Here is a 72089-nt window from a genome sequence, read left to right on the forward strand (position 1 = left end):
CACTCTCTCAGTTACCCACTCAGTCACTCTCTCACTAACTCACTCACTCACTCACTCACTCACTCATTCACTCTCTCACTCACTCTCTCTCTCACTCATTTGCTCATTCACTCTCACTCAGTCACTCTCTGTCACTCACTCTCTCTCTCTCACTCAGTCACTCTCTCAGTTACTCACTCTCTCACTCTCACTCACTCTCTTGCTCACTCTCTTGTTCACTCTCACTCACTCTATTGCTCACTCACTCACTCACTCACTCACTCACTCACTCACTCACTCATTCACTCCCTCCCTCACTCTCTCAGTCATTCACTCACTCACTCACTCCATGTCTTTTTATGCCTGGCAGGAAAGAGAGAGAAACTTCCACATTGGCCTACTGACTGAGGCAATGTGGTCAGACTGAAATAGCAGACAAATAACAGAGAAAGGAAGATCACCATCTACCTTTCCATCCCTCCATCCCTCTGTCTGGCAGTCTGACAACCCAGACAAATGAATGGAAAATCAGTTTATAACTTACAGCCAGTGATGTAGTGGTAAATAAAAAAAAGTGGGTAAACTATGATCTCCAGTCAGTGGTCATAATCAGGCAAACAACCACAAAAATATGAACAAAAATCAGTTTAGATTTCCAGAAAATGATGCATTTCTACTTTACTCCTTTGCATTGCACATCTGAGGTTTTCATTGACATAGTTTCTAAATTGATTTTAGTCTAATTTAATTAACAACCAAAGCACAGGCTGATGTACTGCTTATTTCTTAGCGTTAATTGGTTCCATTGGCTGATTATTCAATTCATATTTTAATGCAGAGGGCACGTGTACAGCTCCACACACACACACACGCAAAGAAACAGACCACCTCCAAACAAGCCCCAACTCACATATTATTAGCTGTCACAACAACAGGCTTGCTGTTCTTGTGACCTAACAACCCTATCGCAGTAGGTGACATGATGACTCACACACACACACACACACACATACACACACACATACACCACACACTGGTTCACAACTCCCCGGCTTGCGTCAGCACGTTGCCCTATTATCTGTTACATAAAGGGAAGGGATGGATGACAAAAGGTGAGCTCCTGGAGTGTGTTTTCACCGCTTCACCTCGCCAAATCAAACTATCTTTACCCTCAATACCAACAGATCTGCTGTTTGCTCCTTTTACTGTAAGAGTGTCTGGCGGGGGGCAGGAAGGTAAGACCCTCGTTGGAAAGCAAAGCAATGGAGGCGCCAACTCCGGCCTCTAGAGGAGTCATCGCCTATTGTTCGGCACGGAGAGTGATCTTTAGCTCATTAGATGCGTGTTTTCTTCAGTAGAAATGTGTGTGTGTGTGTGTGTGTGTGGTTAGGGGATGACATAATTGAGATATTGGTGTTAGATGATTCACTTGGTTGTGATTCTTACAATATGAAACACAGGACAAAACGGAACGAACAAAATATCTATAAAACACAGGAATAAAAGTAGAAATTCTAAAGCACAGGAGCAAAAAACATATTTTCAATTAACAGCTGTTTTGAATTTTAGAACTGTTATAGAACTATTTCAGTGTTCAGTATGTTCCTCTATTACTTCTATTACCACTTTCTATACAAACTAGTGTTGTTAGATTTTCAAAATCAGTCAAAATAGTAGTTTCACTTATATTTGCCCCCTTCAACTGACAGATTCTTTGATTCTCCTAGATCCCGAAATCCATTGGCCTTTGTGTTTGAGGGGGTAAAGTCACAGTCTGAACAGAATTTGCATATTTAATTCTTGAGATCATTAGACAATTCAATCTAGCTCTCAACCAACACTGGAATCAAGCAGAACTTTCTACACCGCTGACAATCCGTAGGTGGCTGCTTTTGTAGACTTTTAGAACGTTTCATTATGCTTTTACACCCACATCTTTACTTCATGGCAATGCTATTTTTCCAAAGCACAAAATAAATTCTCTTTTTTCCCCAGAAATTCACGCTGGGTAGTGTCACTGTGTCCTCAGTCTCTCATTCATTATCGGTGAATGTGGCTGGATTGCATCACACGTTGGAAGCCACTTGTCCTGGTCTGTCTTCATCCGGCGGTCCAAGATCATGGGGAAAAAACGTGGGAATTCTCTCTCTCTCTCTCTCAGGATGGATTTCTGCTTTGAGTGTGACCCAGATCTGACTGCTCATGTTCAGCCTGCGACGAGAAGATCTAATCTCCTGTTTACACGGGGTTGAAAATCTCATTTTGGTTTTGTTCCTGTGTAAATCCAGTCAGCGGCATTTGCATCTGAAAGTGCTGCATTATCAGGATCCTCTGCCATTTAAAAAAAAAAAAAAGATGTTTTTTTTTTAATTATCTTTTGCCTACCGGTGTCTTACGCAATGCTCGTTTCAACTAGTAGGAGGAGCCGGTATGAGCAAAAACAATAATAGCAGAACGTTCTGGAATTGTCTCTCTACTTGCGTAAATGGGAAGGTGATTGTGCCAGTCATGATGTCATGTACTGATGTGCATCAGGTTGCCACGGTGACACCAATCAGTGATGGTGAGGCCCTCAAATTGAATCCCACATACGCAACAGGTCTGTGAAGTTGAGCTTATGGTCTGGAGAGGGATTTGTATTCATTCTTGTTGAATTAATGATTTTATGAATTGAGCAATGCAGTTTACAGATTATCTTCAGTGTTTTCTCATAAAATTGAGAATCCACTGTGAACTTCGAATCCATAAACCTTTCAACCCCCAAAAGGTGGGAGGAAATCTCACTCTCACAGCAAACGTGTCACATCCTGGTCCACTATATTCAGTATAGCTCTATATATAGGCCCGGTGTGTCTACAATAGCCCACTGGCTGCTTTACATAGTCGTAATGATGACCACGGTGTTGTTAAGAGCAATGTTATAAAACAGGGAGCCGGTGTGTTCTCCCTCCATCTGTTCTCTCTCCTCTGTCTCCTCTTTCTCTGTGTTCCATGACGCAAAGCCTGAGTGGGAGTGGACAAACCTTCTGCTCCCTGAGAGGACTGAGTGGGCTGCCACCATCCGCTGTGTACACACCAGAGATGGAGGGAGAGATGGAGAGGTATAGGGGGAGAGCGAGGGAGAGAGAGAGAGAGAGAGAGAGAGAGAGAGAGAGGAGGGAGGGAAAAGATTAACAGTGGCAGAGGGGGAGGGATTCGGGTAAAAGCGAGTGGACGGCGAAGACAAGGTGACGGCGGGAGATACGGCCGAGTAAATAACGGGGGATGAATGGGGGACAGGAAGGGAGAGATGGAGAGGGATGGTGCGAGATGGAGGGAGGGATGGGCTGGTTTATTAGAGGGAGGGAGGGAGAGGATGGGGAGACGAAGAGGGGATGAGCCTAATAACGGGGAGATAAGAATAGAAGGAGAGCGGAAGCAGGCAAAAGACAGAGAGGCAAGAGATATTAAAGGGCAAGACGGAAAGGAAAATATCAGGAATTAGGATAACAGGCCTCAATCACATTGGTTCCATCTGGTTTGCATGTTATATGTAATGTAATGTAAGGTAAATCTGGTACATATCCTGGTTAATGTGAGTGGAAAACACAAGTCACAGAAGTTGACTTCATATCTGTAACACCATGGCTGTGTATTGCGCGCGCTGTCCAACACTACAGTTCTGCATTTTAGTTTGTTTTTATTAATTTACTCACATAGGATATTGACCGAAAAGTAGACTCTTACTAACAGGTTATTGGCCACATGGAGTTATGATACACTAGATTCTTTAAAAAAAAATGTGTGTATTTTTCTGTGTAGGCTAGTGCAGCTGCTTTTGGACTAAAATACCAAATCAATATATGCTCGCAATACAGCTACCACACCTCAAGTCTGTCTTTGCCAATTTTCTCATATTGTTAGTGTTAAATGAATGAATCTCTCACGCCTCGCAGATCTCAGTGTAGAAGTCGGAGAGGTCATTTGGCCACTTGGTACAGTGACTCAGGCTACTGTGACTTGCGTTTTCCACTCCTATTAACTGAGAAATGTAGGTAAGTAGAACTTTATTTATTTTAGCACCTTTTAAAGCACACCGTTACAAAGTGCTGCACATGATAAAAAGGGAGATACATACAAAGATAGAAAAGTAAATGTGTAAAAAAAAAAGCAAATCATCAGAGAAACAAAAAAAACACACAAAATACACCTGGTAAATATGCACATTTACCGGTAAATGTATACATTGTTCTTTATTAAAGGGGCATTAAGTAATCTGTGATCTTTATCGGCCTCTATTGGTGAGCAGTAGGAACTGCAACAACATTGATAGAACGAGTCTCTGGCACAGCATGACATAACAGTCATTGACACAAGTAGTAAGCTAGCTAATTAGAGCAGAGATCCAACAGAAATGTGTAGTGAAGAGGTAACATATCACCAGGCTAAATACTGGAATAATAATACTGTTTAGTCATTTGCATATTGGCTTGAGAACAAGGCTTGTTAGGCTTCATAGCTGAAGCTTGTGACATCGCTCGCTCACTCATAGCACATTGTTAGTTCCAAAATTGTTAGTTGAAAGCCAGAAATCTCAGCAGTAATAGTTGTATCATATGTATTGATCAATAAACCCCTCAGATACACAGTATGATGGTCATTTTGTGAGATGACAGTGTGATTACACATAATCAGAGTCACTTGTCCTGCCTTACTGTATTTTTTGTGTGCATGTTAACGTGTTCGGTGAAACACAATTTAAAAAAAGAGCGGTGGATCAAAGGCCCGCCGCCTCGCACTGATCTCTCTCTCTCTCTCTGTGTTTGGATCCCTCCCTCTCCCACGCGCCTGCTGCCTTCTGCCGGTTATCTTTAGTAACTCGATCCCCCCCCCCCCCCCCCTCCCGATCCATCGGTGGCTATTTTACAATTTGGCTAAATCCAGCTCTGAGGTAACAAGTGACACCTTCTGTTTCCATGCTTCCGGTCGCTAGGCAACCTCAGCAATTATGCCGCTGCCAAGGGCGGGGAGGAAGTAGCACCACCGCGGCCCCCTGCCCCCCGTCCGTCTTGGCAAGGCGGTCGGGCCGGGCCTCGTCTCCAGGCCGGTGACGAGGGCCGCTGTGCCACGCTGCGCTTTCCACTCCTCTCATTAAATCTGCTCTCTCTCCTGTGGTAACAGAGACACTCGTCTGGTGAGGACGCCCAGAAGGCCTCGCTGACTGTAGCAAAACACTCTGCTGCCCTCTGTTGTTCTCTGCAGCTCACTAATGACTGATGGGGCCAGAAAGGTATTTTTTCCCCTCTCTATTTATTTTCAAATGTAGAATGTATAAAAGGTATAGTCACACACATCTGTACACAAGAATTGAAAAATGTGCACAAATTTAAAGTTTTTATTAGCTTTCTCATTCTTCATTGTATACAAAGTATTGCTGTACACTTTTATTTAATGTATAAAGTGCCAAAAATTAGGCTTGGACACATACCTCTTGTTTGTTATGTATAGAAAATGTACCCATTATTATAAGCATCTGGGCAAAATAATGAATATCAGTTACATTATTAACAAAATAAATCATAATCAAAACTGTCCAGTTATTCTTCTTATGAAGTTTTCTTCATCAATCAACTTTGCTATCAAGGCATCAATAAGATAAATGAAACATGGTGTCTTTTTCCATTCCACAGAAATCACAGTTGTAGTCAATATTTAGCTTAAATCTATCTAACACGCTTGGATGGATATGTTTTATGTGAAATTTGAAATGAAACTTCCTTTAATTTCTTACTTCCCAAGCTTTCCTCTACTGTATATCTTCATTATCTTCATATAATATCTTGCATGTGGAAAAGCAGTCTCACATAAAGCATTCCTAATCTGTTTATTAGTGAATGTATCCTTCAGAACAGCAATTGTTTTCCGATAAGGAGATTGTTTCCTACATCAATATTATTTCTATCCACAGCAACAGAGCTTTTAACACAACTAAAGCCTCCACCAGCAACCTGAAATCCACTGCACTCCCTCCAGATGTCATCCTGACCCGGTGGACACACACACACACACACACACACACACACACACACACACACACACACCGGCCCTCTGTGTTGGCGTAGACAGACAGCAATTGCATGTTTATTCGACTTTTGAAACCAAGTACGGGGACATAAATCAAGGTTGTGTTCCCAGAAAGCGATGCACGTCCGCTGGGTTTTCCATTCTGACTTTCACCACACTTTGTTCCACAAGAATAAACACGAGTGGAATTAGACTCAAATAGAAACACGCTGCGGAGGAAAATGGGTTTCGAAAGGCCAGCATGGTGTGGCTAACATCTTATGGAAAAGGTTGCACATGTATATTGTAATTCCCAACCCCTCAAGGATATTTTTGACCATGGGTGTCACTGTAGGTATGAATTTAGCTCTTTATTGAGTTAAAACTGACACGAAATGGCAAGATTTTAGAATTAATATGAGTTGTTGCACGGCTCCAAACTGAATCATCAAAAATGCATCTTCCCAATTTTTATTTTTCACTGTATGAAACTTAGAAAAAGCATATATTTTTTTTAGATTTTATGTTGTTCCTCAGTGACATCATGTCTGGATCAACATAGCTTATGGCACATGACTGGCTTGTGGTAAAAGAAGCTATCTTTAGCAATAGCGTCTGTATCAGCTGTTTAACCTGCAGCTTACGATGAGATCACTTCTCTTTTTTTCGCTGTCATCGAAAATCTGCAGTCATCGAAGGTGTGAAGTCATTGCTTCATATCTTCAAATGATACCTTCACCATTTTTTTAAATATTCAATATATTGCAATACAAAAATGTGACAATACGTATCGTGGGGCAGAGAAATGTATTTTATTGTGCTGTAGTAATCACAAATGAGACGCTTGACCATCACAATTTCACAAACTCTCCATCCGAATTATAGTGTTTGCACTTTGTAATGACATTTTCAAATTGTTGTTTACATTCTAGCAGCCAATGGTGTCTCTAGAAATATTTGTGACTTATTTATTACATCGTATCGTGGTTGTATTGAATCATAAACCCCATATCGTGTATCGAATCGTATCGTGAGATAAGCCCATATAAACCCATATATCTGCCTTTTTACATTACACTATGCATTTGGGTTATAAATGTCACTTCTTGTTTTCACTTTATAAATGTCACTTCTTGTTTTCACTTTTTTTTCTCTTCTGGATATCTGGAGGGCCTTTGGGTGTATTTCCAAGCTCAATTTTACACAGCTTATACATTCCATGTGTTGCAAAGTCTGTGTAACTATCATGGAAAAAGTGTGTCATTTGTGTATATATCCACAAACTTCTACATCCTTACACAGCAGACAGTTTACATTACTAGAACATTTATTTCTATGTTCAAAATGGGGGGGGGGGACAACTTCATATCCCATGTCTAAATTTGACAGTCAAGCTTCCTGTACCTGTGTGTTGCCACGGGCCAAGTGCGCTATTGTGTAAACAAGACCTGTGAGGCAAGAGAGAGGGAGAGAAAGAGAGAGGGAGAGAGACAAGCATTGCGTAATTAAGCCTGTGCTTCTGTTTTTTTTCTGCAGCGGTGGACAGAAAATAGCAGCCTGGGAGACTAAAAGTAGTCTCTCCGCCACAGATGGCCCCCACGCTTTCCGCCAGTGGGTCAGTGGGTGAGGAAGGAGAGGAGTGGAGGAGAGAGGAGGAGAGGAGAGAGGAGGAGAGGAGAGGAGAGCAGCCATACGCCGCTACCCTGCATGGGGAGAGAGTGTGTGTGTGTGTGTGTGGGCGACGTGGGCAGCAGGAAAGACGAGGACTTCCAAGGCCAAGTGGGCCGAGGTTTACAGTATGGCGCTAAAAACAGCCCGCGATGACGGCGAGAGGTCAGCCGGGCGCCGTGTCATCAGCTATTTCGGCAATGTTAAACAACGCAGGGGAGGGAGGGAGGGAGGGAGGGAGAGGGGGGAAACGTTGACATCACCGGTGCATGTTCCGATTGCGCAAAGCGGAGAGAAGTCAGACGTCGCAGCCTGGATTTTAAGATTGGGCCATATTTGGTAAAACGCTGGGTCAGGACGGTGGAGGAGTAACTGGGCTCGTAGCATCGCCTTTGGGTGGCCGCTGGTCCTGCCGCTCTGTAGGAATCACACGATGATGCATCACTAGGGACGGGACGATTAGGTTTGTCTCACGATACGATTCGATACGCGATATGGGGTTCACGATTCGATGCAACCACGGTACGATGTGATAAATAAAAGTTCAGTGACAACAAAGTATGACTGTGCAGAATTCTGTTTATTTCTGAGCCGCAAATCTTTCTAGCGATGCCATCGGCTGCTAGAGTGTAAACAACAATGTAAAAATGCCATTACAAAGTGACAATGATATAATTCGGATGGAGAGCATGTGAAATTGTCTAATTTGTGATTACTACATCAGAGCAATATGGAAATAATATCATGGTTCATTTTTCTGCCCCACAATATGTATTGTCACATTTTTGTATTGCAATATATTGAATTTCCATATACGGTCATATCGCTATGCATCACTCGAGGAAAGGTTAAGGCAAGAGCACACAACTTCTCTCTATTCTATTCTACTGTATTCTATTCTTCTATTATTCTATTATTGTATAGTGCTGTTTTGTATTGTCTTCTATTGTATTTCACTCTACCCTGCTCTATTTTACCCTACTCTACTCTTCTCTACTTCTTATTCATATTCTATTCTATTCTATTTGTATTGTATTGTACTATATTGCATTTGATTGTATATTATACTTTATTGTACTCTATCATATTCAATTCTATTCTATTTGTATTGCATTGTACTATATTGAATTTTATTGTATATTATACTGTATTGTACTCTATCATAGCTTATTCTATTATATTGTCTTTTATTGTATTATACTGTATTGTATTATACTCTACTCTACTATACTCTTATTCTGTTCTTATTGTATTGTATTGTCTTCTATTGTATTTTTTTTTTCCACTGTACTGTACTTTACTGTACTTTACTGTTGGACGACTACTTTCCATAAACTAAAACAAAAGTATAACAATGTTTTACACTCTTTCATCCATTACAGAATTAAGAATTATTTTCAAGATGTATGAATCTGAATCTGTGATCGCTGACAACTGGTATGGTGTCCATTCACACTTTAAAGGGATCATGATGATGCAATGATCATGCAATGATTGCGAACTTTGCTACTACTTGCACACTAACCATGGAATTGGTCAGAGGCAAAATTGTGTAAGAGACTAACCTTTAAGTGAAGGCTATGAGGAAGAGAGAAACATTTCTGGATTGGTCTGACCCTAGTCCAGTTTATATAATGTTAGTACAACTGAATTGTGTTCTTTTGCTTGACAGAAGAATGAACAAACACCTCTCACACCCATATATTCCCTATACACACATCTCCTAATACTGAAGGTGAACATGTAGAACCTGCTCAGCCACATGATCCCTGCAATATGGTGAACTACCAGCAGAGAGCAAACCAGACTCCTGCTACCAACACACACTCCTGCTCCTTGAAGTGTCCCTGTGTTCAGGTTGACTGATACCATCTAGTCCTGCATCAGAAACACACTGCTTTTCCAGTGAATGATCAACTGAATATATAAGAATAAAACCCCTCTAATGTGAATATTACAGTTATATTCAGATCCGGGTGAAAGGTGAACAAACTACATGATCAGTAAAAAGTGGGCATTCTTGCTTGAACTTCACCATAAGTACAACCAGTTTTAAGGTTTTTTTCATAGACTTGCAATCACGATGGAAATGTCATTGGAAAAGCTGCGTGCTTTGGGAGAAGGCCAGCTTTCTGTACATGGTGGATCTCAGCTTGCTGTTGTTGTTGGAGGCAACAAGCCAAGAGCGTTGCCGAAATAGCCATTTTATACACATTCTTATCTGTGGACGAGTTCACCTGCCTTTTTAAGGCTGACGCACTCATAGCTCACAGCATGTATTCCCAGCAGCAGTCTGATGTCATTCATATGAAAAGAAAAAAAACAACAAATGAATGCTTTTCTGAGAATGTCATTGATTTTTGTTTGTTTGTCTCATGACAATCAACCAACTCAAGGTCATGTTGATCAGTATCTGGTCACAGTGTGGTTTGAATTCATTACTAATTGTATCGCTTCGCCCTCCTCCGCACACACACACACACACACACACACATGCCAAACCTAACAGTGCTGCTCCAATGTTTTGTGACTGCGCAATGCAATCGCAGATCTACTCTGAGATGTAATTATTTCATTCATTATTTCCTGCCTCCAAAGCAACACAGATGCTGCCCTCATGTGGCCAGCAACGTCACAACAAGCAGCAAGACCACAAGTCAAAATGGCCAACTGTTCTTTCAGAGATCCATTACATGAAACTCTCTTCAAAAATCTAAAAAGAATTATACATGATCATGAATATGACGTACTGAGCTTGTTTTTTTTTTTACTATTGCCTGCCCACACATACACAGGCTTGAGTATTGTTGACGATGGCCTGCGGCTATATTCGGCAGCAAATTAGATTCACAGCGAGCTTGACCTGGAGCCAAGCCACAGGTTCCTTGGAAAGTTTACCAGGTCACTGACCGGAGGTGTTAAGAGAGAAAGCCTCTCACACACAAACAAGTGAGCCCAAAGCCTTTAAAGGTATAGTGAGCTATTTGTGTGCACCATACAAGAGAGTCAGCAGCAGGAAAACAAGCATTGGAGTTAAGGTTAGAGTGATTATCTGTGACATTTTCATATAAATAAATGTCCATTTTGCTTTTGCATTTGCTTTTCTAAACACCTGTCTGGTAGGTATTTGTAGGGGAAAATCCTCTGATGCACGGGGAGTGATGTGTTCTATGTTTCCAGCAGCAGCAAGAGAGGTTTGTTTGGAATAACTAGATGAAGAACTGGGTAGTGAGCAAGGGCAGTGATAGCCATCATGGCTGAACAGACAGAGAAAAGAGAAACTCAAACTGCCTCAACAGAGAATCCAAGGAAGAAGACGTCACAGTACTGGACACACGGTTTGATTGACAGGTGATCTCTGGGAAGAGCAGAGCAGAAACACCACAGCAATGAGGCTGAGCAACAAAGATGTTGCCAAATAAAAAATAAATAAATAAAAAAACATGAATCTAGCAGATGAATAGTAATTGTTTCTGATTAGAGGCTGTTTCAGAGTCAAAGTACAAAGCATGGAGAGGATGCAAACTGCAGCCACAGTGCAAGACATCAATACTCTCTCACACACACACACATGCAAACATATACATGCCCATGCACGGTCACGCATACACACACACACACAACTACACTTTCTGTCCATCTACGTTACGGTAGACAGTAGTTGCAGAGAATGACATCATTGAAACTGGATGCCCCACTCACACCAATTATACCTGACCCGCTCTCCTTCTTTCCATCTCTCTCTCACTCTCTCTCTCTCTCTCTCTCTCTCTCTCTGTCTGCCAGAGTGCTATAACCTCATAGGCCAGATGACCTTGTAGGCTCCTTAAAAAGGTCTGGTTGGGAAGGTTAAGAGTGCTGTTGGCTACTGGAGCATCACATAGTGCAGAACAACAAGAGAAGGAAGGATGCGAAAAACAAAACGTTATGTCGAGAGAAGGCCTTCCATCCTTTTCTCAAATAGCTACAGGTGCTGCTGTATTCAGCGTGTTTACTGTCAGAAATGGAATAATCCCTTTTGTTCTACTGTATCTTTGTCTCATACTACAGTAGGGTTATTACGGCAAAAATCGACCCAAAATAACACATGATTACATTTTCTATAGAGCAGGGCTTGAGAATGAAACCTATGATTAGAATAGTCATCATATTACATTCACTAATTGGGATGAAATCTTGTGAATTAAACTATAGCCATAATAAACTATTCCTAATTTTGCTGGCAGACCACCTGGCACCCCTCTGGGTCCCCTGGGAGTTTCCAGCCACTGCCAAAGAGAACCACATTTTCTCTGCAGTGGATCCAAGAGATGGTCAGGGTTGAATCTTGCTGGGAGATGAAGGAATTGTAAAAGACTAATAGTTAGCCTGACTTGGCAGAAGAGGGAAAAAACAGAAATATGTGTAAGATAAGCCAATGGAAGCCAACGCAACTCCGACACTTGTCCGTTTCACAGCCAAAATAAGCCCCATCGTTAGGGTAATTTCTTAATTATCATATTCAACCCATATCCCATGCTTATTACAAGAGATGTGAGAGGTGATGTGGTAGTAATGCTTCACCTCATCACTAGTCGTGCGTAATGTATGAAATCAAACCCATGTTTTTCTCAGAAATACAGACACACTAATATCAATGCCAACCACAGCTCGCCATACCCAATTGAAACCCATCACTGATACATAAAAAGTTTCGATATGTCTTGATATCATAAAAGGAAGTTAGCAGATTAGATAACATGGCTTTAACTTCATCTCATCACAAGCAGGCTGTAATATATCAAAGTGTATTTTGTCCTGCTAAAGACAGACACTGAACTAGGCTACTAATAGAGTCTAATTAGAGTCTTGATATCAAAGGAGGAAGTAAAGATAATATGGCTTTAATAATCTAACTTAAGTAGAGCTTAATTTACTAAATCAAATTTATGTTTTTCCCAAAACAACTACGAATACATACTCAATTAGATTGTGTATTATAGTGTAGGATGAAGTAAACAGATAAGATAATATGGATTTAACCTCACCTCATCACAAATGGGTATCAAATCAAATGCAAGTTTTTCTTCCAAGTACAGTAAACTACTAATGCATCACCACAGTCTTGATATCATAAGTGGAAGTAAAGATATTATGGCTTCCAGTTCAAGTAGGGCCTGCAACAAATCACATATTGTCTCCCACAGACAGGCACTAAACTAGTAATACAAAGTCCCGTGTGCCTTTTTTAATACATCATAAATTACTGTCTTGATATCACAGGAGGAAGTAAACAGATAAGATATTGTGTCTTTAACTCACAGCCCTCCTCCTCCTCCTCGAGAGAAAATATATGACATCACTCCGCGGCACGGCCAATCACGGAGCGGGACGCGCAGGCGAGAGGAGCACTCCGTGTGTGTTCGCGCAGCTTGTGTGCATTTGGTTGTGTGTATGTGTGTGAGTGTGCGTGTGTGCGTGTCTGAATGCGAACAAGTTGATATTCTTTTAGTTTTTTAAAATCATCTTTGTCTTAAGGTGTGGAAGTAAGCCGGGGCTACAGTGAGAGAGGTAAAAAAAAAAAAAAAAAAGACTCCCATCAGTTACAGCCGCCTGAGAAAACGACTTTTTTCACGACACGTCGACTCAAATGAACGCGAAAATAACAAGTTTACTACGTTACAGGCTTTAAAAACAACCCATGTCAACGCAGTTTCACGAATTTCGATAGCAATTTTGTCGATACTAGCCTACTTGGAGCTGAGTCAGCAGCTGCCCACAGTGTTGTTTTCTTCTGTTTGGCAGTTCGCAGTTAAGTGAAAGTCCTGTGTGCCTTTTTTTTTTTTTTTTTTTTAATGTGCAAAGTCGTACGTTTTTCATGAATTTATAGTAACTGTCACGTGAGAAAACAGCAACAACAACGTAACTGTAGGGGATAAGCCATAAGCAATTCAGGAAAAAAACATGCTGAAGACCTTGACAAAGAAGCTAAGAAGACATTCACTCAATGAGATACATCCCTTCCAACTTAAGGTAAGTTTTGGTTGGGTGATAATAATTGAGTTACTATTGGAATACATGCATTTGATGTGATATTGCTCAGTTAGATATCATTTTAAGGTACGAGTCCTGGTTGCCAGTAGACCGATACTGCACTAAAAATACAGCTAAGAAGAAATTAAGCTTGTTTGTGGAAGGTGTGGGTTTACTTTTGTTGTCTTGTGACTTGTTCATTTGTAGGCCAGTTGTGCAGGTTTGTAACACCATGATTTCTCTGCCTGTATAGCCTTGGTTGAATGAATGGGGTTGTATAGTGAGTTAATTTGTAGTCTCTCTCTCTGTCTCTCTCTCTCTCTCTCCTCTCTCTCACTCACACACACACACACTGCACACACAGGGAGACAGAGACCACATACAGTCATGGGAGCAGCTGAACTGCTCAGTGGAAATTGTCAGTCTGTCTGTTTTGATGGTCAACAACAAGTATGTGTTCTTTGGTAGTATTCTCTGCCTCTGTAAGTCCTCAAACCATTCATTACCATGTTAGAAAGAATTTACTGTCCATAGCTTACAGTACTTAGCCCGAGTTTACAAGAAGAAACCGGAGATGCACAAAGCTACACGAACACACCAGCAAACATGGGGCATGTCAACAAACTCTCTCTTCCACACACACACACACACACACACACACACACTTAGAGATTCACTCACAAATTATAACTTGGTTGTTTCCGTTGAAGGCGAATATGGAGGCCTTCTGGATGTGAGATTGTGTGTGTGTGTGTGTGTGTGTGTGTGTGTGGATGCCTGTGTGTGTGGATGCCTATCTCAACAGTGTTTCCATATTAATCGGTCAGAGTGCTCTTGTGTACACACACACACGCACAGTTAAGTAAGAGAGGAATAGACTGCGTGAACTGCAAATTCATAGCTGTGGTTGTGAAAGCTTTCCAGTTAAAGTTCTTCAACTAAAGAGAGTAATGGTTTGACTTCCAGGTGGCTATGATTGGTGTTAAGGTTGGTGTGTGTGTGTGTGTGTGTGTGTGCTGGGCAGGGGGGTTAAATGGCGCTTATTTGATTACATTGGATGAATACCTAGACTAAAAAAAAAACAAACAGCTCAGTAAAACCTTATTGTTGTCGACCATAATTGTTCAGACAACTACAGTCTTTACCCTCCTTGCAATTTTCCGCTGCAGAATCCATGTAAGTGCTTCACAATTGTTATGGCCTGCTCAGTTTGCATAAAGCCCCTTTTTGGTGAGTAGAAGGGTGAATTGTATCCTGCATGGGTCACTAACTCGCTCCATCCACAACACTATTGTGTGGCAACCAACTGTATAGTCGCATGGCAGCCATTTTGTGCCAAAGTGCTCCTGTTCAAAGGCCTGGCTGAGGATACTGGGGAAAGTGTGCCATCTCCATTGTCTGCTTTTGTTTCTGCTTAGTGTTCTGCTCAGCGGTGGGATTTTTCTGCTCAAAGTGGTTAGTGTGATGAGAAAGTGAAGTGTATGCCTGCGTCCTAGCCTGATGCACAAGATCTGTGGAAGCCTGTGAACGCTACGCCTGCTGGGTTTGAAATTGATATATTGGCTATTTATAAAGGAATCCCATCAGAAAACCCCCTGATTATTAAATCGAAGTATGAAAAATGAAAAACTGGCAATTTCTGCATGTCTCCATACCAGTTATTACCTCTTGTGCCCCGGGGCTTCACTGGTAAGCCTACGTGACTTTAAAACCAGTGTTTTTGCTCTCTTCGTAAATAGCCATTGTGCCAGTTTTGGAGTTGGTAGGAAACATAGCTTGGGTAGGCTTCCAAGGAACTGATGTCAGGCTACCTGCATCTGTGTGATGGATTGGAAAAGTGCTAGTCTTAAAAACAACTAGTTTAACCTGTAGTAGTGTAGTGATAACATGGAGCACCTTTGAGTGAAATGAAACTTCAGAGGTTTGGTTATTCAGGTTTGTTGTTCTTAATTTAAGCAAACCATGGTTGGATTAGCCTAGTATTCCAAGCATCTAGCCACTGATGGCCTGGGTATGAACCCTGTTTAGATAATTAGCTCTAACCACTAAAACCAGTTCCTTGATATATAGTGCCAGAACTGTTGGTTCTGTTCAACACAAGAATGCTTGCTTGCTTGCATAATCACTCTTTCCTCAGTTATCTCAGATGATACATAGCTGACCTGACTGAAGTCTGCTACAGTGGCCACACTGGGAGACTGAGGGGTGAATGACCACTGCAGTAGTTGACAAAGGGCTTAGGCCTCTTTGGCCCCGTTACATTACTGTTCCTGGGAGCTTACACTAACCAAGACTACTTGCACTACACTATGGAGAGGACCCATTCGAGTGCGAGGGAAAGAAAATCAACCCACTCTGACCCTGTGCCGTGTGTTTGCATGCGAGGGGGAGTTGAGTGTGAGCGAGTGTGTCCATGTCGGTGTGGAAGGGCAGAGCAAAGCTGATATGTGTGTGAACTGGGCGCCATGTGTACGCTGTGACATTGCCATTGATCCAGCTTAGCAAGCCGCTCAGTGATGCAAGTGAGTGACAAGGATTTCATTCAACTGTTCTTGACACACAAACACACCACTGTCTCTGTCTTTCCATGTTTGCACAAAAGCAGCTTTTTAGACTTCGTTTGTGCAATCTCATCACTTTGCTTGTGTGTCCTATCACTCTGAATGATATTAGGTAGTCTGCAATTACTTTCCTTAATAGATATTGATGTAGGGCTGCAAAATTAATTAAAAACAATGTCAAATCACAATGTTGACTGTGGCAATTTCCAAATTGCAAGAGGCTGCACAAAGGTGCTTCGTGCAGCTTCCTAAGCTAGGTATTTGATGCTGTCATAAACCCCTGGCCTGCAAAGGATGTTGCATGTTTGTCTTTTTATTCAAATTGGCCAAATTATAAGCATTTGCATGTAATTTTCTCCCCCTGACGTTTTTTTGACATTTTATTAAGTGAAAAATAAACTATAAATTATGCAAAAAAAGTGGTGTCGACCTGTACCTTAAATGTCACAACTGTAAGATTTAAGGTAAAAAAAAATGCCATCTGATATTTTTTTGTCAGTATTGTGTAGCATAACATAATCCTCAAGATTTGTGCACAAATCTGTAAACATACTGTGTTTAAGATTAGGCTGGGTGTTGCATTGTATCATTGAGAAACCTCCTTCCCTGATGGGTTCAGACACTGTAAATGAAGTTCTACAGTACTTCTATTGGCTCTTGTACTTTCCAGACACCTCACTTGGACCAAGGGTTGGTTAGAGAAACACAGGAAGAGTTCCCAGCCAGTTTGGTGCAGTTTGACCTGCTGCAGGCCTATGCTGCTGTCATGCCTCATGCTTTTAGTATCATTTGTTATTCCAAATCTCCGCCTAACGACAGTTCGCCCCTGCCCAAAATGTTAAAGCTTTGTCAATTTGCCTAGATTTTGAATAACTGAAACATGTTTTTGGTATTCATTATTTGGAGAAGTGGAGGAGCCTGATGAAACACAGCACACTGTTATAAACACTTTAGGTTTATAACACCAATGATTTACTTGATTTGCTGAATATTCACAAAAATTAATCGAGGAGCTCTGTTCTTTTAAAGCTACTATAGAGCTGTGGCTAATAATCACTGGGCTATCTCGTTTCGTCTTAGCAAGTATTAGACAGAGGCAGAACATGACAGAACATGACAATTAGGAGACTCTCCCCTATTATTAGTGTGCTAATATGGAAGCAGAAGCGGGGGGTCATTTTGCTTTTTAAAGGCCATTTTCACACTTTTGTATACAGCATAGCACATTTCCTTTACCGGGGTTTGTTGTTTTCACTCAGTGAATGTGATGCTGATGACTAATAAGTGTGTGTGCATGGGTGTGACTGTGGGTGGTCCTGATTTGACACCCAACTGAGGTGATTTGGAGTTTGTGCGCCTCATTTGTGCATTGTGCGTTATCTCTTATACCTTTACAATGATGTTACAATTTGTTACTTGCATGTAGGTATACGTTAACCCTTCTCAGAACTACATGTGAGTCTGCTACACGGAAGTGTGCTTTTGCTCACATGCTGTGGACTGGTGCAGACACACACACACATACCGACGCACACACACTCATCCATTTGCCTTGGCTCACATGTTCACATTCATTCACATTCAACACAAGCGATAACACTGGTGCCATCCATGCCAGGTGAAATGGGGTCAGATGGTGGTGGAAAACCTTGTTTACCAGGATTTCAGTCTTGTGAAGGAACCAAATAGGCTTAATGAACACAAAAAATGTGCTGATGAAAAAATAACCTACATTCTCTTGATTGTACTGGTACATTTCATATTTTGGAAGAAGCCTTGGTTTGTAATCTCAAAACATTTCAGTGTTATGAATGTTAAATTCAACAACATCCATTTCAGAGGGTTTTGGGTGTTGTAGATGATGGAAGAAAAACTTGGACAAAGCTTTTCAGCTGTAGGGAATGCAACACTTGTATGATTGTACACAAGTAGTAAGTGTTTGCCAACTAACGGTACGGCCAAGTCAAAAGTGTGGCACCCCTCCTACTTCAGCACAGCTACAGGTTTTCATGATCGACTTTTTACTTCTTATCAGGCCAGTAGCATTAGAGCTGCACCACTATTCATCCGAAACTGACACTTTTGGAAAGGCGCTATCGATGCTTAGCTGCAGGGATTATAGTATGAGGCCTATCCAGGTTGGAGTGGTGCAATCCAGGCTTAACCGCAGCTTTAAAGAGCTGAAAAAAGAATAAAGAACTGGCATTGACAAGGAGCCTAGCAAGCAAAAATGTTTGGGTTTGTTTTATAATAAAGTTTTCACCAAATGCATCAAGCATATTACAACCAGCTGATGAATACATTTTAATACATGTTCTTAAAAGAGATCAATTCATGTTTACTTGATGTTATTGCTAAACTTAATATACAGACTGCATGTAAATCAAGTAAATTGTTGGCCATCAGTGCAATTGCCAACAAATGTCGTTATTGCTGTATTTGATTTACTATTTGCAATATTGTTTTTAATTAAAATAAAAACATAATAGTCTCATCCTGTCAAACCAGAAGCTGACTGTCTGCCAGGCTTAGTGTTTGTTGCCTTGCTAAAACAGTAACCAAATCAGTTGTGCTTCACTGAAAAAGAAATGCAAAGTTCTCTTCCTCTGTCTCGCACACAGACTCACACCACACAGAATGCACTTGCCGTTTGAAAGACTGTTTCCTCACATATTCAGATATGCTGAATGACAGTGAGAAAGCAAATTATATATATTAAAATCTTCATGAAAAATCCATAGAAAATCCATGCTTGACTGATGGTCTAAAACAGTTTGTAGTGGGAGCAAAGCCTATTCAAATACTAGTACATGCACCCACACCTTTGTTTTAGAATCCCAGATGAGATTTGCATGGTGTAATTTTTCATGGTCTGATGACACGGACCTTATTTGCATGAGTTGTAATTCCTCAGATAGTGCACCAGCCATTCAGCTGGTGGGTAGTATTACACTGATAATAGTGCATCTGTGGGCCTGTGAAGTAAGGAAAAGAAGTCACTGAAAATTGAAGGTTGTTTGATGAGTCAGACGCTGGAACACTGTGGCTTACTCAGTTGTGTGTTTGTGGTTCAACAGTGTGTGCGTGCCTGTGTGTGTGTTTTTTAACATGTCATATCATTGCGCCACAGGATTACAGAATATTGTGACAGAGGTTGGAACACATTAACAAGTCTGCTACTTTGGTTATAGCTGTTACCGCCTATGCTGCAAGTGAGTTACACATGCCCTACATTTCATCTGTTGTTCCTCTGAACCATCAACAGCAACCTCTGAGACAATCCCCAGGGGCAAGGAAAGGCCAAATAGTTACTGTTAGCTTGTATGCTCTTCTAGTTGCGCAGGCAATGAGTACTATGTGGGGGAACCATCTGTCTCTGAAGCGTTATATGCTTAAACATGTTAGAGTCCTGTTCTCAGTGAGCATAAATACAGACAAATGGCTCATGTTAAACTAAAGTCATGTCATCACCTTCACATTATGTATAATTAGGACGTGAACTTTGTGAACCATCAGCATCTCTTCATTCTTCTTACAACAATGAATTTATATGGGATTTCATCTGTTTCATGGATTCTGCCCCACAATAATCTACTGCAGTGTACAGTGCAGCTCAAGGCCTGAGCCAGCCACTTGCCAAGACACATTTCCTTCCCACAACTATTCTTCGGTGTAATTTTCCAACAGAGTTTATAAAGTGACACTGTTTAACTTGAACATGGTGGTAGGAGGGAGCACTGGCTCAGGCCTGTTCATTGAGAATCCATCCTACAACTCAAATAACATTGAAACTGAACAGCGCTGCACTTAGGGCTTACCCGAATATCTCAAATAACAATGTCAATAGTCTGGTGATGTTGATGATACAATAACTTCACCCAGATATGTAGGAGGTATGCGGCCAAATATTTAACTTGGATGAGTTTAACCTGCTGAAAGTGAATTTGTCTTGCCTGAAATTTGGAGATGGGCTGCAACAATAACTTCAGTTGATGTAGTTTCTTTAATCATAAGCATAACATTTGGCTGTAGTTTCACATTTTGATTAGAAGCGTGTGTACAACAAAAAAGACCAATGTCACACCACTATTTACCACTACCATCACTATTTTTTCAGTGACAGCTCATGTGGAAACTAGTAGTTTGCTACTAATCATAAACTGGAGGGCTTTACAAATTGTGGTCTGACATCAGGCACCAATTATGTTATGCTATGCTAACTGATATCTTGAAACTTTGTATCCAAAGTTTTGGAAACCATTCATAGCCCATATAGTATGATGATCAGGACAGCCTGATCATCATACTATATGGGCTATGAATGGTTTCCATTTTCTTAACATCAGTTTCTTATTTAGCATTCTGGTTGTTACATCCATCATGTATATGCCAACTGAGAAAGCATGAAGCATGGTGATTTATTCCCTAGTTATTCCCAGTAGAATGATAACACTATTATGCTGTATGGACACTTTTGATGTACCAATAGAATAGATAGGTGTGTGTCTTTTTACTGTGGCTTGAAACAATTCAGAATTGTGGTTGTGAGTGCCTCCACTACATATATAGGATGCTATGGAAATATCCATTTTTCAATCATTTTAAGAAAATTGTGTCTGGTAGATGACAGTGAAAATTGTTTTTACATTTTTAAGATGAGATGCAGCTATATGACGCTGTAATGTTGCCTGTTGATTTGTATTTCAGCCTTTAGGAAGGAAATCTCCAACAGCATAACATGTTGCTGCACAGTCTGTGTAACTATACAGTGGAATTCACATTTAATGTGAACTGAATGCCGTCTGCCCTTGTCAGGCTTTGAGGCCCTGGCTCCTTTCTCCCCTTTCCCTCTTTTTGAAGTACTTCAGAAGGAAGAGGAGGCGTGTGTGTATTAGAGAGTGGAAGGGAGGACACTGTGTATGTATGAATGTGTGTATGTATGTGTGTAGGCACACACACACACACACACACACAAGCACAGATGGCAGCTGCTCGGCGAGGCCTCAGAGTGGTAATTACTGAGTGTGAGGCGCATTACTTAACTCTTAGCGTTGCAGTCTGTTGGGTTTATGTATTGTTGCTACTGCTGTAGACGAGGAATTGATTTTAAAGAGACAGTCTGGTTCAGGTTGTGGGAAAAGAAAGTAGCCTGCACTCAGCTTAGCCAGCACCTTGAACTGTCGACTAGTTCTGCATTTTCTAACTTAAAGCATCTATACTGCATGTAATGCAACTGCAAGCATTACCTCACAACATCCAGAATAAAAATGTCATAGGAAAATGAAATAATACTTTTGCTCCCATTAGAGTGGGAGTCTTGTTGTTGTTTTGTTCAGTATCGGCTGTTTTTGTGGCCAACTGAACACATTGTAACTGTGCAAAGCTCAAAATTAGCAGTTGGATCAATCTTTTTTTGGCTTATACCAAGGCAAGGATTTAGGTTTTGCTTTTGATTATTTGTACTTTTTATTAATCTGTGTTAATATTTTTTTTTATATATATATCTTGAAGTTGTAATTGGGTCAGTAGGCCAGTTATTTAGTTCTTCCGTTTTTTTTTAGTGCAACTTTGTAATGGAGATTCTCCTGCTTAATTGATTCAATGCTCAAATAATGTGAAACTTAAAATACCCTCCATGATCCATTCTAGGCCAATTTTATTTTAGAAATATGGTGAAAAGAGAAGGCCCTCTCATTTTGGAGCGTTCTTTACCACAATGAGGGATGTCAAGGTTAATTTAACAGGTGTTACCTCATGGCATATCTGACCTATAACCTCAATCCTTTTCCAGATTTCTTACCATGGCAGTGGAGAGGGAGGGGAAAGTGATGATTCAGAGGGTGAGAACCAGGAGCTTGCACAGATTGACAGAGGTATGTGCCTTCTGCCAACCCAACAGTCTTTGTTGTAATTGCATAGGTTACGTATTTCTCCATCACATATTGCTTATTATGGTTCTCACAGTTGAATGATTTGCATTTAGGCATTTCAAACAACTACTGCACTTGATTGGCCAATCACACACTTAGTTAGCTAGGAACAGCTGCACTTTATTTTGCAACCACCTCTCCTACTTCTCCTTTGACGTTTCCTGTTCATCGCCTCCTTTAGAACGACGGAGGAATTGTGCCCTCACCCCCTTGGCCACCAGTCAGCAGCACAACCAGGGTCCCCTCTCCCCGGCTCGTTTGCGACGCCTCCGCCTGCTGCTAGACGCTAACCTGGATCGCCACTCTTCAGAGGAGGAGCTTGAGCGAATCAGCTGCGGCGACAACAGGAAGTGGGCGTCGGCGGTTCCCCATCGCCATAGCGACCACCACAGCAGCGCCTCCAGCGACGAGGAGGTGCGGGACCTCTGCGGCTGCGGGTCACCGGCCGCCTCCGCCAGGCCTCTGGTGGAGCCCGGGGCTTGCCTGGCGGCCTCTCCCAGCCCCGTGCTCTTCAGCTCCAGCCCGCCACGCAGCCTCAAGCCGCCCCCCATGCGCTTTCAGCTCCAGGTGGTGCAGCCAGTGGCGCGGCCCATAATTTTGACCCACTTTGACCAGTCGGCGGCCCCCTACCGAAAGTATCGGCACAGCTATGGTGGGGAACCGGGGAGGCCTAGTCTTGACCTGGAGAAAATGCAACAGGTTAGTAGTCCTACTGATACTACAGTGCTATAGGAAACTAGGGAGGCCTCCTCTAATCTATTACTGTTTGCCTTATTGCAAAACTCATTTAATCAACATGTCATGATGAGTGATTGTGCGATATAGGAAATACCACACCCGTTGGTTTGTTTCATTTTTGCTTTTTGCAATGTGCAGTGCTTGCTTAGGAGTATTACGATATGCACTTTTAGGTGACATAGAGCCCTGCATAAGGGAAATAAAATGTGCGCTCATACACTAGGTAGTACGGTAAAAGTCACACAAGCTTGAGCCAGATTTACATTGGTCAAGTCAACACATTAATTAAATATTTTAATATGTTACAACAACACTGTGATACCACAGCACTATGGTGTTAACCCACCTGTTAACACCATAGTGCTGTGGTATCACAGTCAATACTTATCAATAAATCATGTAATGTAAGTTGAACAATAAATGAGCAGAGGATTCATAGTTACTGGACATAATGCACCGTAAAATAGGTGGCAGAGCAGATTCATTTTCTACCCTAAAATAAGTGAGAGCGATAACTGGGAGCCAATTTGTCTCAAAAATATTAGCTTTTAGTGGATTACCCCCTTTTAGCATCAGTTGAAGTACATTTCTTTAGCAATGAAATATTTAATATATAATTCAGCTAAAACAATATGTGTATTTCATTGAAAATGTTGAAAGTACCAAGCAGCAGATGGGCCTTAGCCTACCAGGCGAACAATGCAAACAATTACGTTGGTCTGGGGATTAGGTCCAAAAGTACAATAATGTCCCCACAGTCTACCCAGCTACCCTACACACACACAGACACACACACGTGCACACACACACGTGCACACTCACACAGGCCCACACAGTCATCCCTCTCCATAGCCGGACGCTTGCCACCACGGTGGTCTGGCTGGAGAGGGATGAAGGAGAGGGAGGCACGGACGGCAGATGTCCGCCCTCGTTTCTCACAAAGGCTGGCGAGCGAGGGGAAACGATGGAGGGGTGGAGGCAGAAGGAGAGGATTAAACAACAAATAAATAAACAACAGAAAAACGACAGCCACTAATGAGTCATGGAGAAGCTGGTCCGCTGATCATTAAAATCCAATAGACTTGTTGGCCCACACCGTAGATGGGAAAGGGTGTGTGTGTGTTTGCGGAGAGAAGCTGCAGGTTTCAGGGGTCCATATGTCGATGGGGTTTTTAGAGGGAAAGAACAGATGATGAGAGACAGCGGGCAGCAATGAGAGGGGCAAAAGAAAAAAAAGAGGAAAAGAGTGTGTGTGCCTGTCTGTCTGCCTGTCTTTTGTGTCTGCATACTGTACGTATATCCTCATGTCTGAGTTTGTTGCTGTATCAATTGTATGTGAGTGTGTCTTGATGTGAGAGTGTATGCACATTCAGTCAAGTGGAATGGGAGGTGCTGCAGGGAATACAATAGGGGGCCTACAGAGGTAGCTAGCAGACACCGCTCGGCTCTGCCATTAACCCTTTAGCTGGACAACTTCCAGTCACCAAGTCTGCCTAAACTTCTGCACTGTGTCCATGTAACTTCTTTCACAGATGCTGTCCTGTAGTTTAAGCAGAAAGATGACTATGTTGAGTCGTTGAGAAACTCTGCAACGTAAAGGTGTAAAAACCAGGGGAATTATTTGTGATGTGAGTAGGACGGGGGGGGTCCTAGATCACAGTTGAGCACTACTCTTCCAACTACCAACTTCCAACTTCCCAAACATTTTGGACCCCCAAGTAGATACACTCTGGACCACAGACTCACACTTAGAAAGATTATTTCCTATGGAACCTCATCTGAGAAGATTTTTGTTGTAAGACACTACCAGTCAAAAGTTTGGACACACCTGATTTAATGTACTGTTTTTCATTCCCTTAAAGCCATTTTGATCTAAAGGCCTATGCTTAAATGCTTGAAATTGGTTTCTTAGACAAATATAAATAGTGAAGTTGATGCCTATGTATGAATTTCTTTCCAAAGCCTTTGCCTTTCCATTAAGGCAAAGGGCGGCTACTTTAAAGAATCTAAAATATAAGATAGTTGTAATTTGTTTCACACTTTTTTGGTCACTGCATAATTCCATTTGTTCTTTCATAGTTTTGATGTTTTGTAAAAATAAAGAAAAATGTTGTGTGTCCAAACTTTTGACTGGTAGTGTATGACTAAGATATGAATAAGATATGACAATTATATAATTGTCAATACTGTAGGTGGGGTGATTACAACAGTGGGGAGTGAAACCTGTGATCAAAGTCGTCATCCTGACACATTCTCTCCTCGTGCCAACTTCTAGGGAGTGACATAATAATGAGATTAAACTATTTCTCATTTTGTTGCGGAACCCCTCAAAACCCAGTCGGGGTCCCACGGTGGTCCCCGGACCCCTCTTTGGGAACCGCCGATCTTGGGCTATCCAAGGACAGTGATTGGCAAGCGCGCAACGCCACCGTGCCCCATGTGCGACCAGCATGAGCCGCAACCCGGGCGATACATTTATTTATCTCATAATATTCTTAAGGATAGGGTTAAAGGGTCAGCGGGGTGTTTTCTTTCAGGCTCTGCTAATCCATCATGCATGCTAATCCTTGCCCACTTGCTCAGATGTGGCACTGCCATTGTTTGTCGGCCTGATTATCATGGACGGACAACAGTTTGCATGGCAGATGTCTGTTTTGCTGATTGTTTCAGAAATATGTCGGACTTGAAAAGAAATGCACTTGTTGCTCAAATTAAAGCTGGATTTTTCATTGATGATCGCACCCAGTTTTGAAAATATTCATATTTTTGACGACCTTTTCTTTTTTTTTTAGCTTTTTTTTTGGAGATGCTGAATCAAGCATCAAGCGCAAAGTTTTCAATTTTAATGATATTCAAGAAACTTTCACCCCAAAGCGGACTGTACCGCCATTGTTAGAAAAGAGATAGGGGTTTGGCGGGAGGTGAGCATGAGGGCAAGTGCACACCAACTCTCCCACTCCACAACAGCAGGAGTCTTGTGTTTCCATTCTTCCCCGTGCTCCCTTCCCCCTCAGAAGCTACCTCTCCGGCCCGAGACAATTCCGTGATTGTGTGGTCCCCTCCACCCCCACTGTTCATGAGAACGGCGGAGCTGCGTGGACATGGAGGGGAGTGGGAGACAGGATATTGCATAAGCCTCATTGACTGATTGTTTAGTTTAGCGAGACAGCTGGATTTGCCTCACTTCCTTGATCGCCCTGATTCAGCGTTAATTAACGTTCAGCTCTTGCCCCGTTATGGCTTTAAAAACCTAGTGATAGTATGATGCTTTTGGTCATGCAGCAGAAATTCTTTATTCATATGCTCAGTTAGAATCAACCTTCACTTGAGAGTTATGCACATAAGCCTTATCAAGACATTTTACTGTGCTTTTGTGTTTTTTCACACGCTACGCAACGTTCATGGTGATATTGCACAAGATAAGATGCGTATGCATGAGTATGCAACTCTTACAAAGTTTTGGGAGTGTCACAGACAGAAAAGCTACTGCAAAGTTTTTATCTGTATTGAGGAAAAGGAACTGTATGCTCTTTTTATAGCTGTCATTGTACATCCTTGTTTTCTCACAGAAAATGCTGCTGAAGAAGAACTGCGGAGGGAAAACACGCAGTATAAAGATTCGGGTGAGTTCATTTTTATTCAAGTTTCACTTTCCCACAGTAACTCAAGAAAACATTGTAGCATTTTGTCCTGATGCATGTGCGCAATTTGATATAAAAGCCAGCTGAAATGGCTCTAATGAACATCAGTTGTTTATGCAAGTGGTAATAATTTAAACACACATGCACACACGCACACACACACACACACACACAGTGCCTCTCCTTTTATGCAGAACCATAATAGGCAGTCCAGATCAGGGTGTCCATTACAGCAGTGATAAGGTTGCAAGGTTGCTCGGCCCCCGTGAACAGCCCAGTCTGTCTTTGTCGCCAACACCTTGATGTCCCTCCAACTGCATGCTGGGACAGCATCTGGCAACAGCGTTTGTTCCCATGCCCTACTAGTGACAGAGCCATGCTTGAGACGTCTCAAAATCTGATGCTTGTGTCAGATTTCTATTTGCATATAGCACCAAAGTAAATGCTAGTTTACTGCAGGGACGCCCAAGACAGAGGAACAAGAAAATATTGTGGTTTTTGGGTGGTTCTTAAGTTTGATCTCTTTCAATCACTGACTTGATGAACTAGCTTTTCTAGGTGTCTTATTAGTGTTCTTAGGAGTGTGCGTAGCTGCGTTGGGATCATTCATTATATGGTTTCCAAACATAACTTATTTTTGCTGAAATGATCCACCGGCTCAGTACTGTAACTGCGTATGGGCTGTTAGATTTTGTTTGTAGTGGGTAAGGGAAGCATGCTGGAGAACTAGAGTCGACTGGAACCAGCCTGGGCATCTTGGCACAACGCGGGGCACTCCAGAAGGATGCACAGTGTGGTGAGAAAAGTGACGTTATTATCACGTTGTGTGGGCTAGTGTCAATTGAAGCAGTATCACGCACTTGTTTATGTACACACACGCACGCACGCACGCACACAGACACACACACAGACAGTAACGGCTACATCTAGGTTTCTCCAATCCTCTACATACTCAGCTCTAGCTATATGTCTGAGCCACGCAAATGTGTTAAAGCTGGGGCTAATCGTTCAGAGCGGCCGAGGAAGAGAAGTGAGTGGCGATGAGCAGAGGAGGAGGAAGAGGAGGTGGAGTGTTGTGCGGTTCCCTTGTGGTGTATTTCCAGGGATGAAGTCATTTTCCATTTATAGCCCGGCCGGCTGCTATCTGTTTAGCTCCACTGATACACAGATATTGCTCATTATCTCCTCTTCTCGCCAGTCTTGTCGGTGGTGTTGTTGTCCCCGTCAGTGACGTCTTTTGGTATTGGGTATGTTCCAGTCCAGACATTTTCTAGTAGTCTGTACGCAGTAGGTCTTTGGATTGATTAGCCATTTGGGGGGCCTGTTGACTCTTTGTATGCCACTCAGTACTCCGATCCACCTCGTCTCTCTCTCTCTGTCTTGCCTCTTTTCTCTGCCGCTTTCTCTCCCTCTCCCTTCTCCCTTCCCTACCTCCCCATGTCTGTTTCTCTTTCCCCTTTTATCTTTCAACCCTCAGTTTCCTGGCGTGGGTCCAGAAGAGACACTGGAGCTGGACGGGGGTAAATGGGGCCTGTCTTAGAGGAGGCTGGATTCAAGCATGGGAGTTGTTATGGGGTTGTGGAGGTCGGTGGTGGTGGTGGTGGTGGTAGTGTGTGTGTATGTTTGGGGGTGGCTGGAGAAGGGGGGGGGGGGGCATGTGGAGGCAGTAGGAAAACACAGCCTTGGCCGCTGCTGCTGAACGCCTCCCCCTCTAGGGGTTGGAGGTGAACAGGAGAGTGGGGTGGTGAGAGCTTCCCAGGCTGTAGCAGGCAAGAGTGATGGCATCTGGTTTCAGCCACCGTAAAGAAGAGGCGGAGAGGGAGGGCAAGATTGATTGAGACGAAGGAGAAAGTTGAAATATGGAAAGAGTGGAAGGGAAAAACGAAGTGAAAGGAGAAATTAGAAAACGAATAGGATTTGAGAAGCATATCCTTACATGTGCCAGTGTTTCTCATACTTACATAAAAGTCCTTTGAAACTGCTCTTACCATTATGACAGCTTGTTTAAATAAATTGCATGGCTTGCATGTGATGAGAGTTTTTTTTTGTATTAGCCTCGCTGACAGATGTTAACAGGAGGTTGGTGCCAATTTCTCCAAAACAGAAACGCACTGTGGAAACTTTTTGAATGTCCAGAGGCTTGATTGGTGACCAACAGGGCAAACTTATAACAATCCTAAACTTCCATTGAAACAGAGGCATTTTTGTCAAACCGGTTCAGCTCCAGGTGAAGTAGAACAGGAATGCAACTGGCGGTTTTCCTCTTAAACATTTCTCCCTCTGCCTTTCAACCTCTCCTTTTGATGTTATTGTTGTTAAAAAGTCTGCAGCAACTGAAGGACTTGAACTTTGCTTGACCCTTTTGGGCCTTAAATGTCATTCTGCTGATGAGAACGCAGAACAACTCTATTGGGAATGCCAATGTGGATAGGCATCCATCTGTAGGTATGACTCTCCCCCGCAGTTGCACTGACTTACAGCTACCATATGGAGAACATCTTAACACAGCCACATCTATAAAAGTTTAACTCATCCTTGCACTATAATTTGTTTTTCCACTTGTTCAGAAGCCAAAAAGAAACTTTTTGCCTGTTTACATCGATGTTTGTAAATGTCTGGGTTTGTGAAACACCTCTAAGTGGTACTGGGAATTGTTGCCATGCTACAGTGGCTCAGTTGTCAGTGTTGAATCCCTTAAGATGTTGGCTGAAGTCATAGCAACACCTGTAGCCTCATTTTCAGAGTTAATGGTGCCTTATTTCATATGCATTGATGTCACAAGGTACTTTTCCAGTACCAGTGGCAAGCGTTTCATAACAGTGGCGTATCGCACCGCTGCAGTGGAAGTCAGTTACAGTGACGCCGTTTGTACTGAGATGGATGTGGAGAGCTGGTTGAAAGAGGAACTTGTCATGGATGACACTGAAAATCAACAGCTGTTGCCTGCACGCATGCACGCACGCACACACACATACACGCACACTACTAGTTTGCCCTCAGACTCATGGGGTCAGTTCCTGATTACAGTGCGCCCATCTATCTCTAGGCCCCGATCTCTCTCAGCCCACCTTCCCACAAGCTCTGCTCCCCCTCAGCGGGGTCTGGAGAAAGTGCTGCCTCACTGCCAAATCACACAAAGCCATTTCCTGTCGTTTCCTGTTGGGAGGAAAATGACCAGGGCTAATTTTAGACGGAGGGCTTACAGAGCCGCAAAGAGCGAGCTTCTGCCCAGAGGGGGCCGGCCCTGCGAGTGGAAAAGCATTTATGTCACCGAACCTGTACCATGAATGAAAAGTCACAGTGAACATTTTTTAATGAGACAGTCACTCCCCCCTCTCCCACACACACACTGTATACTTTATGGCCTGCTAGTTTGGTTTTCAGCCACTTTTCTCACACTCTTATGACCCAACCACAACTTTATACTGTACTATCGACAAAAAAGTGCATTCTTAAGTTTCAGGGCCGTTGCTAACTTGGTTTAGACCAGTAGTTAAGTGGTGCTGACCTGTACCTGACCAATAATGCCATAACTCTGAGACACCAAGTAATCCTTAGCCTTTGGCCCACCTGCCGTTCCCGTCCAATAAAGCTCAAAAGCTGGACTGACCCAGACACCCACTCTTGACTAGTCTCTCACTCACCATGACCTCTTCTCTCTCTCTCTGTCCTCAGAATCTGACCGGCACTCGTCCTCCGCCCAGGTACACCTATGATCCCTCCATCTTCGCCTTCCGGTCCTTGAGCACGGCGCCCCCGTGCAGCCCCTTGACCCCGTCCGAGGATCCTCCCTGTTCGTAAGAAACTCGCCAGGCGTTCCTCTTCCCCCACCCCCGCTCATTCCCGGGCCGCTGCTTGCCGCGGCTTCTGCAGCGAGACCGAGGAAGTGACTGTTAATGAGACTGACCGCTAGGAAAGACATTTGACGATGTTTGATGGTCGAACTATTGCACACTCAGGTAATCCCACTCTGTAACGCTGTCACTTTGATCATTGCTCTCCATGCGGAATCAACAGGAACACTTTGAGAATAACATGGCCTAAACCACGGTATCAGGCAACGAGTTTTTAAGGATACTTCAGGTATTGCATATGTACAGCTGTCTCTCAGAACACCCTGTGAGTGGAGTAGGAATGATCGAGAAACGAATATGGACTGTGGACCAGAGATGGTACAAAGGGACAAGGCAGCCATTTTGAAATGGACAACTTGAATTTAGTTTTGGGTTGGACAATTTCAAGGGAAATGCATGTAAGACAATCAAAAGGTTCCAAGGTTTCTTCCTTTGTTGTGATTTCTGGACACCTTGTAAGTTTCTTGGTAACTTTGTATACTAAACGTGGCAAGACGAGTCACCTGACATCTTGCCATTGATAAAATGAATAGACAGTGGTCACATTTGTATAATGTAGATCTTGCCTGTCTGAAGAACTACTTTGTTGGATGTCTTATTTCAATATGCAGGTCATGATGAGCTATAACAAAATGTATGACTGTAGTTGAATAGTCAACCTTTGACCTTTGATGATGTACCCTTATTAATGAATTTGTGACTTCTAGTCCGGGTCAAAGTCAAGTACTTGTGTCCTCTTTCCCTGCATGAATTCCACTGTTTTGCAGAAAGAGGTATGTATAAATAAGGAAGTATGAGAATAGTTCGCTGCACGAAATTTGGCAAGTCTAATTGGTGCTTTGTTATGCATAGCCTACATGTAGTGTGCCATTTTTTCCAATATTGTACCTCATTACTTTCTAGGTAGACGAGGGCCACTGGTATATCTAAGACAGCCCAGTGTTTTCTAAAAAATCTCTTAATGCCTTGACATGACATTCCTGTTGTACTGAATGTAACTTGAGGTAATACTAGGCTTTTGAAATTGGACAGAGATAATGGGAGTACAGTACAGACACTGAGAGAACAATTTTGCTCAAATAACACGATGACCTACTAGTGCATATGAATGTATCCCTTGTTGATTGTGTTGATTAAACACAATGTCACCACTGTAACTACGATTCGCTGAAGTGAATGTAACATTGTGACACGTCTTCGTCCCTTGTTGCATAAAATGAACCAATAAATGCCCTGTGGCCTCTTGTTTAGGAGGTGTTTTTCATTTGTATCCATCTCCCATATATCTTGTGACATTTCATATTGTTGCCATGTTTTTACTCTCCTTGCAGCTAAATGTTTACCGACCATGCATTTGAAAATGTGGGCATGGTTTCCCACAGAATGTGTTGCTCAAGCAGCTCTTAAATCCCACATCTTGCTTGCTTGCTGTCAAAAGTCTAAATATAACTGATTGGTGGTTTAGATGAAAAACAATCTTTAATGCTAGACATCCTGTTGATTACAGATGTGTTACAGTAAGTGGTAAAACACTAAAAACAATTTTAAGGACAATGACAAATGTTCCCGGAGATCAAGCCCATCAAGCTCTTTGGGTGTGGAAGTTGATAATGAAAAAGTGTGTGTTTTAGACCAGATTTACCCGGGTCACTAGGTAGCCAGGTACCTGGACAAGCTTAGACTAACATGATCCACATTGGAGGAAAAAAAAAAGTATCTCTATCTCGGAAACAGGCCCTTGAGCTTGTAAGATATATCACTGGAACATCATCTGAGTGTGTGTGTGTGTGTGAAGAATCTGCCTGGTGGCGTTGACACAGGACTTGCTTATAACATCTCATGGGCACAGGCAGAGAAGACCGGTTTGTTTCCATCCCCGATTTACTAGGTCACGGTGCAGAACATCGCACCAAAGATCTACAGCCAAGCCCGCAAGCTTCTTTGTGCCAGATCATTCCCTGAGAAATGCTCTTTGTGTGTGTGCGTGAGCTTGGGAGAGGGGGAAAGAAGCTCTGACGTCAAAACTGGCCTGAGAGTGAAGAGGACCCAGCAGTGGAAGAGGGTGATATAAGCGATGCAGTGTTGTTAAGTTTAAGTAAAACTGGGGTCAGTGAGAAGTAAACGGCTTAGAATAAACTCCCAAAACTGGAAACGACCCCAAAGCCTATGTACAGACATCTTTATTATACAAATATGTAACAAAATACATCATTTTTTGATAGGTTTACATCTCTTCTCCCTCAAAGTCAGAGGGAGAAAGGACAAGAGAAGAGAGGGTGGAAAGAGCATGGCAGGAAACCAATGGAACAACAGCACTGTGTGGGATTACAGACACAGAGGAATCCTGCTCTAGGCAAACGCACACGCACACCAATAGCTGAGTCACTCATAAAGACAATCTTGTTAAAAAGAGAACTTTGAGAGGGACGGACGTGTGTGTGTGTGTACGTGTACACAGGCACACACACACACACACACACACTACACTTAGCTTGAGTCATTATCAGCTTGCGTTTCATCCAGTAAGCCATCCAAGTGTCCAGATGGTCAGAAAAGCTGCTTCAATGCTCTCCCTCTTTCTCTCTCTCTGTGCTACACACTCTCCTTTGAAAAAAAGGAGAAAAAAAAAAAAGGTTATGCCGGCAATCGACTGAAGCCAAGTAGGGGAGGGATACAGATTGGATGTCAGGTGGATTTAACTGCAAGGGGAGCAGCCAAAAGACCAGAAAGCTGAATCGAGATCAGTTAACACTTCTGCTCAGTCCTCCTCTATTTTCTGCTTGGATGATATATAAGACGGCCAATTCAAATAAAGGACAAAATTCAAGTGCTACCCGTTCCTATTATTTCCAGGGGTGAAAAGTGCCAAGCGGGCCGCTTGCCCAGTGTCTGCACTGAGGGGGGGCTATTCCTCGCCCCTGCCAATTTGAGCTAATGTGAATTGGAGTGGTGTGCTTTTGTTTATCGCACAGTTTGAGAATGCAAATGCGTCTTAACAGCTGAAGGGACAGAGGATAAACGAAAAGGTGCATCCTCGTTATCTCCGCTCCGTCCTTCTCCCGAGTCCCCTCGAAGTCGACAATGAGAAGTCGTGACATTTTTTTTTGGTCCATCTTCGGTCTATCACAGTTTCTCTCAAGCTCTTCTAAGCTAAGTATCATAAAGTCTTGAGGTGGTTCTTTATCACGTCGGTCAACAGTAGATCAGCCTGGCACAGAAGTGGAGCAGGCTGAGGGTGTTTGGAGGGAAGTGGGCAGTGCTAAGGAGACTGAAGGCTCTGTGTTGCTGCAGGTGTTTATCTGCAGTGTAAAAGGTGGTAGAAAGGAGAAAGTTCTCCGTCATGTCTTCCCTCAGTAGCCATACTTGTCATTGAGGTGGGTGCGGCCATCTCCGGTCTGACCTATGAATGACGAAGAGCAGGTTTTGGCATCAAATGAATTCATACTTACGATGTCATGTTCACAGAAAGCAAAGAACATCATATGCAACACTAAATAAAAGGGTAGGACTATTCTAAGATACTTGAAATGTCACACTACTGAATTTCCCCAATGGAGCCAATAACATACTGTTCCTTCACCAGTCTTGCATGCAAACCTAGTCAGCACAACCAATCACAGTCCCAAACAGACACAGGAGCTTTGGCCCTGAATCCAAGCTGCATTTGGCAGTTGTTTCAAAGTTGATTTTACTCAGGCTTATCTTATCATTTTTAAGTGACTTTGATCTGCATTCCTTGGCGAACGATGAAAATACAACTCCCATTGCACAAATGGACCGTGAAAGCCTGTTAACTTCCTCTCTCTCCATTTGCTTTTTTCCTTAGTTCCTTTGCCCAGTAGGCCGGCAACATGCAGCCTCATCGTGTGTCAATGTGTCCTCGTCAAGACAGAGACGAGAAATGGGTTCTTTAATGTGGGACAGCGTCCAATGAAACTGGATGTATGAGGATAACATCGTTTCCTTTCCAGTACCTACTTCTGCACTGGGACACCAGTCTCCCATCTAGCAAAGCCACTCTGGAGAATGGAACTTCATACTTAATATAAACTAGTGATCCTGCTGTGAATGTCCTGCAATCTCTGACCCATATTTGGATTACAAAAATGCCCTTATTTACAAGCTCCTTCAGACAAAAGGTCTTAGGTTTTGGAGAAAGAGCTTACGTCCTGCTTATCAGAACAAAAACCAAGGGGGATTGAGTTTACTTTGCTTGTTATTTAGGCTTGAACGCAGCCTGAGGACATGATCAAATGGTCATTAGGTCGGTCTTGGATCCATAGTAATACATTTAGTGCAAGTATTTAAAATCAATAGGGTTGTTTTACCTGAAGGAGGCACCCAGACACAATAATCAGGGTCGTCTTCTGGATACTGTCCTGAGAGCGGCACTGGCGGCTGTGGGAAAAGTTATAAACTTATATGCAGCTGCAATACATTACGCATATTTTTCTGTATGGCAAAATGACACGTTCACTGTCGTTTACGAGGGCCTACCCTGCTAGGGCCGATAGCTTTCTTTTTGCCGCTCCTCTTGGGACTGGGCTCGGCCACTGGCTCTTCCTCTCCTTCCGCTTTGGGCTCTGCAGAGACGTAGGGGCGTTAAGAGCTTGTGCGTCGGTACCGCTGACGCAAAACAACCCAGACTCACGAAACAGTAACACAGCCACAGACACGGCACCCACCTGCACTTGTTGGGGCCGGGGCCTTCTTGGCACTGCGGTGAGGCGCCTGGTCCGCTGCTGCAGCAGACTCCTCGTCCCTCCTCTGTTTGTGACTTTGCCCTGATGAGAAATCAGACAAATGTCAACACCTTGAGGGACTGAAATCAGGGATATGCACAAATTTTCCATGAGTAAGTTATTACAGCCTGCAGTTCCACAAGGTGTTTCCAAGCCAAGTGGGGCAAGGTTAATCTTAAGTTAGATTACTCCTCTAATGATTTTGACAATATGAGGAAATGAGGAAACCACATCCAATTCTAAAACCTTGCTACACATTTTGTTAATACATAGTTTTGAAAAATATGACCTATATTTGATCTCTACTTGGGCACATTTTTCCTCTAAATAAGCCTGTTGAAAGAAGGCAGGCAGGAAGCATACATAGCCAACACTATGAGGTTTGTATTACAGAACTACTGCCACCCAGTGGTGTTTTAAGAAACTGAATAATTGAATAGATTAATACATGTAGAAATAATCTACTAATAAACCATGCATAATGCATATTTTACCATTGTTTTACTTTTGTTTCCTTATTATTGCCGACTGGAGAAACCTTACAATGGTTTAATGATTCTTATGGAATCTAACCTTTGGACTCGTGGGACTGTGCTGGTTGCTCTCTCTGCCGCCTTGAGGGGCCGCTCTCTTGGGATATGGATGAACTGGACTCCAGAGGCTCAGCATTAGAGTCAGCAACACTTGCACACTCTTTATTATTATCATCCTCATTTTTCCCTGCTGCCTCCTCCTCCTCTTCTTCTTCTTCCTCCTCATCCTCTTCTTCCTCTCCACCTGGTGGAAGCGCTTTCATGTTGAAGAGCTCTGCGGGCAAGTTGGGGCGCTTAGGGGGCAACTTCTAGAAGAGACAGAGGAATAGCATCAATGACAGAGGAAAAATGAGTGAGGGCAAAAGAGATGAAAAGGTAATGAGATTAAAAATGCAAAACAGAGGAATAAAAGTGTCAGATGGCAGACATGAAAATTAGAAGAATAATAGTACTAGATCCTCCACTCAGCTATCAACAGCACTTACCCCAATAGTACCAGTCTTCAGCTTAAACTTGCTCCCTCCCTTCATGGCTCCAAACAATGGTAAGGCCTTCTTAGGCTTCTGTGGGTCTGAGGCGCCACTATCAGACCAACACAAATCAGAATATCAATAAGGTTACACTTGTAAAATGGAATTTATCACATTGCTACCCCTATATATCAAAACATTTATTTGTAACAATATCATTTTCTTCAATAGGTGAGGGGTGTTTCAAAATTACAACCCTATTAAATATTTGCCAGGACTGTTAGCTTGACACTTCTTAGAGATTATCACAGACATTTCCATAACTTTCCATGACAATGGTGGAGCATTAAGACTGTACATTTCTGCTTTTGAGGTAAATGACGTTTCTCAGCACAGAAATGCACAGGTATAAATAACCTGATTTCTACTGCAGGGCTACGTGGGACTGGCCGATGCTTAGTCACCGTTTCAGTGACTGAATTTCCTCTGAAACAAAAGTTGTGCAACGCTTTATATCTGGCAGCCTACAGAGATTCTTTGTGAGCAGACCTGAAGGTTCACATAAACCAGTGTTTTCAATCCTACATTATATGCTCCTTGGCCTTGTTGTACAAAACTCTCAATATCTATCAAATGCAAGGGATGTGTGAAGCTGTAAAATACATTTTGGTAGATTCCCTCAAAATGACCCATTTGTAAAATTCCCTGACATTTTGTGCCTTCAGGGAATTTACGAAATTCTCAGACTTTCCTTAAAATACAGCTCTCTACGATTTCTACGAAATTCCTAAACCTGTGGGACCCCTGAACGCAGCGTCGTGTCTCACCCTGGCTGCAGCGAGGGCATCTGGGCGGGCCGCGTGAGCTCGACCAGTTTGCGTAGCCGCTGGGCCTCTTTGCGCAGGTCGGCCATGTGCACGTGGAGCTTCCTGCGCTCCACGCCGTCCATCGCCGCCTCGCTTCGCACCGCACTCATGAAGGCGTCCAGGGGGTCCTCGGTGGAAGAACCGGAGCTGTCTGAGAGGGAGGAACGAGCAGAAAGGTCTGATATATATAGGCTATACAGTGACACAAGGGCACATACACTGGACGGAGATGGGACTATTTAGAGATAGCGAGACATAAGGCCACCAAACAGTGAACACACAGCTTATCTTGACTCACCTCTCCCACCAGCGCTGAGCTTTTTCTGAATCTCTGCCAGCTCCTTCTCCACCTCTGCCAGTTTGGCCACCTTATTGAAAAACACATAAGTGATGCAACACAAAGTTCTGCTTCTCACTATAGCATACCACAACAATTAAGGTTTTAGCCTACTACCACCAAGAAGTACAAAAGATTAATTCGCATCACCCTTAGGAGGACACTTAAATTTAGCTGCCCATCTAGTGACCCGGGAAATACACAAGGTTGATAATCAGTGTGACAAGATCGAACCAGGTAAGTCAATCCCACAAAACGACACTGGTCAGGATCAGGGTTGAGACCTGGGTCAAACCAGACCTGGGTCAAACCAGGGGCAGTAGATTATTACCAGCGATTCGTAGGTGTCAGGCCGCTCCTCGATCTTGCCCGCCTTCTTCATGCGCTCCTGCCTCTTCCTCTCCACGGCGCCGGTCCGGTCCAGGAAGGTGTCGTCGTCGCTGTCGTAGTAGTCCTCGTCTTCCCAGTTCTTCTTCTTGCGCTTGCGGGACACTGGAGGTGGTAGTGGGGGATTGTTAAGTGGGTAAAGCTTTTATTGCGCTTCTGAAAATACGGTGTAGATAATTGCCAATCCTCAGAAAAAGCTACAACCATGTCCAAACCTTTCCCGCTATCAGACATTCCCACCTGCTTCCTGGCGCAGCAGCCCTCTGGCCTCCAGGATGCGGCACGCCTCCAAACAGCACTGGACGGCGGCTTCTTTCTTCTTCCCTGTGTGAGTCACCTCGGCAACCAGCTGCCTGCCCAAGGCATCGTCCACTGGCAGCCTAGAAAAGGAAGACGGACATCAATCGCTGGATGCAAACACATCAGTTTGCTCACATAAGTTCTGCTTAGCCAAAAAAGTAATAGCGTAGAATCTGATTATTCGACCAGAACTCTATATCATGTCCATACACTTCCGCTTACTTTATTCTGCAGAGCCAGGTGCCATGGTTTTTGTCTTCATACTCAAACTCCAGCTCCTCCCCTGGGATAAAAGACACAAAGTCATGGACAATAAGGGAAAGAAACAAATCCATTTCTCCATAATCTCCATCTCACCAATACAGTTTTACTCATTTATTTCAATGTTATTAGCCAGCAAAACTTTTCCAAACCATTACTAACCACACAGCCAGACCAGAATCATTCTATATAAGCACACAGAAAGTATGCATATCCTTAGACCTATCTAATTGAGTTCTTCTTGCCATGGATTGACAGCAGGAGCGCTCACCTTCTCTGTCGTAGAAGCCCTGCAACGCCTTCTTGGGGTCTTTCAGGTAGGCGGCCTCCTGATCTTCATGGAACTCCGTGGCGAATGGGTTTTCCTCGTTCTCGTCCTCCTCCGGGACCGCCTCCTCGGCTATAGGGCGGATTTGCGGAGACATATGGAGAGACGGGAATAGAGAGAACCGGGGGGATTACTTTGCGTCTCAAGTTACTTGCCTACGGAGGAGTCGATTCCAGCTCAAACAGGAAGATAAGGCGGCCACATGTCGACACAGATGACACGGCTTAATCCGTGGATAAATCAATACGGGTCACCTGCCACAGTGGCTGGCAACTTTTTGAGATGATAACATGTGAAAGTCTCAGTTATAGTCTATATATTATTGGTCTTTGCCTGTTCTCAATCTCTCAATCATCCGAATATAGGCTGGACTGTTCCCATTCTTTGCAGGAAAGCTTACCCATTCCCCAAGAACAGCCTGAATCTTCCTTTGCTGTTTTCCCCCGGCCCTTGTCGCTTCCGCCTTCACCGTCTTTCTCCTCCTTCCCCTCATCGTTGTCGTTGTCGTTGTCGTCGTCGTCGGAGCCTTCTCCCATCATCCTCTTCTCCAGCTCCGCCCTCTGTTTGCGGGCACGCTCCCTCAGCTCTGTCACCGTTAGTTCGGACTCCTCTTCCTCGTCAAATTCCGGACCCTGCGGGAAGACAGTAAAGATACAGATTCGGTCTATATTGGAGAGGTGCTCAGGAATATTAATGGGGATTTCTGCTTTTCATAGACCACCTTTACACCTAGCAGTAACTTGCGTCTTGGGTGATCATATTGTAATTGGATGGAACAAAAACACATAAAATACAGCTAAAGACAAAGATCTGATCACCCAAACTACCTCTGAAGGTGGTCAGAGACACTTTTGGCCACATTATCATTAAAGTGTGAATACAACATATCCCGAATCCACATATAGCAACTACAGAAATGGATCCAACCAGGAAATACATGCAAATCAAACATGCTTGTCGAAATGGATTGTCAAGATATTTGTAGATGGGAAACAAGCAAGATCAAGTGTTTACTGTCACTTAAAGAGGATGGGATGGATGGTGTGTGTGGCAATCTGTATTTTGGTGAGGGAAAGAGACAGCTGATTTCAATGTGCAACCTAGATATGCATTTTAATGTCAGGTGTGTGTCATCCAGTGAAATCATATCAAGACAAAATCTGGGTTCACAGCATGCTTTACCTGCAGGATAAAAAGCCTGGTGCTCCCACCAAACTTCAGTACGTGGCCAACACGAAGCCTGATGTAGGTCTTCGGGGGAATCTTGTTCTTATTCACAACGGTACCGTGTGTGCTGCCCAAGTCGTGGACGTAAAACCCCTTTTCCTCTCCGACCGACTCCTCCTCCTCCCCCCCGGGCTGCCCGCGGTACTGTATGATCGCATGGTACCTGGAGATGGAGGGATGCTCCAGGGACACATCGCACACAGGTAAACGTCCAACCACGAAGTAACTTCTGTGCGTGAGGGGCACCGTATCCACTATGGCGCCGTTCTTGAGGATTTCAAGAGCATAGGGGATATCTGCTGCCGTCCCTCCCCACGGAGGCTCTGTGTACGGGAGAGGGGGGAATTTCCCAGCCGGTGGCCCCTTGGCTGGAAGCACCTTGGGTCTGGCTTCTTGCTTACTAGTCTTGACAGGAGCCACGGCCTTTTCCTTGTCGCCTTGTTCGCCGTCTTTTTCCTGGCCTTTTTCGGGGGTTTTGTTTTCATTTTCAGGACCTGGAGGCGCGTCGCTGGTGCTGGCGGTGTCTACGTCTGCGTTGTGTTTTTCTTTCTCGCTGCTTGGTTCGGCGACGGCTGCTGGTTTTGACGGCGCGGGACCGCGCTTGCTGGCGAGGGAAGGCGCAGCGAAAAGAGCCGGTTTCTTAAAGGGGTCCTCTGCTTCGTGTCCGTTTTCGGCCTCGTCTTTCTTCTCAGCTTCGCCGCCGTTCTCGTTAGTCAAGCCGTCGTCCGTTTCCATGGCAGAGTCAATTTCTTCATCTGCATTTCTGTCACACTGTTCTGACTGCGAGGGGGCCGCCATGTTTATTTGGTGCGACTGTAAAATGTGCCCGGCTCTTCTGCGCCACCAGATTTCGAATAATGGGTCTTTAAAACACACAAAATGATTGATAATAAATGTATCTAACAAAGAAATTGTATTTAAGCGTTATGATAAGTAAACCGTCCCGTATGACAATCAAATGTATAAATGTATCCCTTTCAGATAATTTCTTTGTTGCGGAACTAAAGTACATTGTCTAGCTGTTTACCCGACGTTTTTGACAACACGGACAGAGAAAGCTTCGCTCCTGTGCAACGGTCTCACGACCAGCAAAACATTTTACCCATCTCTGCAGTGATGTGAGTTACTATTATGCCTTCATGGAGTCATTTTTGTACATTTTATCTGACATAATGTCAACATACTGCTACGTGCTTTAGCTGCTTTGTAGCTTAGCCACTCTTGCTTCCGTATGAATGAGTGTTGTGTGCTGCTACCTAGCCCTGATAACATTGCGTTGTCTGGAGAGCAAATGCCAAACTCCACTCATAAATCTGACAATCTGTGTGGCCTTGCTATTCGGCAAACAGACGTACCCGGTAGAGCATGACTTAAGACCTTTTACGGATGAATACAATCCACTCTTCAATTCGGCACACATCCAGTATACCAGACATCACTTATTTCAATAAAATTTCAACTGTTAAAGTTGGTTTGCCTGCTAGTCCTACAATCTTCTTCCACCATAATAACGTTACACCCAGGTTACACCTCTAATTGCGGTAGCGAGTGCGAACCACTAAGTTGATATTTTATTGGAAAAAGGTGTTGCTCGGTGGATCAGCTGTATGCCGAATTGACCAGGAGACCCTAACGATTCGGGAAAGGTCTTAAGCATCTTCCTACGACATATATATGTTTGCCGATATGCAAGGAAGTATTAAATTTCAGTTTACTAATTTACCCACCCTTTTTATTTGCCGAATAGAGCATACCCATCTCTTTATGCTAGTATGCATTTTTATGAGATAAATTCAGTGTCATAGGGAGAAGCATCAAAATGCTATAAGTTAAATTAAGTTAGGGACTTCAAAAAAATCAAAATCAAATGCTATTCGGAAAATATAATTGATTTTTACTTATATTTTAGGTTGTTTGCCTTATGACGATCACCAACTGGAGGCCATAGATTACCCACCTTTTTATTTACCCTCTTCATTTTTCACTGATTGTGATGCTCACTCTTCCTCCCTCTCCTCCTTTCTCATATCCAGATTCCAGACGCCACGCAAGCTTGAGTCTTTGATCAGTCATCATGATGCGATACTGGGGTGAGATCCCCGGCCCGGCGGGGGCTCCTCCCAGCCGCAGCTCCTTCGACCTGCTCCAGCGCGAGTTTCGCTCGGTGGAGATGCAGGACCCCCCCCTGCACCAGCCGTCGGCCCAGCGCCCGCGGCCCACCACGATGCTGGACATCCCCTCGGAGCCCTGCAGCCTCACCATCCACACGGTGCAGCTGTGCCAGCACGCCCGCCGACTCCGCGGCCTGTTGGCGGCGGCCCAGGCCCAGGCTCAGGGTCAGGGTCAGGGCTCGGCGTCTTCCGAGGGCGGCAGCAAGCCGGAGGAGGCCGACGCCAACCTGCCCCTCCGCCCGCCCACGCCGCCTGCCATGCCGGACGACCTGCTGCCCCTGGACAGCAAAGCCCCCCGGCAGCCCTTCCAGCTCCGCCACAGTGACCCTGAAAGTGACTTCTATAAGTGAGTTGCTCTGCTTGGGCGGTTGTGCCAAGATGTTACTGTCTGTTTTGTTTGTAATTAAAGTCCCCATGAAATGAACTTTCATTACTTTTACCCAGGCAAAAGATTTCTTCCTTACTGTAACACATGAAATTATAGTTAACTAGAAGGGCACTCGGAGAGCGCAGACCTCTGCCAAGGTTTGTGCTATTATTGCTTGTTCGTGAGTCGGATCCGGATCTGCTCCAAAATTTAATGGGTTCTTCCTTGGCCCATGCTACACCCTTCCACCAAGTTTCATGAAAATCGGGCCAGTAGTTTTTCCGTAATCCTGCTAACAGACAAACAAACAAACAAACAGCATCGAAAACATAACCTCCTTGGCGGACGTAATTATTTATGATTTGTTATGGTTTACACATTTATTATCTAACATTTCACAGCTATACTTTCAGTTCAGTTTAGCTACTCTCCATCAGTTATCACCTTTCATCTCCTCCCATTCTTCTCCCGTCCCAAAGGGGTGAAGGCGAGCCCGTCACCGAGCTGAGCTGGCCCTCCTGCCGGCAGCTCCTCTACCAGTCGGTGGCCACCGTCCTGGCCCACGCCGGCTTCGAGTCGGCCCAGGAGAGCGTGCTGGAGACCCTGACCGACCTGGTCCACGAGCACTACCTGCGCCTGAGCCGCCTGCTGCGGGTGGCGGTGGACCGGGAGGCGCGCCAGGGGGCCAGCCCGTTCCCGGACGTGGTGGAGCAGGTGTTCCACGAGGTGGGCATCGGCAGCGTGCTGGCCCTGCAGCGCTTCTGGCAAGTGCGCATCAAGGACTATCACAGCTACATGCTCCAGGTGAGGAGTAGGATGGGTCATAAAAAACAAGTATTCATGTATTTCTCCACAGGGATCAACGTGGATTTGTGTAATTTGGCTGTGAGAACAAAAAAGTTAGGCGCAACGCTCACTCAAAAATATAGACTCTATTTATTGCATTAAAATAACACAAGCCCTCTGCAATTGAACACATGGATGAAAGTACAGAATGGCATTGACAGACTGCACCTACATGGTGTCACCTTATCTGAATACCTCAGAAAAGTTTTAATGCAACAAATATAGTCTATATTTTTCTACTGAGCGCCTAATTTTTTTGTTCTCTTTACTGATGTTTTTATAGGCAGCACCTCGACTCTGGCTCTGAGCACAACTAAGATAATCGCTGTAATTTGATTCTTAACATTTTTTTAAATATTGAGATACATCATGAAAATAATTTTAACAGAGATTAACTAACAATGTAGTGCTCAAATGGCTGTGTAGTAGCTATGCAACCAGGGAGGCTGCTCCATCTCTCTCATGTTGTTTTGTCCTCGTCCTCCAGTAGCTGCTTTCAGTAGCAATTTCATTATCAAAGCCACACAAAGAACCCAGCATGGGCAAACTTCAAGAAAGTAAAGTACAATCTTGTTCAGTGTAAGCTACCCATGGCTCCACCACAATAACGCCGAGTCATCTCTAAAAGCATCCAGCTATTCCTACAAGTGAGGAAGACGGGCCGAGCCAAACGAGCTTGACGACGTCTGTGCAAGCTGCTCAGAAGGGAGACGGAAGCCAGACTGAGAGATTCTCTTCCCTCAGTGCCAACACGCCTGCTGAAGATATGCAGCCGATAGCACCGTAGAAAACACAAATTCATGGAAGTGATGATTTTTGTCCATGATCGGTTTTAAAATCCTTTGTACCCCAATATCTGAATATTCATTTAATCATTCACTGACCATGAGAAACTGGACACATCCTTAGTAAGGATGTGACTGTTGTTTGTGTCTGAATGGATGATTATAAAGTCAAAATCTAACATGATACAGAATTTGCATATGTAAATCCCGTGATCTTGGGACAGGTTCAGTTTAGGTTTGTTAACATGAGCAAACTGCTGTCACAGTGCATACAAAGTCAGCGTCCCATTCATTTGTCAATAGAGGAAGTCCAAAGACTAGCATTTGATGATGTCACAGACTGTTCACCTCTTTTAGTGAGGATTTTGCCCTTTCAAATTGAAAAAGAGACGTGTTGTCTGTGAGCAAGGCTTTATTTTGGTCTCAGTCTCCATAAGGAGAGAGAATATTGTATGGCTTTAGTGTCTTTAATCATGCTATATGCCCTATATTTATATTTGTACTATTGTAGATATATATATGTTAGGCTTATATATTAAATTATTCGGTCAATACTAACATATTTAACTTCAATTATTGGTTTGTCAACTTCAAAATTAGATTTTTCCTTTCCAGACTTTTTTCTTCATAATTTCAGCTGGACTGGTAAAAATAAATTTCACTTGGAGATTTTAACATGTGTAAATGTAAATGTGTTACATATACCATATTCCCACATTTACCATAACACATAAAACATAGCAGACTGAAGGACAAACACTGAAAAATTGTAATTAAAAAGTATTCCACTAGTGCAGCATTATGTTACAAACTCTTTCAGGTCAGAAAAGAATAATGTGATCATTACTGAATTATTATTGAAGAGTCTCAGCTCTCACCTCTCTTCATCCACCGGCCTATACCAGTGAAATGGGACTAACAATGTTTTTGCTCTTCCAGGTGAGCAAGGACCTGTCCGAGGAGTACGAGCGGCTGGTGAACCCGGAGAAGGCCCTGGAGGACTCCAAGCCGCCCAGGATCAAGGAGGAGCCCATGAGCGACATCTCCTTCCCCGTCAGCGAGGAGCCCGAGGCGGACCTGGCCTCCGGGGACCAGGCCCTGCCCATGGGGGTGCTGGGGGCCCACGGCGAGAGGCTGGCCACCGGCCTGGACGGGGACCACTCTCCTCACGCCTCAGGTTAGACTAGCATTCATATTCAAATGTATACATTTATGCATAACTCCTAGATGGTGTTGATGTCTGCTGGGGTTGAACCTTGAGTATTGCTATATCTGTATACTCGTGTGGAGTAATTAAAGGTGCTAAGTGTTGCATTTAAACATCACTAAATCATTACCACATTACTTCTGAGACATTAGTGCAATTACTGCAAACAAACAAGAAGATTGGCAGCCTCTACTGCATTTTACAATGTGTGCCACTGGATCGGATTTTGCAGGAAAGTTCACATCAATCAGAACTTGTCTGCTGATTGATTGATTGATTGATTGTTGTCAATTCTGTGGTACAAATACTCACGAATGCTAATCTCGTCCGCTCCCTCTCCCCTGCTCTCGCCAGGCGGCGGCGGGGCCAACAGCTCCCCTCTGTGGCCGCAGGTGAAGATGGAGCCCCAAGACGGCGAGGAGGGCCAGGGCGCCGGCCACCACCACCACCACCACCACCACGGGGTCCTGGGGGGCGACGTGTTCGAGGAGGGGGGGCCCATGTCCACCATGAGCGAGTCCGGAGGCGCCATGGCGCCCTCCCCCGGGGGCGCGGCGTCGGACGGCAGCTACGCCTCGCACTCGCCCGACTCCCTGATGGGCACCTCGCCCGTCTTCAACCAGAGACCCAAGAAACGGGCGAAGAAGATGTGAGGGGTCCGTCTCCAGCCGGACCAGAGACAGCGGACTCTGAAATCACCAGCAAGTCTTCCAAGTTGGCTATCCTGCTATGAAAATCCGACTAGATTTGATAAAAGTGGTAGAATACACCACTTGTACAAGGTTAGTCCCTAGGTCTCCCCTCCTCATAACAGTGCAAAAGTCCATTGTACACGGCCATCGTATAAACTGAATGGGACGGTCATGGAAAGCCTCAGGGGCCGGTAATGACATGAAAGAACTGAACTGATGAGTATTTTGTAGTTTTTCAAGATTGTGCGCATGAGTAGAATGTTTGAGAAAATAGCTGAAAATGTTGTCACTGGCTATATAAATAGGGTTAAATGCCAAAAGAATAAATGTCTTCTTTTTAAGTATCAGTCTCACACATTTGGGTTATTTAGTGATTTTTGACTGTATTGAGTTAGATTTTTTTAGAGCTTGACAATTAGCCTTATCAATTTTAAAAAAAAGTAAAGAAAACTAAGAGGGCCAAAACTGTTGATACCTTGAGAAAGCAAAGTATTCAGCTGCATGTCGTAATAATTTAACAGAATGTCTTTTTCTCCTCACACACCAATCACTGCCCATGTCACCCATTAAGGTTAAATGATGCACCGCCAACAAGGAAAATGTTCTCCTCTCCTCATGAACATGCCGTAGCATATTATAATACATTTCCAACCCCCCCCCCCCCCGCAGTATTCCAGCCCAACACAGCGGAACGACAAACCGAGACGACACACTCGGAGACGCACACTTCACACACCTGTCAACCTGAAGCTGCTCTGCTAAATTAGCATCTGTTTCAGTAATGAAGCAAAGCTGTGAATGCAACACCAGAGGCAATTATAACTTGGTTGTCTGCATCATGAAGGCAACATCAATTCAGCCTTAATGGAAAATTAATTACAGTATGCATAATTTTGCATGCCAAATGAGCAAGCTGTTTTGAATACATGTGATTTTCTTTTGTGTGCCTCTGTCGTTTCCACAATTAGCTAGGTAATTGTCCGTGCCAGTGGGTAAACTACGGAAGTGTTGATGGGGTCACATGTTTTGATATTCAGTTGGCTGCTTGATACTCAGTTGTGGTTTGGTTCGGTTTTGGTTTTGCACGGCACCATGAAAAATGTGCTTTGATTTGCATTGTTGTGTGTCTCAGGTGGGAGTTTGTAGCAGCTGGGAAACAAAAATCAGTATTCCGGTGCTATGATTGAAACGCCTACCCTTGTCAATGCAAATGACTGTAAGTAATGTCACCTGGTTCTAGTAGGAATCATGAATTATTTCCTGCTCTGACATTCTGCTGTTTAAATCCAAAACAGCTCCACTATCGCCATCAGCAGTGGATGGAAACGTGGCCTAATCACTCATAATTTGTAGGCAAGTCTCAGACGGCATCTCATACAAAAAAACCCTTAACATCCCAGACATGTGCACCAAAAACAGTGACTGTCTTTGATGGGAAACACAAAGAGGCCCACTTAAAGCGCAGCCTTATTATATGTCTGCTTCAACATGCTGGGAAGAACAATGTGACCCCTCAGTTTGTCAACAGCTTCTGAGCGGCTCTGTGCTGGGGGAGAACGGTGTAATTACAAAAATGTCAAGATGTGTTTGAGCGGGGGTCCTGATTTGAGTGGGGCCAGTGCAACGGCAGCAAGGAAGGAAAGAAAGGAACCCGCTAATGATTAATTATGTGCAAAGTCCTTAATTTAGCACCGAATTGAATCGCTCCAGAGTTTTGAGTTTTGAGCAGAATGAGAAAAAAGTTTAATTGAATAGAAGGGAAATCCGCACTCTCAAAAAGAAATCTTGATTTATTTTACATGTTTTAAACAAAAAAACAAGCAGCTTGGCAAACTGAGAAGAAGCTGCATGTTTCTTGTTTGAAACATGTAAAATAAATCAGTCAAGATATGTTTTTGAGAGTGCAGATTTCCCTTTTTTTGGTTCTTGAATTAAGCTTATTTGAAACTGACGCCCCAGAGAAGCCTTATTATATATTTTATTACCCACCATTTGGACTTTCTTACTCATTCACTACAGTGATTCATACCAAATGAAATGGGATGCTCCTTTAGGATTCCCATTTGTCTGTTTTGGAACAAATCACATGAATGGTGAAGATGAGACATCCTGCATTTAGAGAGAAATGACATCATTCCTCAAATGACTTGAGTCTTTGTTTACCTGTAAACTTTTAGTTTTCCACGAACATCATATCCGTTTCACTCAAAACAACCGAGGAGACGACGCCCAGGAGATATTGCACTGTGTTTAATTGATCTCCTAACCATTCCATTTATTGTAATCACCTGTGAGATAGGCTGCTGAACATCCGTGGCGGAGGCCAAGAGGGAATTATGAGCGGAGATGATGATATCAGAGGAAAGATGAATTGCCAGACATATGGGTGGTGACAGGTACAAAGGGTCCCATGCTGCACACGCCACTGTTCCAGCCGCTTCACTGCACCCCAGAGATGAGGGAACTGATTGCACAGCATCGGCGTCTCAGGCTGAATCAATAATGGATATTGTCTCTTGGGTGATTTGACTAAAAAAAATGTAAAATAGAGGAAGATTCATTGCAGTGTTCAGGTTCACATTTTGTTTGGAAAATGACTGAAAATATAATTAGGAGTTGCAAGTTAAACCCAAATTGCTTCAGAAGAGGAGCTTGCATTTCTAGTACGTTTGTGTTTGCATGTCAATTGGATGCCTCTACTTCAGCTACCGTAATGTGCTTTCACATCAACACACCTCCTCTTTGTATAACAAAGTGGACTCTGAAATTCCACCCACTCTACATCAAACCCAAATCCACCACCGTTCTTTGCAGTTTGCATTTCCTCCATCTGGCGTCTACACCTCGTCGTTCCATCGGAGGGCAGTGTTGAGCCACACACACACTTGGGCTGTGGCGTCCCTCGACAAACCCAGGATTTAGCATTCTCCATCGCTGCCGCTGAGACCCGGGCACTCCCAGCCCTCTGAGTGAGCAACAGCTTTATAGCATCTGAATGCTGCAGAGTAATGTGGTCTACTTGTTACCAAATGGAAACCTTTCCTGAGCAATTAACAGGGCAATAATTAGCCTGACGTTGCATAGATCCCTCTATGTCTGGATTAGGATGGAAATCTAACACACTGAAACTGTTATGGTAGTAGCAAGGGGGCTGGGTACCAAGCTACCCAGAACAGTGCAAGTACAATCTCCTCCTCATCAGGGAAAAATATAGTTTTTCCCCCCCGTTGATGTCAGTTTTTGATCTTTAGATGGATACATGCGTCTCATTTTATGTCAAAAAAATCATCTCTCAGACCTTAATTGCTCGTCAGCTGTGGCAGCCAGGTGTTGAGCTAGGTGTTTTCTCCCATCCGTCTTAGGTAGCGCGAGGCTAGGGTAACCAATTAGGGACTGTGCCTGCGTAGCTGGTGGGAATCCACGAAAATAGCAACCCTCATCTTCTCATCCCATTCCGCCACAATTGATATGGCTGTGTGTAATGTATTCACATCAGGGCGCTGAAAGCACTTTAGATGATGGTATCGATATCATAAAGAAGCCCTGGCTCCCTCCCCGCTCCATCTGCACCGCGCGCTCTTAGTGTTCTTATTCATTTAGCGGGCCCAAATTGAAACGTGCCCCGAAATTGCCTTTACATGGATAACAGGGGCTCAGATGTCGCTGGCTGCTTGTGCACTCATCCAACAAAGAGAGAAATGCAAGCACTTATTTGCTGTTTTTTGTCCTTTCTTGCACACTGGCACTTAGTATCTTTCTTACATTCACAAACATGGACAAACAAGGATTTTTTGTGCAGCAGAGGTGGGACTCGAGTCACATGACTTGGACTCGAGTCACAGTTTGAATTGCTTGAGGTTTGATGCGTGAAGAGAAGACTTGAGACTTGACTTGACTTGGGTTCTGGTGACTTGGGACTTGTACTTTGAGGACTTGAAAAGGTTTCTAAAGTCTTGACAAAAGATCTTGTGTTTGTGTAAATGACTTAGACTGAAAGTGATGAGATTTGTTCCAGCAGACTGAATTTAAATTCTGTTTGTTGAATTTGTATGGAATGATTGAATTCATTGAAGTTGAAACTGATTATAGAAATCAAACTCATGATGCTCTTACCAAGTTTTTATCCTATTAAAACCATATTGCATTGAAAAGTCCTAGATATTTAGTTTTCTTTAAGATATTAAATTGATACTGGATTCTTGATTTGTTCTGACTTGACTTGCTGTTCTACATTTAGACTTGGGACTTGACATTAATGACATGGACTGGACTTGGACTTGACATGGTAATCTACATTTAGACTTGGGACTTGACTTGAGACTTGTGCCTCAAGACTTGAGACTGACTTGGGACTCCAAACCTGACTTGGTCACACCTCTGCTGTGCAGGCTTGGTAAATGGAAACAAACATTACAGCGCACTTGTGTCAGTTTGACTGAAAGCATGAGTGACTTAAATCCTCCTTGTCATTTATTGGAACGGATGGTAAAAACCTGGGACATATTTTTTCTTTTTTCCTGGGCATGTACTATATCTTCTTACTGCGAGTGTCCAGGAAGCGTCCCAGAAAAAAAAAAAAAAAAAAAGCAGGGTCGGTGGAGGTCGCCTCACCTCTCGCGCCGCGGTCCCGCCGTGGGAAAGTCTGACACGCTTGTCATGAAGCTTGTGTCGCTTTGTCACACGGCGGTTGTGAAGCCGTGACACTCGGCTGAGTCCTCGGTGTCAGCTTGTTGATACAGAGTATGTGACACCATTCCGTCCCGTCTGCTATCCGTTGGCACATTCTCCCAAACTGTCAAAACACTTTGAGATCGTGCAAAAGCGAGCACAAGGAGGAGCGGCTGATAGCGGGGATCCTGCGGCTCGGATCGGAGGCGTCCGCGTTCGCCTTTTGATAGATACGTGACACCATTCTATCACGTCAGCTATTTGTCGGCGTTTTTTTCTCGAGAACTCCAAATCTGTTTTAGGATTGTGCAAAAAAAAAACAAAAAAAAAACGGCTGAATTCAAATGCAGGGGAGTGATAGCCGGCTGGGGAGTTGTTGTTTACTTGCTAGCATGGGTTGAAACGGTGACCTAATCTTCCTGTAAAACCTCCTGGAATGCTTTTTGGGGAGGGAGAAAAAAAAAAAAAGAGTCAAGTTTATTTCCCATCGAGGGAAATGGAGTCAAAAGGACAGGAAGTTCTATATAGAGGAGGGGAGAGTTTACTTTCTGCAATGCCTACCTTTTGAAAATGCAGTATATTTAATATGCCAACTTATTACTGTACCTGCAAAGCAACACTCGTCCTCCTCATATCGCTGCTGCTTATTATACCTCTCCCACTCAAACCTAGTCATCTAATTACTTTTCATACTTCCACCTCCAACTTTACAGATTCTTTGGAACATGTGTGTTATTTTGCATACTTTTTGGAGATATTTTACTCTCATTACTATGTTTTTTTTCCACATATATGATGCAGTTGACTTTAGCAGGTGCAATGAAATGCATGGTAGTCAGTGTGTGCCATAGACCTCCATTGCATTTTGCAGTTTAGCTGAAGCCCAGCTCTCTCTTCAGTTATTGAAGTAGAATTTTTAATCAGATCATACTGGATGTTATCACTAAGTCAGTGCTCAGTTATCTTGACAGCGGGAAACTACAACAAATGGTCTGTACTTTGTCTAGTTAACCTTGCAGTCTCTTGCCTCCTGTCACCGCTGAGTCGTACTTCTCTGAGCCGTTTCGATTGTTTGCCTTCTGTTGCTGACGCTGAGACAAGCTTGCTCATTGTCTCCAACGAGGGCTTTCAGAAAACATACAGCCGGAGCACTCGACACTCTGAGAAATTCAGGTGGAAGAACATATCTCCCACTGGCAGAAATTGTCTCCGGAACTAAAAATGTTGTCCGCTTTGTCTGGCTTTCTGCCGCGCCATTGTCGAAGCGGCGGCACAGTCTATTCTGTGTATCCTTCCCTTCATCATCTTTACACAAAAAGCGGCGGATGCGGAGAGGACATAGTCGGAGTCCAACGTGGCTTCTGTTTTGACTGTGTTTTTTTTCAGGCTCGCCTTGTGTGTGATTACAAAAGAAACGCATGAAGAGTTTTGCTCTTTCAGATAAGAGACATTAAAAGGAATAGAATCGAAAAAAAAAGACTAGAATGACCAACTTCTCAGCTCACTATGATGCTGTTGTGAAACTTGGTAATATACAGTTCCCTATGTTGTCACCACCACTACTTTTATCATAACTGGGGGAAAAAAAAATATCACTTTAGGTATTGCTTGCACATTGCATGCGAGCCACTGTTCCCTTCACACAAATACAAAATTGAAGGTTATATTGAGCTCAATTAACTGGCCCCAGCCCCGTTCAACGCAGCTTATGCAAACCCCCTGTTTCTCAGAAGTTCATACTGTATGCTCTTTGGTTTTAAAAATTTTGTGGCCTTCAAATGCCTTTGCTACACAAATGATTCAATTACTCCTCCTTTTAAATGTGCAAGCGGAGATAGCGTTTTCACTGCCAGAGAGGGAGGAGAGAATGAAATTAACCTCGGCTAACTTCCTTTGCCCTCGACACTTGTATTATGAATTTCTATTAAAACCCTATCTCTCCCTATAATGAATTCAGTCCCTCTACAAGAGAAGAGTCCCGGCATTTCCGCAAACTCCTTTTTGTTTGTGTTCAGGTGAACTCTCAAATGAGGGACTTGCTGACAGTGCGGCACTGATTGCTATGAAAGACTTATTAAATTGTTCTCTGAGTGTAAAATAGAGGTTTTTACACCAATCAGGCCAGCCAATGACATGGCAATTACTGTCAAATTGAAAACAATTTTTTTTTTAAAGGGGAAACGACCACAGAAAATAACTTGAGCATAGAGGTGTCGGGGGTTGTTGATAACATGGATACAGAAATGCATATGATACATTCAACATTGGTTTGTGCTAATGGAGGCTGACAAATGATATTTTTCACTCATGGTCATTTACTGGATTGTTAACATACAATTCCTGTTTTATTTAAATAATAATCTAAGACAGATACTGGTCAAATGTATGCACACATGCATTAATACGAGCATGCTTGTGGTTGTGTGTCTGTGGGTGGGTGTGTGTGTGTGTGTGTGTGTGTGTGTACGTGTACCAAAGTTCAAGGGTAAAAGCTTGGTATAGGATGCCCAGAGGTAGTCGAGTGGATGTGTGCCCCCAATTGGCTGAAGATTACATCCCTCCAGAGCTTTCTGTCTTGTGTTTCCCCCACTGTCCCCCTCTCTACTTCCCAAAGTGTTTGGGAAGTGTACATGACATGATAGAGGACAGGACAGGACATGATATATGACATGACAGAACAGGACAGGACATGATATATGACATGACAGAACAGGACAGGACATGATATATGACATGACAGAACAGGACAGGACATGATATATGACATGACAGGACAGGACAGGACATGATATATGACAGGACAGGACATGATATATGACATGACAGAACAGGACAGGACATGATATATGACATGACAGGACATGATATATGACATGACAGGACAGGACATGATATATGACAGGACAGGACATGATATATGACATGACAGGACATGATATATGACATGACATGTCATGACATGACAGGACATGATATATGATATGACATGACATGACATGACATGATATATATGACATGACATGACATATGACATGACAGGGCATGATATACTGTATGACATGACATTACATGATATATGATATTACATGAATTGACATATGACATAACAGGACATGATATATGACATGACATCATAGGGCATAAAGATATGACATGACATGACATGATATCACACAACATATGATACGACATATATGATATGATGACATGAAAAAATATATGATATGATGACATGACACAATATATGACATGACATGATGTGATCCAATATATGTATATATGACATCGAATCATATGATATGACGTGATATGATATAGGATTTTATATGACATGACATATAATATGGATGGAACTGGCCAAAAAGCCAATATTATAATGTTCCTCAGCAGTGGGACCCCTGATGTGAACAGCACTTACAGAAGCAGGCTGAGTTCCGGCTATGTTGCCCGAGGTAGAGGCAAAGGTGGCTATTGCCAGGTGGGTTAATGGTGCTTGGCAACATAATTACTCTGTCTGCAATGAAAGACAGAACAAAGCAATTATCTACTTTCACCATGCAGAATTGCATGAGAAAGTCTGTGTGGCCCAACAATGGGAAGGGTCCCATTGAGAGTGAACGGCTGATTAAGACTTAGGCTGGAGTTTCTCGGGGATCAATTTCTATTCAGATCTGACATTGTTCCTTTGGCGGCGAGGCGTCAGGGGTTGTTTCCATCCAGCTGCTTCGGTGAGAAGAAGGACTCGATAAACAAGATCAGATTGCACAGACAGACGGGGATGAGCTGTTGCCATGGCAACACCCCACACCGTTCCTCCCCAGGATCGAGATCCTTCATTCTGGATGCCGGGGATGTCGGAAACGCGAGAGCCTGATCCGCCGAGACTCGGGAAGTGACAGACAGACAAACCACTAGTCATCATGGGTAATCCGGAGTGGGTGTTGAAGGTTCGCGACCTGGTGGCATCGAACTTGGCGGACATATATGCTTCCGTACGATTTAAGAACGGTGACAGCTTGGGGAAAAAAAAGCATCTAATGGGGAGAAAAAGTGGAAGCTGACACACAGCACATTTTGCAGATTTACAAGCAGAGGACAGAAGGAGGAAAAGGGATCTGCACAACTGAGGACTTGAGTGTGCAGATGTGTTATAACACACGGCATCACACTGACACATATCACACATATACATGCAGATGCACTCTCTCTGTGTCTCTCTCTCACTCTCTCTCTCTGACACACACACACAATAATATGTTAAATTGCCTCAGTTCTCTCTGTGTACCATAAGCTGCTGTAATTGAGAGAGGCACTTGCTTTCCCCTGGATTTGAGCTGTCATACATATCCATTTTTTTTTTTTCAAACCCAGGCGATTTCTGTACTTCTAATGAGCCTCATGCTCCACCACTTCATTATATTCCCTTCTTTTTTTTCTTATTCTGTTTCACCCAAAAAGCCCCCCCCCACCGCCACCCCAGTGCCACTCCTGTCACAAAACTGTCTTTCAAAACCGCTTATCTGTAGACTAGCAGCCTGCCTATCAGCGAGAATTCAAATATTAATAAATGAAGCATGCACAGCGCTTATGTCGACCGCGGCGGCTGCCGATATTAAAGAACGTCAGCGATTCCGCGGCTCTGAGAGACACGAGGGCCCACAGAGACACGGGATATACATCGTCCAAATGGAATTATGGGTGTTTTTCAGTGCAAGGGGAATTACGAGCTCCCTTTGTTCATAAGCGAATGTGTCAATGCATTGTCACGCGTGTACGTTGGGCACATTGGAATTGTGTTCTTCATGAAACTATTCCAAAACAAAAACATCAGTCGCGCGAGCGTCTATCCGCCTTGATTTATCAACGGCGAGTCAAGCGAAGTCGCAGAACTCTTGAAAAAAAAAAAAAAACAGGCTTGTCACTTGTCACAGCCTTCAAAAAGCATTTAAGAGGATATTCCACAAAGCTGTACCCACTGCATTATGGGTAATGCTGGATAATCAAAGCCATATTTACTTCAAAACCGGAGGAGGGGGGGGATATAATATAGGTTCAATATCACACAGTGGAGGCGATACGAAACATGCTTCATGCTCTCTGTGACACGGATTCCAGTGAAACCAGACATGTGCAACCGCATTACATTAAGAGCTGCTGAGCTCCTGCCTGCTCCCTTTAGTTTGGATGGAACGGATGTGAGGCCGAGGCCGTTTTCACACCGACAGCCAACTGTGTTGCAGGGACGGATCATCAGTCAAACCTCCTCCCTCCTTACGGGGCGCCATCCCTCTCCTTCACTTTCTCCTTTGCTTGCTCACTTTGAGAGGAAGGGGATGTGCTTCAGATGCACAAGTGGGGGGGGGGAAGAGAAAGGACTCGGAGCCAAAATAAATGTTGAGCCCTGCGCCTAGCCGTCTCCAGTGCTCGGATGGCGGAGGAGGCAGAAAAACACACACACACACACACACGCAGAAGGGGAAGCAAAGAGTGGATTTTTATCACATTCAGTGCCCCGGGGGACTGTTACCTGAGCAAACCATAATATCTGCTCCCAACAAGTGAGAGATGTACTGAAAATGTGAGAAGACTGGTGAGAAAAGAAGAAAAAAAAAAAGCGAGACGGAGGCGACGCCAGATGGTTTTAATGAAGTCCCGAAAAAAAAAAAATGTTATAAGTTAAATTGCATGCAGTTTCATTCTAAACCACATTTTGCATTCCAAGAAGAAGCTCAGGGCCTAAATGTGTGAACTTTTGTTAGGCAGCGTATATAAAACCACCACACTTTCCCTACAGGGGATTTCTGGTTATTAGCAGATGTTTTCTACCAAATGCACAGCAACAGGGAACATGACTGCTAATTATTAAATCCCCATGTGACGGAATAAGTCATACGCTTCATATACACAGCGCTATTCGTGTTTATTTTAACCTGGTTAGGGAGGATTGTGGGATTTTTTGCAGCATTGAGCCACAATCCTGACCACAGATAAAAGCACAATCATCTGCCTCATGAAGATTCAGTTCACGCTGGATATTAAAACGCTGATTGAAAGTGGTGATTGCGTCGTAACAGATACAACACAGAGAAAATCAGGTTTTATGATTCTCCAAGTGGGAATAAAAAGAGAAAAACAGCGAACGAGGCTCTTATTTTCGATGTCGGCTCCCAAAAACTCTCTTTTTTTTCCTCATCTAATCGAGCCTGTCTGCGGAAAACTGTCAGACGTTTCTTGACGGAGAGAAAATTACATGTAATTGAAGAGCTGCAGATTTCCTTTGAGCTATGCCACTGTTTTACCACTAAATTGAATGTTAGAAGCTTAAAAACCGCTGGCAGAGTTATTGTAATATTTCAGCCCATTAGTTCTAACCATTATGGACTTAATAAAAAGATTAGAGTCCAGTATTTATTTCACGTTCCAAGACGCCAGTTTGGGTGCGATATAACAAACTCACTTCAACCTTGAAATCACCACTGACTCGTATTCTTTTTGATACTCGCAGTCATATTTATACTGGCATTAAAGATTTATCGCATTCAAGGTGGGAAAACTATTTTTAAGTCCTAATGCATCAAACAGGAGAAAATTGCAGCCTCCTTTTTTCCTCCTGACGTTTGCAATAAAAATAATCACTTCTTGGCATTTGCAAATGTGAATCTTAACTCCTCCCTCGGATCTACTCTGGGAGAATTACTCTGTGAATGCTTTCTATCCTCTTTTGGCTCCGGCAGCCTGACATTGAAAGTCTGAGCTCCAACTGAAGCAGCCAACACAGCATGCACCCCGAATTCACAGCGAGCGCGCCAAGGGTTCTCTCTTTGACATTCACTTCCGTTGCATGAGAAAACTCTAAACGATGATAACTAAAGATGTGAAGTTCGCCCATGTCATTTCTCTTGTTAGGGAGTGTGTTGGATTATCTATAGAAATGGATTAGCGCTAGCAGAGATTGTATTCGAATGGTATAAATCTGAATTTGACCTGCTCATGTTGAACAGCTTCATTCAAACAATGAATTTGTTGACTAAATTAAGTCAAAAATTGTATTTGTCAGTTTGAAATTCAATTTGAAATTGAATATAATGGTTTGGAATTGAATGTGATTATTATTGAATTTAACTTTTAACTAATCTAAAGAGTAACTGAACCCCAAACCCATCTAATGGTGAAAAGTAGGGTACTGCACTGGCCTTCTGCTATTGGCTGGTCTTTGTGCTAGGTGATGCCACCACCTGTTGTACTCTATGGAAAGTGACATCACCTGGCACCAAAGACCAGCCAATAACAGAAGGCCAGTGCAGTATGTAACAGTCGCAAATGTACCTACTATGCTTTTGGAACATTGTTTGGTTGCAGTGACGGATTGTGTCACTGGGTGGCGCTCCTTGGTTTTACTGAGAGTTAGTAGCTTGTGTCTTCAGTAACGGTTTGGTATGTGTTAAACTATATCAATCTACATGTATGTTGAGAGATTATAGTGCCGTAGAGACCAGGCATTGTATGGTTGACAAGTATAGGTGAATAAAGTGGTACATGTGTGAAATCCCAACACTGACGTCGTCTGGCTCTGTCATGCTATCTTGGAGCAACCTAAAGCTAATGTAAGCTAAAACACGACCAAGAACGTTAGCAGAGTACCCTACTTTTCACCAGTAGGTGTCAGGCTTCACCACAGATTTGGGTTGGTGTTTAGTTGTTGTTTAGGTGTTTAAAGTTCAGCTTTCCCAACTCAAATTCAGTTTTCTCAAGTCAGATTGAGCTTCTGAGAGACATCCAGGGATTTAGGAAAAGCAATCGAGCGATCATTCAATCCAACAATATTGGAGACCACACTGGTAACACTAGTAGTAGTTTTCACTATCCCCTGTGAACAATTCCTGACAAATACTCTCTGACAGCAGTTTTTTCTTGACAAACTCCCGACCAAAAGGTAACTAGCGAAAGCGCTGAACTGAATCTTGTATTGAACTGTACACAATTGAAACACAATCTCCTCTGGCACTCTTTCCATGTCTATCTTCTCTCATTCTCTTCCTTTTTTTTCCGCAGTTGCATTCAGTTCCAGTTCTATCACTTTACTTTGAAGGCCTGCGCTGCAAAGAATGCGCGACGCAGTACCGGGAACATCCTCTGCTCTATCTCAGGGTCAGGAAAATATCATTAAGTACGTTTCCAAGTGGCACTGAGCAGATTCCTGGCATTCTCACGGATAGCTAAAGCTCTACCACTGCAACATTTACCGACTGCCAACCCACAGTGTGATTTACTTTATTAAGTCGCTAATGGAAGAGGGCGTTCTAAAGGCTGTGACCCGGCTTGAACATCCTTGACATAATTTTTTCATCATCAGTTCGAGCGCTACAGCATTTTCAGTGAGGCCACACTGTTCTCCAGAGTTTCCTCCCAAGAGCCTGCTCCTATTCTGTTCCCGTTTTCAGCGACGGAACTGTGATATGAGCAACAGCACCCGAACCTGGCATGAAAGTCCGTTTGAGATCCGTCTTACAGGGAGGAACCGTAGATTCGGCTCTTCTGCCACCAAAGGCACAACACACACACACACACACACACACACGCCCGGCTCCCAATCCATTTTTGGTGTTTCAAGCAATCGCTCCGACGTGAGACAACAACCCGCAGCCTCGATCCCGCCGGTTTCATTCTTAGAATTTCACGGTGGAACTTTTGTTCTGGGGTAAAGTTGTTTTTTTTTTTCCCTGTCTTGGAGACAGAGATAACTTTTCATTTCTGCACTTTTCTTACAGCCTGGTGACATCTGAAGAAGCCAGAAAACACCTGTTGGAAGCAGTAATGCTCCGCCTCAGGTTATGAGGTGGATGAGAATATTGTCTGGCCCTTGAATTGAAGAAGTATGAGCATGTGTGTACGTCTGTGTGTGTGTGTGTGTGTGTGTGTATGTCTATACTTATGAAGCTCAAATGTCCTCTTCTTTAAGGGGTTAGTTTGGGGTTAGGACTCGGCTTTAGGGTTAAGGTTAGAATTAGGTCAAAGTCCCCATGAAATGAACTCCCATTACTTTTACTTCCTGGAAAGCAGAGTATCTTCTTTCATATCTTTCATGCTGCACTAGTAGGCGTAAATATACATTTCTAACCAATAAAACCAAGCATTTTTGGACAATCACGCCCTTCTGCACCCCTCCCATCAAATAAAATTGCCTTTCTCTCCCTGACTCATATATCCCTCCCTGTAACATCCTGTTTCAACAGGAAATGCATCAAATCCAGGAAGTAAAGGTGCCATTTCATGAGGTCTTTAAGGTTAGAATTAAGATTAGGTTTAGGTCTGGGGAAAGGGTTAAGATTAGGCATTGAAATGAATGTAGTCAATGAGGGTCCTCACAAGTATAGTAATACAAATATGTGTGTGTGTGTGTGTGTGTGTGTGTGTGTGTGTATATATCTTCAAACATTTGTCTGTGTGCGTTCCATGGAGCTTGAAAGCCCGCCTGGCACTGACCAGGCAAAAGGTCGCAGCCTTAAAGAAGACGGCCCCTCGCTCTCTTCGGGGAGCAGCCGTCACAGCTGGTGAGGCTCCACACACCGATGATTATCCACTCGGGGGTCATTGTGCTCCACGTCCCCCTCACCACCCCCCACCCCTGCCCCCCCCCCCCCCCCCCCCCCCCGGCCCGGCAGTCCGTCATGGTCTCAGGCGGTCTCAGGCGGTCTCAGGCGGTCACAGACGGGCGACTGCGGGGCTTCACAGTGTCGATAAGCGTGCTGCTGCTGTCGCGGAGCTGCCACCGAGCTGAAGGGTACTTGAGGGTTTCAATTTGGGCTCCAAATAGAAAAGAAGCATATTAACCGCATGTGATCGTGCCAGTGTATATTTCGATGTGCTTTGGGTAGCGTTTTACTAACAGAAAAGAGATGGTATTTTTGTAGAACTTTAGAGGGGAAATAAATATGGTTGTTGCTGCCTTTCGGCACAAAATGACCATAATCTATCTGCAGGGGGTTGATAGCGTTGTTGATCAGTACTAATAACTCAACAATTACTTGGCCAGGTGCTCACTTTTGTCCGCATTCTGTTTTGGAACAAACATTTCCCACCCATTGGCATTTCATTTTATGAGCAATTCCTTTTTTTACTTAACCCTCATCCTACCGACTGGGGTGCCCGCAGACCCCAGAGGAATACTTTTTGTCATATTTCACAGGTGCTTTATTTTATTATTCCAATTTTTCTTCTTTTTCTTTGTCAATCAATTTGTTCCTAATGACTTCATATCATTGTTTTCTGTTTCTGTTTTAATTAGTGCTTTTTTAAAAATACCAATGTATTGGGGTCCTGGGGGACCACAGTTAAAAGCACCCAGTTCCGCCTATGCAGTTTTAATAGATGGAACTATTTATTGAGTTCATGTTTGTTACAGATTTCCTCATGTGCTCTGTGATGACCCTAAATACTGCTCTTCCTAAGGTAAGATGATGTTCAAAGTCAGAAATACAATACATCATTTAATTAACTGTAACTTTCCTAACAATTATCTGTAACAATAATCTGTTTTTACACATATGCATACATATAATACATACACATGCATACACACATACATCCATATATAATATCCGTATACTGTATATAGTATATGCACACATATACTGTATATACATGCACATGACCACACATACATATACACATACATCCATACTTACATATACCATACCTATACAAACATATATTAAACATATACAGGACAATGACGAAACATGACTACATACACACACACCTAAAACCACAGACCCACCCATTGGCATTTCAAGTCGATAACAAAGCAGTGTTATTATTCCAATATTCAGCATGGAGATATATTGCCTCTTCACTAGACGTTTCTATTGGATCTCTGCTCTAATTAGCTAGCTTATTCCTCTCTTTTGTGAAAATGTGACTTTATTGTTTGTGTCAATTACAGGCCACAGACTTGTGTAGGAGGAGAGAAGTTCTATCAGTGTTCTTGCAATTCCTCCTGGTTACCAATAGAGATCAAGCACTTTAAGGGCAAAGGCTGCTACCTGCAGCAGGAAGAACACTTGATTTTACTCAAGTTGAATGATCCAGTATGTTGCAACGCTCCGCAGCATAGTGCGCCGCTCCAGTGCCTGAGGGCTGAGATGGTACGAGGAGATGGATTTGTCATCACCTGTCTCCTTCAACTGATGGATCCCAATGATTCGGATTACAAGTCAAGAGCCGGTATATATACGCCGGCGAGTTGTGAGGAGCCGTTCACGGGTATCGCAAGACAGCTTTATCAATAGAGCGGCTTATAAAAAGTCCCTCAAACTCACAACGAGAGACCGTGCCTCCTCCTCTCGCCGGCTCATTAGCTCCGAGAAAGGGGTTTTTGTCAGTTAGGCGTGGTGGCGGCCACCTGCTCCTTCTATCTTAATCGCTAAATTGATTTCATTACTGGTGTAATTGGATGGCTTTGATGGCTCTCTGAAGGAATTCAAAGTACCTGAAGGGCCGTTGACAGTCAATTTTTCCTCACGTCTGCTCAAAATAGGGATATTGTTTCCACGTTAATGTTGGCCGGTTTATGAGAAGAAGCAGTGTCGTTTATGTAATTAGTGAGAAGTCAAGTGAGGATAGAAGCTGAGGAGAAATCATAACAACCTGTAAGGTAGCCCAAGCCTAGAAAATGCAATTAGAACACTTTCCGTATAATGTCATTTTTTTTTGTAGTAGTTGGACTCAGTTTCAGAGAAAAGTTGGGAAATAGTGTCAAACATGTGAATCAAGCCATCAAACACACACAGAGAGTGTGCCATGTTCGCACGCATAGTTTCAGTCTCATTGTTAGAGTTTGGAATACACGCTGTTGAGACTTGCCAGAAAAACTCTTGGCTGAGAGAAATCAACAATTCTGGAAAAAAAAAAAAAGGTGACAAAAAAATAACAAACAAGTAGCTGCTGTGAAGAAACGACAAAAGTGACAGAAGTCTATTTTCATCTTCGGCGAGGGCAAGATGTTTCCCCATCTGATGTTAAAAGGAGAAGTTGTTTGTGCCAATGCGGGGATTTAAGAAAAGCTAATCACAAAGTTTCTGCGTTTCTTCTGCTTCTTCACCTCAAAATAATACAATTTGATGATGTGTAGTTTGCATCCGTAGACATCATGAAGGCATTTTCTGTTTTCTGACTGTACAAACTCAGCAGAGAGGCTGCCACTGATTCCCGTTAACAAGCATGAACAATACCCGAGATAATAAAGTAATTTGCATGTGTGTGACTAGAGGGAAATGATCAAAGCAGAGAGTTGTTAGCTGGGATGATTTAAAGGGAAAATCACTGGCCTGTCAAGGCTTTAAGTGAATGTGATGAACCTGCGACCAGCAGGACTGACCGGCATATTGGTGTTGATTTGTATTAGGCCTGATTCCTCTCTTTGGTCAAAGGGGGAGAAAATTATGCTTGACTTCTATGCTTCAAGGGTTCTGCAGACTAGTTTATGTGCCACACTTAAGCCTGCAATGGTCACACACAGTAGCGTTAATTAGAAACTCTGCTTCTACTATCATGTTGAAGTTCAAGCCATGTGTACATCATACACATGCTTTCATAAGGCCAGTAATCACAGCTTTTGTTAGACAATGTGAAGAACAAGACACAAGCAAATGATACATCTAGCGTTAAAAAAAATCCTTCGATTTTTAAGATTGAAGCTTTAGTTCGTGAAATGAAAGCGTATTCCCCATTATGAATCCCAACTAAAGCCAAGGTTCTCCACTGGCTAATCCCTGGGATAGGCTCCTCATTTGAATGTGATGAAATGCAAATGAGGCATCATTAACAATGCAACAAATTGTAACACAAAGCCCATGTTCTGCTCACTGTAGCATAGACACATCCTCTCCGAGGGAAAATACCTCAACAACATTAAACCATTGCAAGGATTATGGAGATCAGTTTTTCCTGTGAACCCCACGCTGCACAAGGGGATCTCTAATGCAAGATTCCCCTTGGGAAATGTGTGTGTGTGTGTGTTTGTGGTTGTTGATGAATACCGTGCAATAGCTGGAGATGTGCATCACACATCAAAAGGTATCAGAGTTAATAAGGTGCCTGGTGCTGCTGCATGCGAGTGGGTTGAAGCTATAGGGGGATAGGCCTTCAGAGAGCGGTGTGTTTTACTGTGCCTATTTATCCTAATGGGTTGAACTCCCTGGGGATAGATTTATAGGGCTTCCCCATAACAGTTATTGCTATTGAGAGGATGTCTGCCATGGCACCGATGGAGGGAGGTGGTGAGGCTGGATTAAGACAGGCAGGCGGTTGACCCCGGGTCAGGTGGCGCGGTGCCAGCGGTTCTCTATAATGAGGGAGACAGTTTGAAACTGCTTGATGAAAGTGAGGTTCCCTCATAGTTGTGTCTCTGATCTGTCCCCAGGGTGTCATCGAGCAGAGCTGGGTATTAACCGGCTGCTCTTAGAAACGGACTGTTCATTACGACACATGGACAGCTGCAGCTGTGCACACAAGCATGCATGGTGGGTATGGGGTGATATTCATTAACATATTTAAACTCTGTTTTTGGCATCTCTGGATCTCTCATCACCCTCACTTTACATGGCATGGCAGAGGTTCAGTTAGATGAGACGTATTTTTTCATGCATGTTATGATTAAAGCTACATTAGGTAGCTTTGCATATGGCAGCAAGAAGTAACTGTTTGAAAACTTCAATACCCAGAAATCCTGGCCGGTCTGTGATGCTTTATACCAAAGGAAACCAAAGGGATGAGAGATGGAAAAGATCTAATGTTGGTGAGTCTGTGTTTCACTCTCAAGTTTCATCACTCCCTCTGGGTCCAACCATTACCAACCACTGCCAGGTAAACTAGACCTAGACATTTCTAAATCCATCTGAGATCTGTGATCAGAGACATCGGTTCAGCTTTTAGCTTTTAATAGCTCCTCTCTTAATAAATAACACTAACCATGTTTAATCCCATTTTGCTGTATGGGAGCTAGAAGCAGAGTCCACATTATCCCTACCTACCTTTTCCTGCTAGAATGATTCTCTTGCTCTCCCTCTCCCTCACCCCCCCCCACCCCCCCCACTCCCACACATACACACACACACACACACACACTCCGAGGTCTAAAAACCTTGCGGTGAGCATAACTGATAGACAAGTCCCGCATGCCCATAAGTGCCTCTGCTGATTTTCTTCCCTGACAAAGAAAAAAACAAAACAACCACCAAAAAAAAAAAAAAGATTTTCTTTCAAAATGTGCTCGTGTTTGTGTAAAATCATAGCGGAACCAGAACCTAGTCTACTTTAATAATTATTTGTCAACAAGGAATAGACCTGGATATCATGAAGATGATGGCTACGCGTAATTACTCTCTCACCACCGCAAGAAGGATATGAATGTTTTGCCAAAATCAATATGATTATAGTGATGAAAACACACTTCGCCTGCAGCAGAAAGAATTGATTTGTTAAGGATATAATTTTCCTATTTCCCATACTCCAGTCAAACAAATGCGCCATAACAGAAGGTCAATAGAAAATTCACGATAGTTTAAATTGTGTTCCGGCAGGCAAGGGTAACACAACTGTTAAGAAGTTCATACATCACGCACAGCTAGGAAAACATGCCCCGAGGATGAAAAACATATTAAACCATAATAGATTGCAAATAAAGAATGATAACCCACTTAAAGTTTCACACTTTTCTTGGGTGCGAGGCAGAGAGCGCTTGTTAAAAGCGGCCTTTGTCTTGTCGGTGACAGCGGCGTTGTTTACCGCGAGACGAAAAAAAAAAAAAAATTAGGAAAAAGTTAATGTCACGTTCGTGTTTAAGCAGCGCCCCGGCCTAATAATGTGGAACGGGGGGCGGAGAGGGAGAGCTGGACTGAGGCGGGTTCAGAAGTTTAACTCCAACCCAGAAGGTTCAAAAGGTTGATGTTTACCGCTGATGTTTTGTAGTGAAGGAAACCCACTGCACACTTAGATTAAATGCAAGTTTCATTCCTTGGTCTGACCTTTCTGTCTACTTGACGTTCACCAGGGGAAAAAAAACATACAAAAGCCATACCAAGTTTTGCCTTCAGCACCTTAGATAAGTAAACCCTGATGTCTCCTTTTTCATAACATTACAGAAGTTGCTACATTTTGTACAAAGCGACATCAATGGTTAGCAGAAGCCTCATTTTTGTCCAGGCTCTTCTGGCCGTCAGGATTATGAAATTTCGACGGGCCACAATTGGCACTTGTTGTTTTGAACAGCATGCTTGGCCCAGATCTTTGAGTGCCAGAGAAAAGGTTGTCAGGCCACAGATTGAATTGCCTTCAAAGTGTTCCCCAAATGAAAAGGATTGATCTTTGTGATTGCGCCCATCTCCTCCATCTCCTACATCTTATAAATCTCGACCGTCTCCCAAATCTAATAAACCCTCCGCCGCCTCGGAGCCGCCTCTGTGATGTCTATGTTGTTTCCGTTCCGTCTTTGAAAATACCTTTTTTTTTTTTTCCAGACTATTTTTTTTGCCGCCCCGACGTGTCTCGCGTCTCCGGGAAAAATCGAAAGCGCCACTATATGTTCCCGAAGATTTATTGAGAAAGTGTGAAATGCTGCCATGTCGTCCGCTACGGGGATGAAAAATAGGAAGGCGGAAACATCCTGGGAAAGATGGAGCAGTTATTGAAGATTGCTGATGTTGGCTGTGGGAGAGTAGAAGAAGAAAAATGCGAGGTGGACACCTGGCAAACAAGATTAGTATTTCTGGAATGTGGATTATATGCCTTATTGATACTATGTGTCAAAATGCTTAAAATTTTACTTTTTCTAGGACAGTAATAGGTCTTTTCTGTTTCTTGAATACTGTAGATCAGTGATTCTCAACCTTTTTCATATCAAGAACCCCTAATTTTTGCCTCTGGAACCCAAATCTGAGAGTATTTTTATTGTCAGATATGATTTTGTCCAGAATTCCATGACTATCTGTATTGCAGGCAGAGAGATAACAGTGAAACTATGATCAAAACAGTCATTCTTCTACATTCTATAATTCTCTAAACTTTATGAAATAATGGTGAAGTTTAACAATTCATCAAGTTGCTGGGGACCCCCTGGAACCCTCTCAGGGACCCCCGGTGGTCCCCGGACCCCACATTTGAGAACCACCGCCTTAAATACGAGGCTGAAAAACAACTTTATCGTTTCTTGTATCGAGCCCAAGTTTTATCAGAAGTTTGAAGGGTTCATTTTAGGAGATAAACAGCCTCGTGCCTTTCAGAAAAAAGAGGCCAGCTCCGGCATTGTCTTTGAGCAGCATTCCACGAAGCCGCGAACATGGATCGACCTCGGGGGGTTCGCGACACTTTGTGTTCGGAGCCCCGACGAGAACGGGCCCCTGTCACTTCTAATCACCGACGTATTGTGCAGGCGGGGGGAGAACATTTGTGAGATTTTATGCACGGTCAGTTCCGATGATCGTCCTCCCCATTGTCGCTGTCCGCGGTGCTGAAATGACAGCGTCATTATTGCCTCTTTTAGCACAGTGGCGACGCGGCCTCGCTCCCCCCCCCCCCCCCAGCCTGATGAAACGGAGGCTGTAAGAAAGGACCGGCGGTGGCGGCGGTGATTGCTCCCCCCCCTCCCCCTCCCCCTCAGGGTTTGGGCACAGTTATCTCCTGATGATTTCCCCTTTATGAAAACACGTGACCTCCATCTGACAACGACCGGGACGCTCTTTAAAAGATGAGGACAGCAACAGGTCGCTTCACATTTTCATATGAATGAATGTCCGTTTTGCTATTCTCTAGAACACAATAGCGGTTCGACCTATACCCAGATTATGAAAGCTTTTACATTGTCTGTTCTAAACACCTGGTGTCTGGAAGCTCTTTCCTGGGAAAAAAAACCCCTCTGGTAGACAGGAAGTGATGCGTCAATGACAGCGGATTGTTTGGAATAAACAAGAAGAAGAGCTGGGTAGTTTGCATGAGCATTGATAGCCACCATGGCTGAACAGACAAAGAAAAGAGAAACTCAAACGGCATCAACAGAGAATCCAAGGAAGAAGACGTCACAGTGCTGGACACACTGTTTGATTGACAGGTGATCTGTGGCTAAGCAACAAAGATGGAGACATAATGAAAAAAATGCTGTTTTAGATCTTTAAAATCGCTATGCTAATGCAGGGTTTCATCATAACAAATATATGCAATTAGTAATAATTCACACCTGACACCATACTGGATATATTTTACTCAAATACAAATACTAGTTTAAGTTTACTCAAATCAGAGTCAGAATTTGTATATGGAAAAATGTCTGGGTAAAACTAATACAGCATAACAGCACGATTACTTGATTATGTTTCGTTAAAAATCACATTCAACACATTTACCTGTTTTGGGAGCAAATAATTTATGGGTTATTATCAAGCTTCTAATCACATCAACAAAACTAGTAGCCTGTCAACTGGGCTTTGACTGTCAACAACAGGTCTTATTGGTTTCACTGTACCCCAGGGCCTCTTTTATCTAAACATTTGAAATACTCGATAAAATGGCGCTAAAAATCTGCTTGAGTAATTGTAATTAGTTTCCACCTCGGTAGGGATTTAACCCCTCGACCCGACAGCCTCAGCATCTTACCTGTGAAATCTGTGGGATTCGCAGCGCTGACTCCCCAAAAGTGGATTTGGGCTAGTTAAATGAGATCTATGGGCTCCGCTCTGGTGACGACAACAATAATTGCCTCCACACCCGGCGCAGATCCTGTTGCTTTCGCTTTCTGTCAGCCGGCAGGGCCTCCCACCCGCACCTGAAGGAATCCAAGATCTTCATTAAAACGAGGAGAGGGTTTCTTACATCACTGACCCCCCTCCCCTCCTCATCGCTGGCAATAGGTTTGTGTGAATACATCCATTAAATTGGATTCCGGGGCCTGCAGGGAGTGACAGGCGGAGAGAGGCATTTGAACCAGAGAGGGGGGTGGGTGGGGTGAAGCAGGATGATGTGCATTTTTGGGAGGGGGGGGGGGGGGGAGACGGGAAAACAGTCCCTGTCGTAATAACATGGCTATTTGGTCTGCTTTAGCCCCAATTTCCACAGTCCAAGTCCGCTGATGTGTTTCAGACACAGTCAATTTTGGGGGACGGCTGATCACGAGGACGAGGAACGGCCCGGCGAGACCCCCGTCCGGTTCCGGGAGTCGGGAGGAAAAAATTTCCCAGGAGTAATTTGTTTACGAAACGAAGCGAACACAATTAATTGTACTGAAATGTATTTAGTTTGTGTCGCTCCTCCCTGCTCCTCCCCTGTGTCCTTCCAAGTTTTTAACCGGTTTCTGTATCAGTCGCTTCCTCTGCATGGTCACTCTCTCTCTCTCTCTCTCTCTGTCTATCGTCCTGTTTCTTTCTGTTTATGGTTTCCCCCCCCTGAATGGAAGCCAAGCCAGCTCAGGCACTTGTGACAGAAAGTTAAGTACGTTCCCAGACAGACTCATTTATCCACGCCGTGCCTCCCGGGTCAGCGTCACCCAGTTTTCCAGTCAGGTTTTCCGCCGCCGACTCATAAGTAACCGTATCCCAGTCGTATTATTCATCTCATGCTCCTGTGGACACGAGCAGATGAAGTCCCTCCAGTCCATTACCTTCCAATTAAAACGGATCATAAAAAGGTTTCGAACGCTCATTTGCCGACTGTTTTGGCGGGGAGCCATGAAATCGCCGTCTCTGTTTGACCAAAAAAAAAAAAAAGAAAAAAAAAAAAAGAAATAGGCTTCTCCTCTGCTCCGAGGCGAGAAGCAGCCTCACATTGTCACAGGGAAATCATTCATGAAGCTTTTCTGATGCATGGGAAATGTATGTGTAAAGTCTCAGATATTACAGCGATTCCATTATTTGGACAAAATCAGGGTCGAAATATTTTCTCTTTTTGATAGTCAGGGTCAAATGCATTATCATCCGAAACACTGACCCACATGTTGGTTCGATGTTTTTAAAAATCCAAGCCATGTAACCAATAAAGGCTTTTTAACTTTTGGAAAGAGATAGAATGCCTTGGACTATTTTTTTGGGACTCCCTTTTGATTCCCTTTCTATGCATATTCTGTGGCTTTTTTTCCCCCATTTCCCCTATTACTGACCCACAGTATTTTGTGCGCCGCCTCTTTTCAACAGTGAGAAATGTCATCAAATATCCGATTTTTTTTGCTTTTATTTCATTGTCGCACACACCGCATTCATCCTGTCCGCCTCGCGCTTTGCCTGCAACAGCCAGTTTTCGCTCCAGTCTCCTTACAAGACAAACTCTAAGAGCTCGTCCTCTATCTGAGACACACTGGCGGTTCGACGGGCTGATGGATTGACACCGATGTCACACACAATGTCACACTATTGATTTTACACTTCCGCCCCTCCTCTTGGTCACCGCAGAGCCTCCAGCCCCGGCTCCGGTCTATTATGTTTATATCTCATAATACGGCCTGGCCCCTCGTGGGACTCGGAGACACTGGGCGGCTGCAGATATCTTTGATACATCAGAGGAGCGCGGCCGCCTGTTGCCTTGTGTTTGGACTTGAAAGGTGTGACACGAGCCGATGTGGAACCTCAGATGTCATTTGATCCCCCCCTTTCCCCTCACAGTGATGCAGCAAGGTGAATGGAAATGCGAGGCTACGTACAAGGGAAGTAATAATGCGTGCTGAGAGGGAGATGTCTTGTACGCTTTGTGGCTTATGTTTTATGTTTGTGCGCTGCAAAAAATCACCATCTTAACAAGTCATTTAGTCTATTATTGAGTCCTAAAATCATCATTTTCTAAGTGAAAGAATCTACCAGTGGCGTTTCCAATGCAAATCAATTTGTTTAAAGGATTTTGCAGAATCAAGTGTATTTTTCTTGATAGTAGTGCTGTGATCTGCCTTTTTCTGCCTTGTTTCAAGGTATTGACACTCATTTCTAGAAAATCCCTGAAACTGCATCGGAGACAAGTGGAATGCTTTCACCCAATTGGCAGAATTTTTGTCTTGGTTCAAGAAAAAATAAGGTTTGAAGGCTGAATATGAGACTAAAATGATGATGATTTTTTTGCAGTGTGCCAGCATCATGATCTGAGCAGGCACCAAATGAAGTGTGTCACGCACTGCAAGGTGCAAAGACAAACGAATAAATATGTAAATAAACAATAAATGACTCCACCCAGCATCTTTAAGTAGAAAAGTCTAGTGGAAAAACCCCCACCTGCGCATCCCCTGTAAGCCTGAACACACACACACGCACACACACACTGCTCCATTTGCAGCCACACAAATGGGAACAAACGGCAGAAATCTCGTCTCCATTAAACAGGCCTTAGCTGCCTTTTCTACCGCGCCCTGAGACCCGTTTAATCCAGTTTGGCTTGATAACGGCTGAAAAAATACCCGCGCAGAAACACAGAACTAGAGATCTGGAGATAACACAATAAAGGTGACACTGATACGCAGGCATTGCTTTATAATGATTTATGGAGAGCAACTACAGAGGGATGAGGTGGGGGGGCGGCGGCGGCGGTAATGAGAAACAAAACATGACAGAAGAGTCTGGGGGGGGGGGGGGGGGGGGTTGCGCGCTGCCCCCAGTGGAGGGGATGACAACAACCAGAGCTGCAGCCTATTTAAAGGTTCACTTGGCGAGAGTTTTAATGTGGAAACACACCTGTCTTATCAGGCTAAATCACAGAGTGGGGCTGCAACAGAGAACAGCATCCCATCCACCTCATTGAGATGCTGTACATTCAGCCTATTTGCCCAAATACATTTTTTTTTTTTGTGTGACTTTTGCATGAGAATATTTCCATTGCTGCCATTGTCTTCGCATCTGTGTGTGTTCACTCATGCACACATCCATCGCTACTTTATTTACATTGTGATTAAGGTGAAAGTCCCACTGAAACGGACGTTAGAGCGTCTTTAGCTTCTGTGCTGTGACGTATTTCCCAGTGAAACGGAATATTTGAGCGGTGTACAGTTACAAGAGGGATTTAAATCAAATCCTTCGCATTTGATTGGACCGCTAAACAGTGGGCGGGGCTTAGAGTTTAGCGCGAAAAGGAGCTACAGACAGTTGGCTCCACCCACACCAGGTTGAAGGATGATCGATGGGTGGATTGAAATTGGTTAGTTCATGCTTATGTAAGCACACGGCATATTTTGTTTTACAGGAAGAAAAGATGATTGGATTTTGATATAACAATACAAAGAAATTGATTTTTTTTGGCATATATTGTTAAATAGGTGCACAATATGACCGGGGATGTGATCTAAAAGGGTTAAAAATGCCTTTTTTCATTTAATCTCGACTTTAAGCAAACAGACACCCGACTTAGAAGGGAAACAAATAGCTATACAAGGGATCTGAAACAGTGGAATACAGCACTTGGCATTGATTCAGTGCTAGATGCACTACAATGCAGCATGCCAGCCAAGAGACAGGCAGGCAGCCG

General features: G+C 43.5%; 3 protein-coding genes across 3 annotated transcripts; 2 read left to right on the forward strand and 1 right to left on the reverse strand.

The window, feature by feature from the left end:
- Nucleotides 1-13130: 13130 nt before the first annotated feature.
- Nucleotides 13131-31662, forward strand: LOC139658403 (uncharacterized). Its single transcript, XM_071536532.1, has 5 exons — nt 13131-13701; nt 22054-22135; nt 22374-22891; nt 26500-26553; nt 30247-31662. Exons 1-5 carry the CDS (start codon nt 13633-13635, stop codon nt 30370-30372), a joined length of 849 nt encoding a protein of 282 aa, XP_071392633.1. The 5' UTR covers nt 13131-13632; the 3' UTR covers nt 30373-31662.
- A 330-nt stretch (nt 31663-31992) lies between these two features.
- On the reverse strand, nt 31993-40674 carry slc4a1ap (solute carrier family 4 member 1 adaptor protein). The gene is made up of 14 exons (XM_071536529.1): nt 39832-40674; nt 39050-39281; nt 38593-38721; nt 38283-38343; nt 38001-38140; nt 37705-37865; nt 37335-37404; nt 36998-37187; nt 36186-36282; nt 35741-36008; nt 35111-35209; nt 34923-35008; nt 34754-34823; nt 31993-33825 (listed from the first exon to the last, which is right to left on the reverse strand). The coding sequence occupies exons 1-14, from the start codon at nt 40672-40674 to the stop codon at nt 33776-33778; spliced, it is 2496 nt and encodes an 831-aa protein (XP_071392630.1). The 3' UTR covers nt 31993-33775.
- A 253-nt stretch (nt 40675-40927) lies between these two features.
- supt7l (SPT7 like, STAGA complex subunit gamma) lies at nt 40928-46261 on the forward strand. Its single transcript, XM_071536533.1, has 5 exons — nt 40928-40994; nt 41910-42393; nt 42894-43218; nt 44985-45222; nt 45607-46261. Exons 2-5 carry the CDS (start codon nt 41951-41953, stop codon nt 45903-45905), a joined length of 1305 nt encoding a protein of 434 aa, XP_071392634.1. The 5' UTR covers nt 40928-40994; nt 41910-41950; the 3' UTR covers nt 45906-46261.
- Nucleotides 46262-72089: the final 25828 nt, after the last annotated feature.

This window comes from Centroberyx affinis, unplaced genomic scaffold, assembly GCF_046629955.1.
Source record: "Centroberyx affinis isolate AG114_WGS23_722 - 3 ecotype Tasmania unplaced genomic scaffold, CSIRO-AGI_Caff_v1 ptg002888l_1, whole genome shotgun sequence".
NCBI lineage: Eukaryota > Metazoa > Chordata > Actinopteri > Beryciformes > Berycidae > Centroberyx > Centroberyx affinis.

Bases quoted from the DNA above. Each gene is read 5' to 3' on its own strand.
- LOC139658403 (XM_071536532.1), top strand. From the start codon at position 13,633: ATGCTGAAGACCTTGACAAAGAAGCTAAGAAGACATTCACTCAATGAG. The intron at 13,702-22,053 runs GTAAGTTTTGGT...ATCCTTTTCCAG, and splicing joins TACATCCCTTCCAACTTAAG to ATTTCTTACCATGGCAGTGG. The intron at 26,554-30,246 runs GTGAGTTCATTT...CTCTGTCCTCAG, and splicing joins CACGCAGTATAAAGATTCGG to AATCTGACCGGCACTCGTCC.
- slc4a1ap (XM_071536529.1), bottom strand. From the start codon at position 40,674: ATGGCGGCCCCCTCGCAGTCAGAACAGTGTGACAGAAATGCAGATGAA. The intron at 37,188-37,334 runs GTGAGTCAAGAT...CCTCCCTCTCAG, and splicing joins GCTCAGCGCTGGTGGGAGAG to ACAGCTCCGGTTCTTCCACC. The intron at 36,283-36,997 runs GTGAGACACGAC...TTGGTCTGATAG, and splicing joins ATGCCCTCGCTGCAGCCAGG to TGGCGCCTCAGACCCACAGA.
- supt7l (XM_071536533.1), top strand. From the start codon at position 41,951: ATGATGCGATACTGGGGTGAGATCCCCGGCCCGGCGGGGGCTCCTCCC. The intron at 42,394-42,893 runs GTGAGTTGCTCT...CCCGTCCCAAAG, and splicing joins CCTGAAAGTGACTTCTATAA to GGGTGAAGGCGAGCCCGTCA. The intron at 43,219-44,984 runs GTGAGGAGTAGG...TTGCTCTTCCAG, and splicing joins ATCACAGCTACATGCTCCAG to GTGAGCAAGGACCTGTCCGA.